Here is a 63,282-nt window from a genome sequence, read left to right on the forward strand (position 1 = left end):
CTACGGGGGTGTGTAAAAGGATACTCACTGCAGGCAGCAATGAAGATACTTGCACCAATGATTGAAAGAAATGAAGTGTCACTTTTATTTACGGAACCGAGCTGCAGTAAGTACAGCCGTGTCTCAAAAGCAGACGTGTTGAAATCTGAAGTTTCGCAGCATGACACTGTGTATGAAACGGCGGTGCAGGCCGCAGTAAACACATCTCGCAGCACATCAAACACAGAGCCATCCAAAACATGAAGCTGGGCTGAGCGACGGCACACAGGCAGGGCAACATGTGAGCAGCAGGTAAATTAGATGAAGTCGCACCTCAATAGGCTGATTTTTCATTGAAAAATGTAAAATGCTAACAATTTTATGCACAAAGAGCTTGATTAAATAAACGTTCTGGCTACCTCCCCATCAAATAAAACAAGTTCTACAAAGCAAAGTTTATTATTTTTTCTTTTTTACTTTTGGATTTATCTGTGGGGATCATATCCAGAGTGAGGCCCAGAAAATGGATAAGAAACCTGAAGCAAAAGGTATTTTTGTAGCTGACATAAAATTATGTGATAGACATTTTAATAATGAAATTTGAATAAAATCTTGTTTGTTTAAAAAAGAAAAGATGAGCGCCAAAAAAGTCTGAAGTGTCACATGTGGCTCATCCTTCATAAGGGAAGTGTACAAATACGTGAATAACAATGTCCAAAACTTAATGTAAAACAAAGATTTTCATTGAACAGTGTCCTCATGCATACAGGACTGCAGTTATTTGACTGCTGCCAGTTTTCTTTCATAACATTCACTTGGCACATACAGATAAAATAAACTGTCATAAACCCACATAAACCATTACAATTTGTTTTCTTGCTCGGGCAACCTGTGGCGAACTGTGATCGACACTATGTCAGACAAACGTCAGAGTTTTAACTGATCAATAAATATTTGCAAAAAATACAGTAAGGATATTAAAGTGCTAGAAAAATATTTATGGAATGGTATTGTTAAGTGTAAACGTCTCCAAGCTTCTTCTTTTTTTTCTTTCTTGTTTTCTCATCAACAGCTGAAGGATGAAAAGTGAAGATAAATGAAATTGAGCGTGTTCAGCTCTAGATTTTTCTACTCTTGGAGCTTTTATTGATTATACACTTTGTTTTAATATGGAATAAAACCAGTAGGATATATCATTACTGGTGGTGGAAGTATTGAAACTAATGTCTGAGTTAATAAATGACTCCCATATTAGCTGGACGATCTAAGTTTCTGAAATGTTTCAGGATAAATCACACTAAATGAACGGTAAAGGAATTGTAAACAGCGGTTCTTAGAGCAACACGGAATACGTGGAGGGGCAGGTGATCGTGACTCATGTCTTATTTGCCTCGGTGAGGAAACAATTTGAAGCGATCAGCTCTGTATCGGAGATATAAGACTGCAATATATCAAGTTGCTCTGACCTTCAGATCACAAACATTCTGCAGAGTGAATAATCATGTTTATGATAACTCCATTAAAAACACAAATAATCAGAAGGGCTGCGGCAGACGCTCACACAGCCGCCCCCCCCTGCCTCCACCTCTCGCTGTGGACTTTTACTGGTTTCTGTTGGCCGACGGTTTTTCGCAGCAGGGATGACGTGAAGAGAATTTCTGGTCCTGCGAGGTAAATCACTGCAGCGCACGGCGACTGCAGCTATTCTCTCTCACCTCGCCACTTTTAGCAGACCGTGGCTGATTTCCTTCCTTGCGTGACTCCAGAGTGTAAACACACAGCCAGAGTGACTCATCACTATTTCTCACTTCCATGGTCTGATATAAACACATGAAAGGGTCAGGGGTCATTCTGGGGTGGTGAGTGGGTGGGCGGGGGCCCAGTATGTCTCTCCGTTAGACATCTTCCATTCTCCAAAGAATTCACAGCTTCCTGTGGCCAAAGCCGCACGTCTGCCCACTCCAGCCTGGAGGAAGGAGGAAGAGAAACAGAGTTAGGAATAAGGAGAAAGAAGGACAGACAACTTGGGTGATAGATTACCTTCTCTGCAATGTTACTCTTCAGCAAAATGGAAAGAATGTGGTTGAGAAGAGCCTGTATCTCTTTCCCTCTCGACAGGAGAAGGAAAAGAGTGATGGCTGGAGATGAGATGGTGCAAGGATAGAGCATCGCCTTAATTGTACATCATAAATTAACTTGACTCTGTTTCGTCAGGTGGCAAATCGATTTCAGATCATTCTTTAAATTCTCTTTTCAATTAATCTTTTTTGGACAATTAGCAAAGTGTTGAAACGAGACGAAGTGGAAGAAAGTCCTGATCAGCACTTGGTCCTCTTCAGAGCTGCGTTATGGCAGAGTAGGTGCGGTGGAAGGGAGGGATAGCCACTTCCTCTCAGGCCCCAATGAGAAGGGCCAAATACAGTCCGACATCAATCACTTTGCACTCCGCGGCTCTCTCAGTGCCATTGTTACAGAGCAGGCCAGCGGAAAGAGGCCAGTAGCAGGTGGAAATAAAAGGCACTTTGACAACTATAGGGTTCGAATCCACAACATTTACACAAGGCAAAGAGAGAGAAGTCTGGCAGCCAGCATCTGTTTACACACACACACACACACACACACACACACACACACACACACACACACACACACACACACACACACACACAAAATGCATTTACACATTTACACTTTGATTCATCCAAATAATATCATTCCAAGTAAGAAGGTGCTACTCTGGGACAAACAGTCGCTGTTTCTGTTGTTGTTGTTCAAATGACATTAAAATGTGTTTTGTTGAAATTGAAAGTTTGCAGTTTGCAGAGGGAGACATTATTAGATTACAGGATGAAAATGAGTCAGAATAAAAACAGATGTTTCTCGAACAGATAAAATCCGTCTCCGAATTACTGCTTGTTTTTTTTCCATCAATAAATTGACAGAAAGTGCCCAAAATGTCACTCTCAGCACTCTCATCATCATAATTCGATCAAATCCAAGCACACAGATGCACTGGCCACATAACACTGAATAAAACTGGAATTAGTGAGAACAATGACATTTAGAAAACAAACTATTTACAAAGGAGATTGTTGTCTTGAATGTATAGTGAATAAAAACTGCTAATAGCAAATAGAGGGGCTATTTGTGATTTTAGCAAAATTAAAGAACCAGCAAGTAAAACAGAGGTTTAAAAGCTCACAGGTCTGAAATATTCAATGTGAGAAATCACCGTTTCTCAGTTAAAGCACAAATATAAGTTTGAACTCAATGTCTAATAACTGAATAACGGAAATGCAAAATCAATTAACTGAAGTTAGATATTGAAATGTTTTGCTCATTGACCAAAACATTTCTTTTCTGTACTTCTCCTCACAAACAAATGAAAGCTCTGTGTACTTTAACCTCCCGGCCCTGGATCAATCACAGCCATGTGGATGTGTTTAATGCTCCATTGAATTTTGCTTTTATTGCTTGATTTCTTGCATCTCATGCATTCCTGTTGCTTTGTCTGTTGTTGTGGAAAGCTGAATGTGAACGTTGAAGAGTAACACTATGGGAGCGCACATGGTTTCAAACAGCAAAACAACAGATCCTCAAGGAACGGCTGAAATTCTGTGAAATACGCGAATCCTTCTGTGACTGCTCTTTCCTCCACAGGTTACTCAACACTGAAGTTCTGTCTCCCTTTCAGCCTTTCTGTGTCTTCTGGTTTCTTTCCCTGGCACTGCCCGCCGCGGCCGCCGCACCTCCCCCACAGCTGCACTCCTCTCCACTCGTCTCTTCGCTCGGGATCAGAGCTGGAACCTGGCAGGGTCTCTGTCACACGATGCCCATGCGTGTGATGCTTCGCTGGGACCCCCCTCCACTCAGGAAATGCTCTCGGCCTTTTTCCCACCCTAGTGTTCCGCTGTGGAGAGCCGGGCATTACAACCGAATCCAGTTACCATCCCAAAGCATTCCTGACTGATTCCAACCGCTGCCTGGCTCTGGGTTCCCACAGACAACCAGGATCTGCCCTCATTTCGGATCCACTGGAGCTCTGGGTATCAGGTTGTGAACTACCAGTGCTGTTTACGGCAGGACAGAGGAGTTTCGGCTCTACAATAGGCAATTACCATCATTCAATTTGTGGTGTCTGTAGGTGGATTCAGTGATGTGCAGATTAAAAATAGTCAACCTATTCCAGACAAAAAAAAACAAAAAAAAAAAACTGAGAGGGACGGAGAACACACACTGCACCAATGATATCTCCCACTGTGGCGTGCTGTTTGGGAATTCTTAATTGCTTTTTCCGAAGCAGCTTGCCACAGGAAAATCCCCCTTCAGAGTAGAGAAAAAAAGAGTTGGTGGGCTGCGCGTAAACACTATAGATATTATGTAAACACATACGTATAAACCCATGTCGCCCCATGTGCACCCATCAAACTGCCATCAGAGCAGTATCAAAGGAGCAGACCTGCACTGGAGCCAGCTTGCGGCCTGTGTCTGCCCGCCCTCTGTCTTTTGTGTTCTCCACAGTGGTTTGTGCTTCAGCTCTCATTATTGATGCCTCTCCCTGCATTAGACAGACAGTGACGGCCTGGCCCTGGAGGTGTGCGGTCCTGCAGGGTGGGGCGCCGCACACCCACTCACTGCATACAGGACAGGACACAGGGCAACAGCTGGGAACCAAGAAAATATCATCATCATCATCATCATCATCATCATCATCATCATCATCATCATCATCTCTGTAGGCTCAAATAATATGATTAATATCTCTACAATAACAGTCTTTTGTTCTTTTCTGCAGAGATTCTTGTTGAGCTATAATACATCTGAGAAGAAGAGAGCAATACTGAAGATGAGTTTAATGCTTTGTGTTGCACAGGAGTATTTGTGTTTCCGGTTCACGTCATGCTCACAATCATTAAAGGTTTTATAAGTAGGCTTTTAAAAGTATTGAAAAGGACTGGGAAGTAAACGTCCAACATTGTAGATAATTGCGGGGTTTTTTTATTCATCATTGAATGATTTCTTTAAATATATTTGAAAACTAAAAATATACACTGAGATATGAAACGAAGAGAAAAACCACAAGACATTTTATCATAAATTTGAAAAACTTGACATGACTTGGTGTCTATGAAACCAATCAGCATTATCCAACATGTATTTCCTTTTTTAATGTATCATAATGTTGCTAATGAACTATTAATAAAATATATCAAGAAACTCTCAAGTGAATCTTTTCATTGTAAACATTTGGAGTATCAATAATTTTTTTCAGTAATTTTAGTAGAAAAACATAGGAAACTATTTTTAAACAAGATGAATTATAAAAAATAATAAAGATGCATTGAGTCCACATATCTCATTCTTTTGCTCTTGAATCTTGTTGTTTTTGATATGTTTAATCTATTCTTTGCATGTTTTGTTCTGTGGAACCCTCAAAAAAATCAATAAATAAAAAACGCCTCAGTCAGTTTGCTGTAAACAGATATTCAAAATGTGAAACATTTTCCCATCACGTGCTCACCACACTGGGACAGCTCAGAATCAGAAGAACTGAACCTGTCAGCGCCTGTGGTTCTGTCTGTGATCATAGAATAAACCAGAAAGAATTTTACATATGTCTTTATTCCCCTTCTTCATTGTCTGAAGGAATGCCTCAACATGAGGATGTAAAAAAAAAACAGAGAGACACTTCTAAAACAGAACTGCTTCAACGGGAGACAAGCAAGTGAATGCGTCAGTAACGTGGAGATCTTGTGAGGGCCTTTTTTAATCAGACACCAGGGACTGTTGCGGGAAGGCGTGTGAAGTGTTGCTGAGGCCCACTTTCTCACAATAAAAAAGTTTGTGCCAGTGACTCATGCGTTTTGGCACGACGAGCTCCTTATCTGCGTTCGTTGTTTTGGACTAAAAACGTCAAAGTCTCCATGGTCCAAACGTCAAAGAACTACTTAGCTCTGTCTTGTCTCTGCGGTGGGCCGTTCCACTGAGCTCTGATTTGACAGACGGATTTCACTCACAAATAATGTGAAAACATGAATTCGGTCGCTACACAAAAACACCCTCAACCCCTCTGCTGTCGCTTACAGCCAGTGGGGGGGCTGCAGGGCTGCAGGGCTGCAGCAGAGACAGGTGGGCGTGTGTGTATGAAGGTAACATCATAATTAACACGGTGACAAATAACTGAAAAAGAACAGATACAGGGGTTCGAATCCCATCACTGAGAGGCTACCAGTGCGAGTCCTTGAGCAAAGCTCCTGAACCTCCAGGTAAAGTTGAGTTAAATTCAGAGAACATATTTATCATAGGATCAATTCAGTATATAACAATTAATAATCAATAGGTATCGATTATCATTTCAGTTTAAGACAACATGAAACATTTATTTTCATTGAAATATTTTAAAATTAAAGTAAAGCTCAAAATTTAACTGCGACCGTATGCACGGACCGTTATTGTGCAATTTTTCAGAGAGTGGTTATTACTGTAAATGAGATTGTAAGAAACTGTTGATTATATGAATGTCTCGTGTCTTTTTATTTTTCAAATGTGCTGTCATTAAATTTAAGAGAATCCTCTTTTTCACATTATTGAACGCCTTATCATTTAACACTGACTGTGCGTCATGACGCATGGACCCTAAATAGGAATTAACTGGTTTCATCGTCACTAAAACATGACATTAGTGTCATGACACCTCAGTTGGAGGCTCCGATATTTTCACACCTGCTACCAAATTATTATGTAATCATATGATAACAGCCAAATAATACTACTTGTTTTTTGCTGAACAATGTCGTTTCAAAAAAATGTTGCTTTTCGATGCACCTTCATTTCCCAAACGTCAAGCTGAAAGGTCTACGTGTCCCGAGTGTTTTTGATTTTAGTCAATATTATTTTCAAGTCGTGAAGCGCACCTCTGCCGCGGCTGGTTAGCGCGGACGGCGGTGCGCATCAGACGGCTCCAACTCTCAGACCACGCGCAACGGCCCAGCGCGCGCAATCAGCGGTCTGCTAGCAATCCCGTCCGTTCCCGATCACATAAACACCACTTAAAGGAAAATATACACGGCCACCTACAGCGCGGGGAAAGTGATGAGGGGTTGCCCACCTCGACATTACACTGTTTTCAATTAAAGTGACAATGCTGAGTGAACCAGGCGACACGCGGAGGACAGGAGGCAGCGAGGATGCGTCTGGAAAAATACCTGAAGGATCAGGGGCTCAGAAATGTGGGGTTACACAGACAAACTGATCTCTAATTAATATAAGTTCACTATCATATCTAAGGAATTAATATTTAGATGAAGGAAGCAATGATTCTGGTGAATAATGACAACACAATCTGAGGTGTATTTATTAATTGAAGGTTATTGTAAAGACAAGGTAAACCTTTATGGGATTTTTTTTTCTTCTAGAAATATTTTCATTTTGATCATTTTTGAGGAAAAACATACAACTCGCTTTTTGTTTCTGCATATTTTTACATGTTTCAGTTCCACAATAATATGAAAACATAGAAAACTCTCCTAATTTGACAGAATCCGCTGCTCTATTCCTCTCAGTGATGAGGAAATTAATTTCTACTTCAGGTTAACTTATTTTAATTTATTAAGACAGTTCCTGTAGTTTCAGTTATGCAGGATTTTTTTGGATCAATAAAATGATCTCTCTCTCTCTCTCTCTCTCTCTCTCTCTCTCTCTCTCTCTCTCTCTCTCTCTCTCTCTCTCTCTCTCTTGCTATCTATCTGTGTATTACTGATTATTGTGCCTTTCTGATTGCATGATTGCATAAATTCGAATAGGTGTGATTTTCTGACAGCTATAGACAGTGCCTGTCTGCAACAAGAATAGACTACAATATACTGACTTACAGACCAAATCCAAGAACAAACGTGTCATTATTCAAAAGTCACATTTTGAATGAGTATTACATGCCTGCCGTGCGTTTGTGATTTTCGTGCTGGTATTAATCACGCCACTAATGTTCGTTTTTGAGAAAAGACTGATCATTCTGTCTCACTGTCCTGTAAACTAAACTGACCCTCTGTAACCTATGAGCAAGTAAACTGACCTATTAGTCAAAGATGATACTTTATAAAAAAAAAAAAAAAAAGATGTTAAAATCACCATGTTTAATGTGATACTGGGCGGAGCTACTACTCCTGATAACCATTCAAGCTGTTGGTTTGAAGTCACTACGGCCTGCTATTCATGACCAGTATTCATTTAATTCGTGATGGCAAAAAAATAATATTACAGTCCATCATGAAGTGGTTTTTTTTGCATGATCACAATGGAAGAACAGACTGAACATGTTAGTTTAAACATAAGTTAAGAGTGGCATTGACATGTATTACCTAAACAGTGCAGATACTGAAAAGATGCAAAATGTTGTCTGACAACCGGTTTAGCAACAGACTTAAAATCACATCTACTTTCATAAGATGTGCTGTTGTGAGAGAATATAAGTTGAGAGAATTGAACCAAAAAGAAAAAAAAAGGCCTAAATTAACTGTACATTTTGCACACAGCTGCAAGAACTTGACCAATCAAAGTTGGTTACAGCGCACTAAATAACGATGAGACGGCCCGGAAAGGCTGCCAGGAGTGCGCACTCTGCGGTGTACCTCCACCTAAGTGGCCGAGCATTCCTGAGGATGCAGCGCTGTCAAATATTTCATGATGGGACGTCATGGAAAAGTGCATGACTTCGTCTGTGATGGAGCAACAGGGAAGCGGTGACCTCGAGTCTCACGACTCTGCAGTGATGAACATTATCAGCCACCGATGCTTACTGGTGATCTACTCCTGAATTGGAGTTGGAATTTTTGAAAATGTAACTTCATCCATCACAAAGAACAAAAAAAAACCGTTGTGGTTTTTTTATGGACATTGTATTGATAATAGATCATATAGCCTATAGGTACGCACTTGTGATGGAATTAAAAACCACCAAAAATAGTTCCAATAATGTGAAAAAAATACATAATATTGTATTTTATTGGGGTTTTTTTTTTTACGATTTTTGCAAAAACGGAGTGAAGTTGGGAATAGTCACGCATCACCATCCAATACCAGAGGTTTGCGTAAATATTACAAAGCTTCGGTTGGATGAGACAACGCAACAAGTCCTGATGCATAAAAACAGAGTTGATAGTAGATAACAAAGACATAATATTGTGGGACGAGTCCGAAAAGGGGGGAAAAAAGCCTTAATGGAATGAAGTCATCAGCGGTAATTAAATGCAGTAGGTAGAGAGGACGGGAGCGCGCCTGGCCCTGGTGCGCGCTGGGTGGTCCGCTGCACTGATAAATGTGTGGCACTCACTCCACGCGAACGGCCGTGCAGGCACCGGTTAAAACAATACATGCATTCATTTACACATGGTTTTAAATCCCCTCTGAACGGCAAAAAACAACCGTGCCACATTTGGATTGACGATTAAAATTTGCTAATCGATTGTTTTCCTGGCAAACCTCCTCAGACTAAAAATCCATCCTTCCACATAAGTACCACAGAGCGTTTTATCCATCTGACACTTCAACGGATGATTAAATATTACAGTAAACTCCTATCATTTTTAAATTCAATTTCTGTAATTAAATTTAATGATAAGGACTTGGACATTCTTCCATTTTTGAGCAACACTTGCATCTTTCTTAATTCATTTACCCCAGCAGTATTTTTTCCACAGTGTAAAACCCGTCGTCAGGAGAGCCTCCTGGAAACTGTAACGCCAGCAGAGATCATCAGAAGCGCCCATCCACCCGAACCTCTTGGATCTGCTAAAGGTTAGTCGCTGCAGCTATAAGGAGATCTCGGGGGAACAATAAGCAACTTAGTGTCAACAGTTTTAGGCTATGGGCTGATCAGCTTCCAGAAGCTCTTTTTCTTAAAGCTGTGTGAAAAGGCAACGAAAAGAGCTTTTAAAAGAAAGAAAAGAAACTATAAGAAAGGGAAAAGAGTTGCGCATTTTCTACAAGCAAGAAGTATTAAGTCCAGCTGGCCTGATTTTTAATCACTTGTTAAGTCGCATGGCAAATTAAAGCTGTGGATTTCCTCTATGAAGACTCTGAGTACATAAATTGGTAATAAATGAATTTACAAAGGTTGAAATCACTTACTTTGAAGTCCCGGACCTTTGGGTGCTTCACTGCCAGCAGGAGTCGATCCCAAGTCCCCGTCCGAGTTTGTGCGCTCCCAGCTCGGCAGAGCTTCCACCTCACTCCTCCCGCGTCCCTGCGTAAATATTTTGACTGCATTACACAAACAATATTCATGTGTAACAAAGTCCAACATCGACAGAAGACGCTGCGAACGCGCGGGCATATCGCATCAGATTGACTATTAGCTGATCTAACGGAGCTTTTGCTTGATTTTTTTTTTTTTTATTTAAAGAAGGCCAGGAAAAATGTTTACATCTTGCTGTATAAACATCCTGCCCATGTCGCTGTCTATCTTTTACAGAAATCAGGAGGGTGGTTTTGAATATGAGGGGGCACGTTCTCTTGTAAATGCTTTTCATAGATTTAAAATGTTTTATAAAGTATTTAATGAGTTTATTGGCTATAAACAAATGAGCTCTGGGGCGTGGTGCTCAGGGAGCACACTGCCTCAAATGACTGCATGGTATTTACACTGCATGTTTATGGGTGTACTTTCACACTGAATACACAAAAACATGCAGGTATAAAACATAAATATATATTAAAACAGTGACATGAAACTGAAAATGAGATAATATTTGTAACTAAACTTGCTTAGTGTTAATATATCAGTAATATACTTTCAGTCAGTGCATTGTAATTTAAGTAGTCGTAAAGTATAAAATAACGTACGGTCACTAAAGGTTATATATTCCTTATTTCAGTGCAAAGTCTCCAAGAGTGAACGCACACAGATGTGCATGCTTGCAGCCCACCACTGGAGTAGGAGGGAACTGGGCGGGTCCCAACATGAGGATGACCAAGACATCCAGCTTCCAATGCGCCGATGGCAACAGATAAGTAAAAAGTGAGCTCCTCGGACGCACGACAACACACCAACTGAAGTGGAAAGCTGCTCCTGTTCTGCTCCTTGTCCTATTTCGGACGCTGTGTACAAGGCGACCCGGCCTCAGACTGCAGCAGGACGCACGGAAACAGCGAGAAGGAAGAATTAGGACAGTCCGCCTTCTCATCGCGTCCCCAGACTTTCTTCCTCTTCTTTTTTCTTTTCTTTTTTTTTTTTTTTTTTAATGACAAGGACCGAGTAACCGACTTGATAGCGATTACAGGAGGGAAGCAGAAGATTCGGTTCCCATCCTGAAGATTCAATCCAGCAACTAATGACGGCAGAGGTGCAGCAGCCCCCAGCGCAGACCCCTGCCCAGAGCAGCCCCATGTCTGCTCCGGAGAAGCCGCACGGACAGACCGTGGTGATGGAAACCGCCTCCTCCACGACCAAAACCAAAAAGACGAACGCGGGGATCCGGCGGCCGGAGAAGCCTCCTTACTCCTACATAGCTCTGATAGTCATGGCTATCCAGAGCTCCCCGACCAAGCGCCTGACTCTGAGCGAAATCTACCAGTTCCTGCAGAGCCGCTTCCCGTTCTTCCGCGGCTCCTACCAGGGATGGAAGAACTCGGTGCGCCACAACTTGTCCCTGAACGAGTGCTTCATCAAGCTCCCCAAGGGCCTGGGCCGGCCGGGAAAGGGCCACTACTGGACTATCGACCCGGCCAGCGAGTTTATGTTCGAGGAGGGCTCCTTCAGGAGGAGGCCGAGGGGCTTCAGGCGCAAGTGCCAGGCGCTGAAGCCCATGTACAGCATGATGAACGGCCTGGGGTTCAACCACATCCCCGAGTCCTACAACTTCCAGGGCAGCAGCGGGGGTCTGTCCTGCCCGCCCAACAGCCTGTCTCTGGATAGCGGGATCGGGATGATGAATGGACACTTGGCAGGTAACATGGAGGGGATGGGTCTGTCCGGCCACTCCATGTCGCACTTGTCGACCAACAGTGGACATTCCTACATGGGGAGCTGTACGGGATCCACGGGGAGCGATTACCCGCACCACGACAATTCCGCCTCCCCTCTGCTGACCAGCGGGGGAGTCATGGAGCCTCACCCGGTCTACTCCAGCTCCGCCTCGGCGTGGGCTCCGGCGCCCACGGCGTCGCTGAATAACGGGGCTTCGTACATTAAGCAGCAGCCTCTGTCTCCGTGTAACCCCGGGGCGAACCCCCTGCAGCCCAGCCTGCCCACGCACTCCCTAGACCAGCCCTACCTGCACCAGAACGGCCACAGCACCACGGACCTACAAGGTAAGAGGCTCATCTGGAGGGCCACGGCCGCGGGGCAACATTCAAGTCAGACCATTAAATAGATTAATCCTTTACAAATTGAATAATAAAGGCTTTATTAATGATTTTCTTATATGGTCAACCAAGTTTGGCAATGAAGAGATTTTTATGGTGTCGTGCCAAATGTGGGCCTGGTGAAACTTTTGGTCCTGACGTGCACGCCTGTGGATTTATCTGTATTACTGTTCAAAACTCGAGGACTGGAAATAGAAATTATGCAGTTTTAAGTAAATGCACATATTCGTTCAAAGAAAAATTCAGTTCTGCAACTGTTTCGCTCCGATTTGTTGTTATTAATTTATTGAAATAAAAGTCAGTATCAGGGTTTACGAACTCTCGAGGTTTCCTCGAAGTGGTGAAAAAAGGAGACACGGCAGAGCCGGGAGAGTCTGCCGGGACAGTTTAGAGTCGTGCCAATCTCTGGGTAAGAAAAACAAGCGCGGTTAGGTCCAGCCTGCCTTGCCCCGAGGCACTCAGTCCTCCGGGACTGGCGTGCAAGAGGGCCACTGTCAATTAGGCCTGCAAATCCGCCTCCACTTTGACAGTCTTAATAGAGCCCGTTAAAAAGACTTCAGACCCCAGAGAACGCATTTCATTTAATGAAAACACAGTCCAGATATAAAACTAAAAGATGAAGGTTATGACTTTAATTTAATGAGCATTCATCGTTAAAGTTAGAGGAAAAACACTATCATCGTTGTTGTTATTATTATTATTATCATTTTTAAAATAATATTACCATTATTGTCTCTTATTTTTAGTGATTTTTATTGTGAGCAAATTAGGGATAAATCCTAATTAGGCTCATTAGATGAGAAGCAGTTATTTACGGTAAACTGCGATGTTTGTAAAATATGAATTGTTATAACTGTTTTATTTCTCCCTGTTAATTCATGCAAAATGATAGCATACAGTGAATTTAAAATCTTCCCAAGTTGAAAAAAAAAGCCTTTTAAGCCTGAATGTTGGACTCTCTCCGTGCAGGTATTCCTCGGTACCACTCCCAGTCTCCCAGCATGTGCGACCGAAAGGAGTTCGTCTTTTCGTTCAACGCCATGACTTCCTCCGCCATGCACTCCCCGAGCAGCGGCTCGTACTACCACCACCAGCAGGTCTCCTACCAGGACATCAAGCCCTGCGTGATGTGAGCGCTGGAGCCACGCGCGCGACACGCGGGACTGAGAACAAACGCGCGAGAAAAATTACCACTGAAGGACAAAAGAAAAAAAAAGAAGAAGAAGAAGAAGAAGAAGGAAAAACGGAATGAAAAGAAAAAGAAAAGGCATTATTGGCCCACGCAGCCCTGGACAGAGCCGAGTGCTTCAAGTAGAACGGACTACTTCTCTACAGGCCAATTACAAAGCAACCGCATAATAATAATAGTGATAATAATATATAATAATACAAACTTTGTCTTTTTCATCCCATCATCATCGACCAGTAGGGCGAATGGAGGGTGTAAGAAACCCTACTGCTGTTTGGTACTTAGTTCTGCAGAGCGGATGACTACCACTTCACACTTATGCTCTTGTTTATTCATCTATGTAAAAAAAAAAAAAGAAAAAAAAAGAAAAGAAAAAAAATTATATACATATATATGCACACTTCAATTTTCTCCGTCTAAAGTTTTTACCTTTGCCTTTACCTTTGATAAATTAGACTGAGGTTCTTTTTACGGACTTACATACCAACATTGCATTTTGAAATGAACAATTGTGGATTCTGCAGATATAGCCTATGCTGTAAGTCCATATACTGTAAACTGTGTAAAAACGATGACGGCACTTTTTAAATAGCCTATAAGCGCAACTTTTATTTATTCTCTAGGCCTCTATTTTAATTTCAGGCGAATTGGCCAAGGAGTTACGAGCTTTATTGGCAATATTTGTCAGATTGCTTATTATTGTTTTTAATTGAAACATTGAGGATATATTGTAAGCACTGTTGTCGTTTTGTGTCAAATATATGTAGACCTTGTACTTTTCAGCACTGTCTGTATACTTATATGTTGGTAGCAAATTTAGCAAGGGGCCCATTAACCAGGGCCAACCTTTTGGAAAAAGCAACTGTAAGAAATAAAATATATCATTGGGCTGTTAATGCCCACAATTCCACAAAGAAACTAAATATATTTGGATTTCATCACACACTCGTATGCTCTGGAGATTTTGTGGGGATATTCCAGGCCTAAATTCCATTAAATTGAAAAGATGTGAAGATTTATTTTAAGGATTTTTGTAACTTTTGTTGTGTAGCTACTTTTCAAATTAATCAACTAAAACTAAATCTGCCGAAATGGAAAACCAGTGTTGGGCATTACTAAACCTTTTAATTCAATCAGCACATGTTGCGTTAAAGTTAAAAAAAAAATCAGGAATAGAGTGATTTTCTGTCCCATGTAAACTGATATTATATCAACACATGCGTTTTCCACACAGCGTCGATTAATAGAAGTTATTGTGAAAGGTTAGTCCAAACTGAGCCTCTTTGTAACGAGCCATGGCTAATCAGAGGAGAAATCTCACAGTGGCTTGTCCATTGTTCTAGTTGTTGTGGATCATGCCTGCTGAATGTGTGGGTGCAAATAAAACGAACAGTGCTGATCTTTTTATTCCTTCAATGACTGATTCCAGGGTGTAGATAATATGCATGAACTATCATAACACATAATATAGTTTATAAGTCCCAAAAATCAACTCCTAAATTAAATGTTTGGTTTTGACTGAATTACAAAAAAGATATTTAATTTGTTAAAAAGGCCAGACTTATCATGCCCTGTAAAAAGTAAGGCATGTGAAGTCCTCCATGTTTTATGACACGATCAAAATATTATCTTGTGTCAAAATGTCTTTAGACAGTGTTGAAATTGTTGTCAGTGCTTCTCACTTAAAATGATTCCTTAAAAAAATTAACAGGTTAAGATCAATGTTTGTAGTTTACCTCAACTGGACAGCAGTACTACGTAAGGTTATTCAATATATTTTTATTTTTTCAACATATAGTTTCACAGAAGTGTGTTTTGTGTGGGAAAACAGGTGCTTCTATTGCAGAAAAGGACCCGGTGGTGCTGTCCAGTTCTTCTCAATTACTTTGATGCATAAATCTCATACTTTAGACAAAGTAACAAGATTGTAATTTAAGATGACTAGTTCATTTTACTTTAAAGTCCTGCTGTGGTTATTGGTGTGCAGATATAAATCTTTACAGGAAGATGTGATTTGCTGGCTTTTGCGTAGCTTTGCAATCTCACAGCATGACCACTATCTGAACCCCAGTAAAATTAGCATGCCATGGAGCACAGGAGGCAGTGGGCTCAGCAGCAGTGGAACAGCACATTAACACACCGATGACATTTGCCGAGGTTCAGCGCCCTGGCAGGGCCGGGGGAGAGAGAGAGATGGAGCTCCACAGCTGTTCCCCGGCCAGGCCGGGATGACAGCTCCATAAAAAGCCAGAGGCTTGCACTGTGAAGAAAGACATGCTGTGTGCTTGTGACTCAATGCAACCTGACTTCAGGGAAAAGAGGACATGTTTCTGGCAAAGCAGACCGACAAGGGGGATTGATCACTTATCAGGCCGTCTCCGTTGAAAAACATAGAAAAGTATATTTAAAAAAAGATTTGAGGTTTGAGGTTGTTGGGTGTTCAAACGGTTATTCTAAAATCTGAGTTTTTACATCATCTATCAAAATACAGTAAAGATGATGTCACCTGAAAATGACATAAACATAAATTATATGCGTCTTACATCAAAGTCACTTCACCAAGTTTAATATTAGGATTCAACTATGTGGTAAAATTCAACCAAACGTATCAGTTTTGTCAAAATGCAAACAGTGGTGCAAAATGTCATGTTAAAATTCTACTGTGGTTTTTTTTCTATGTTGCAAAACAATTCAAAGATTCGTTGTTCTTCAAAATTTATTGAGCTCAAAATCACACGTGATACAGTGTCTTGCAGTTAAACTGAACCGAAAAAGTCAAAATCTTTAACAATGAAGCTGAACCTACAATGTGACACAACCGTCATGCTACACTGCCGCTATCTGCAATACAGTCACATTGAACTAACTACCCAGAAAGCAATGGGAAAACAGAACGTGACCTCTATCCAAGGAACTACATCAGTATATTAAAAAAAACTGCAAGCATTAATACTGTATTCCTCTGTGTATATATATATATATATATAAAAAAAAGGTTAGTCGTCATCTGCATCTATGTTCAGACTTTTAATAAAACACACCAACAGAAAACCATGTTATCCAAAATCCAGAATCATGTAAAATGAGAACTTGCGCCAGTTGGTCAAAATAATTTTGACCCATGAGAAACATCGGCTTCTCATGTTGGCAACGGCATTACAACTAATGCGTGAGAAAATATCTTTTAAAAGAACTGACTGGTACAAAATGTCTGTAACCTATATACTGACAGTTCAAAATTCACACTTCATGCTCCCAAAAAAAAAAGAAAAACTCCATGAGGCTTGTAATGATTTCAGTACCTAACTGGCCACATGGTGGTGCCATCTGCACCGAAACACAACCAGAACATCTTTGGCTCAAGAGTCTCGGTATTTTCTCGCTAGAAATATAAGTAAACGCATGAAATTTGCTAATGAAAAACTAATAAAATAGTTCCTAAATATTCCTACATAAACATATGTATGTGTCTGTTGAGTCAATACGTTAAAGGTAAATATTTAACGTGCTTCAAAAGCTCCTAAAAAGGCACCATGAAGGAAGACAAGGCCGTCAGGACACAGACCGAGAGGTATGTGCAAAAAACAAAGCAAAGCAAGGCACTTCTGTCAAAAAAAAAAAAAAAAAAAAAAAAAAAACCACACTTTTGGGGAAATATGTTTGAAGTCAGGGTTTTCTCACATTGTCAGAAACTATAATCGGGGACTTCCTCTGTAAGATCATTTAACTGAAAACCTTTCATAATAAACTCAAGCGTATATATCAATGCACACACTTCACTCATCTGCAGGTACTGAGCGTTGTGCTAGCAACACTACTTTATGGCTCTTGTTCCACGGCGCACTCTGCCGCTACTCCTCAGTCTTCTCGGCGGCGTCACTCTGACTGTCTGCCGGCGCGTCTTTGGACTTGGGCGCTGTTGGAGGTCTCGGTCGTTTATGAGACGGTCCGGGCTTCCTGGCCCCCCGCTGGCTCTTGGCCAGCTCGGCCTGCAGACTCTGGCCGTTCAGAGAGAGACCCTGCAGGGCCTCCAGGGCCTGGTCGGCCCCCTGAGGGTCGCTGTAGTCCAGGAAGGCTCTGCGCTGAGCGCCGTGCCAGGTCAGCCTCAGTGGAACCACCTCCCGTTCTCTGAGGGCCGTTTTCAGCTCGCTGACCCGCAGCCCGGCAGGTATCCCCCCCAGGTAAACGGTGGTGACGCTCACAGGGAGCTTCTGCTGCGAAGCGGCCTCACCTCCGCCCTCTTGTGGCGCCTGCTCCCTGGAGTTCCCTTTACTTTTATCCCTAACGGTCTTTCTGCCTTCTCCTTCGTTTGCTCCCTTGCCGTCGCCCCTGCTTTCCTTCCTCTCCCGGGCCGGGCGCTGTCTGGCTTTCTGCTCCGTCTCCGCTCTCCTCTCCTGCTGGGGCTCCTGTCTGGATTCCCCGCCGGCGTCCTGCTGGGCGTTTTGCCTCGGCCTTCGTCTGGTTTGTCTTTTTGGCTGGCTGGCCTGCACGGCCGGCTCTGCCGCCGCAGGCGCTGCCCCCAGGGTTACGTCCTTTCCAGCCTTCTCCTCCAGAGCTCGCAGCTTTTTCAGGATGGGGATCTTCTCTAGCTTCTCTGCGTCCAGCTGAAGACACAAACTGAACTGAGTTAGGCTGAAAGGCAACAGGTGTAACACAGAGTTCACACATCACTTCCAGAGCGCCCATGCAGCACGTATGAAGAGAAAGTTCGCAGATGACTTTGTATTATTCCATTCTGCGCACAGTGAATGGAGACGCACTAAAGCTGCAGGATATTTCACTTCCCCGGCAGTTAAAAATAAATACTGCTTTCTTGATTTGTTGGTTCTTAAAGTGACTTGGCAGGCTTTGATGCTGAGCAGGCCTGTAAAGGATATACGGACCTATTGTTTTTACACTGGCCTGCTTGACCTGTCGTTCCCCTGCCCCAGCAGAGCCAAGGTGGCTGGGCAGAGAAGCCTTTGATGATCAGATGCGGCCTTCCTGTCTGTGGGGTCGCTGGGTCCTGTTTACTGATATGTGCGTCTTGAGGAACCCAGAGGTTACACACACACTGTCCGCATGATAAGAATAATGGCCTTATCATGTCTAATTAAAGACAAATTATCAAGAGGAAAAATATGATATCACTTTGTCAGAGGCAATAAATCAGAGGAAAATGTTACAAATAAAAAAAAAGAAAAAAATTAGACACACACACACACACACACACACACACACACACACACACACACACACACACACACACACACACACAATGATAATAATTTAACGCTATAATAAATGTAGAACACAAAAACTATGGGGAGGCTTGTTTTTTTTTTTAAAAAGAGCCAAAAGTATCTATGGTTCTTATTTATACCATAAATGCAGCAGGAGAAACAGATTTGCTATGTATAACAAAAACTATATACACACAAGTTCATTTGCTGTATCTTCATTTTGAAGGGGAAATAGTTTGAAAGTGGAAAATATTGAGACGTGGTTTACGTTTTCAGCTTACAATAAGAATATAATTTTGAATCTGTCACCTTTCTGTGCAGAGATTTCAAGTTCTCTACTTGTGTAGTGGGTTTCCCTCCTGTAATGTGAGTGTGTGTGAATGTGTGTGACTCTCCGTCATGTAAAGGACTCGGCCTGTCCACAGGGCTACCCTCTGGCTGCAGCTTCTTGCTACCCATAAAGCTTCAGACCCCTGGTATTCCAGGAGGTGCAGCTCCTCTCCAAGTCCCCTAGAGGGCAGTATTTCAACAGAAAATGAAACCTGCAACTCCTCTCCAGCCTTACTCTGCAAATTCTTAAGTGACCTCAAGAAAACCCATCGCTGTTAACAAACAGAGCTATGGGGACATAAAGTAAGATAAACAATACAGAATCAAAGCGTTGGTGCTAAATATTTACAGTCAGAGGTTCTTTTTGGGAACAAAAGCACATTTTACCATGAGACTGTCATACAGTGTTGACAATAGCTGAAATGCACCTATATTTCTCTCCCATAAAACTGTAAAAACAAAAAAAAAGGCAGGATTTAGTGATACAATAAACTGACACAGCGTCAGCGATGGAGACCACATGCTTCATTTTCAGGTTTTTCACAACACGTCAAGCACAGGTGTTACTGATGACTTTGGATATCTGTCACTTCTATTCAGCTGTCTCAGTAAATCCTGGCACTGTGACAATAAGACAGCGGCGCACAAAGGCAGGAAGCTGGACGTAAGGCGACTGAATGCTCAGCCGTGAATCATCTGTTTTAACCCTTTAAGTTTTTAAAACTGACGTGTCACCAGGCCCTGAGTGAAATAACATCACTCCACTTTAGATTTCTACATTTTTCTGCTCCAAGTCTGAGGCTGACCTGTGTTCTTTAAAATGACTAATAAAACTTTTTACAAGTTCAAAAACAAAGCTGTCAGTTCTATTGATTATTTTAAAACCTGCTGATATTTTTTCAGACTAATTTGGACAGTTGTCCATCCCCGTCCCGAAAATCATATTCATACACATAAAACTTGGGAGCCATAAAATTCCATAAATCTTATACACACACAAGGACAGTTAGCGAGTTTGAAACACAGTTTTCTACATTCCCTAAAACCCTCCCTTCAAAATGCTCAATTTTTATTTCTTTACACTGACCACAATTCAAAAAAGTCTGGCTTCCTGTAAACCTCTCAATCATTCTCTTTAATTATTCAAAATGTCGGGCCCAATCATTTATCAGGAAAACAGCAGATTTTGGAATTGAGTAGTTTTTAGACAGGCCTCGTCCTCTAGGGGGCGCAAGAGAGAATCAGCTACAGGAAATTGACATAAAGGAGTCTTAAAAACAGGCACAATGACAAGGGGTACAATTATTTCATTAAAGCACACATCTTTAGAATAGGCAGAAATTCTATATAAATGTAAAACAGTAGACACTGCTGCAACCAGAACGAACAGTTGCAGATTAAATTGAAACTGAACATTTACATTAAAGCAATTAAATATAAGAAGGAAAGTTTGTTTTTATGACTGCAGGCTCAGACCAGTCATCAACAAAACCGCGTCATGTTGTGAAAAACATGTCTGCTATTCAATAAAACTTTCCTACTCAGTCTGAGACGAATGTGCAGCCTGAGAACTGTTGAGGCAGAAGGGTCGTAATGTGGTTTAGCTCTCTGTTGGGGGAGCTCATTCTCCCACACCTCAAACATTTTTATAGCTACATAACAGTTTAGGGTTGTTTTTTTTTTCAACATTTGAACTACTACTACTGCATTTAGAAGACATACTGGCCTATATTGAATCACACATAAAATAAATTCTAGACATTAAAATCACAGTAGCATCTTACCATTAATTTAATTTGCATATTAATACAGAATCCAGCAATTCAACATATTTCTTAAAATAAGTAAATACTTGTTTTTTTTAATGAATATTTGTGTTTTTGTTTGCTTCTTATTGAGAGATGAGAACTGGGATGAAGAGAGATGGTGACCTGTGTGTAGCAAATGATACTGCTGGATGTAAATCAGAGATATTGTAGTTCATGCCTTCCTTCAAAACCCCCTGAGAGACAACACATTTTAAAGCTAGTTTCACTGTGAAAGAACTTGTCAATTTACAGAAGCATAGCACAAAAAGGGGAAATATACCTTAATCCAAATGATTCCCTGTGGTTTAGGCACCTGACAGTCGGTCTTAATGACCCTGGTCGGGGTGAGGATGTAGTCCACCGTCAGGTCATGACTTCCCATCAGATCCTCGGAAATGTCCACCACCTGAAAGCACCAGAGTCTGCTTTTAAAACGGCGTTGTTTATTTTCTTTAACAGATTGAGTCTGAACGCTTTCCCATCTTTCCTTAAAGCTCGTGTCCGGAGTTTCCGTTCGTTTCCAATGTATGTATCATTTTCTAACAGACCTTAAATGTGTCAGTCTGGTTCGATACTACAATATAATATTAGCATAAAGCAATATAAAAATGTATTTATGAGCCCTGCCTTTGTCTCATAGACCCCCATGTTACCCGAAAAAGCGCCGGTCAGCTTCAGCCAATAGATTTTGAGCTTCCGCCTTGTCATGCTGACAATCAAAGTGTGCACGCAGCCAGAGAGCACGCGCACTCGCCCAGCCAGAGGTGAGTTAGCCACGCAACAGCTGCCCCGCTTACCTCGAATATATCCACTGTCTGCTGAACATCCACCGTAAACAGCTAAACATGGAGGATGCTGTAGGACTCGGAGGCTCTCATTTTCACCAGACGGATAATGCGCGTGCACAAATTAAAGGGGCGTGGCTTGGTCGCTCATGAAAGCAGAGGGAGGGCGGAACCTGAGACGATGGATTTAAAAAACCTCTCTCTTTCAAAACTCCGGACACGAGCTTTAACCAATCAGTATGTTCGGTACATAAGCGAAATGACCAACCTGACAGTCGTGGACGACAGTGACCACCACAGTGGACTCATTCACAGCCCCCATCGAGGCCATCATGCCGTACTCCATGTCAGCAAAGCCCTCTCCCTTTCCAATCCGAAGGCCTTAAGGAGGACGAGAACACAAGAGAATCACAAAGGCAGAGGTTTGAAGACATTAATCAGAAGCAAACAAACAAACAACAAACACATGAATTTCAAACTCTGGTTCTACTACTGTACTATAACATCATGTTCAAAGTGACAACAGAGTCAAAAGAAACACATTGAGAACACACTGATAGATTTCATGACATGGACGGCGGCGTGGCTGGAGCAGGAATTGGCACAAAGCTCCAGCCAGGAGGAGGCGGGGTTCCGGTAAGGGCAGGTGAGCTAGTAGGAGTTTTTCGGGTTGAAGATGGACTTAAACTGAACTCCTAAAACTACTGCCAGTTTTTAGAGGACACTTTCTGAAGGCAGTGCTCCAGAAAGTCTGCATCTTTCAAGAAGATCATGATTTTCAGACAGGACAGACATCGAAGTCTTCCACTGTGTGACTTAAAAATAAAGACTTTAAAGGAACACAACATCTGACGTACTGATGCTACTGAAAACCGGAGGGCTCCTCTGACGCATGAAGCAACCCAGCACACCTCTGTGAACAGGGTCTGGAAGGATGAGGCTCATCGTGAACAGGGGAACCATTCCGCAGACTCGCTTGTGACCGTTTTTAAAAAGAAGCAAAGCTGTATGGGTCGCTACATTTCTGTGTTTGTGTGAAAATATTATAAATGGTCAATTGTAAATGTTCAGTTATTTGTTCATTATTTTCATTTTCACGGAAAGTCATTTTTCATTTACACTGAAAGATAATATTCAGATTTGAGTTTTATTTATTCTTATCTATTTATTTTGGACTGAGCAGGAATGAGGTAGCTGATTTATTACTGGTCAAAACCAGAACTTGCTAATAATTGTGCCCACAGTTTATTTAAGGCGACAGAATGTCCTCATGGCGTGTTTTCAGGCCTTTCATTCTCCAGCCTTTTTTCAAAAACATATTAAATAACATTTATCAAATAGTTTTACATACACACTTGGCATGTAATTGGCAGACCAACTATCAACACTTCAATTAGATCCATAAATAAAGAGCATAATCAAGCCACACAAAACAGAATCATTTAATAGGGACTGATTACACTTGTGGGCCTGTCAAGCATTTAGGTATATTAAGTAGAATTACTGTCATGTCCCCTTCTGTGTCTTTGTAAAGTCTTCATGTCGTACCTGTTTCATTTTGACACTCTCCCGTCTCATCTTTATTGCCTCACTCTTGTCCTTCCTGTCTTCCCCTCTCCGGTGTACTTAAACCTCTTTTCCTCAGCGTCTTGTCAACAGATCGTCATTGTGCCTTTGTGCCATGACATCCTACGTCTTTCCCCGTGTTCCTGGTGTTCTCATATTCTGGATTACTCTCTTTGACTGTCCTCAGGATATCCTCATCTGTTAAAATTACTACTGCGGTAATTTGGAGTCTGACTCACCTTTCTCCGACACTGCCACGGAGCCAACCACCACCAGGTCCACCTTCACCTTCGAATCAAGGTCAACTGGCACACTGAAGTCTTTCACGCCCTGAAGGAGGTTCGAGAGTGGAGAAACAAAGAATGAAGTGATTACAGTAGCTGTTTATGAATATTCAGTCTGAAATCCGCAAAAAGCAGCACATTCGGACCTGAGCAGAAGCGCACACGCGGAGCTGCTCTTTGTTGGCCCCCGGAGGAGGAGTGATCTTGTTAAAAAGGCCGGAGCGAAGACGAGGCGTTGGGACCAGCAGAGTTTTCCTTGCCTGCAAAGATGTTCACAGCAGTGTACAAGCAACAGTTAAGAACTACAGAAAATGGCTGCAAACAAAACAAAAAACATGCAGATTCATATTGGGAGCATACATAGTACTGAAATGACAATTTAGGAAGTGAATAAAACACTTAAACTTACAATCTTCAGCATTTTATTAGAACAGTTATAAAAGCTGTCCAACATGAAGCAATCAATGACTTTCTTTTTCCCAGTAGTTTTTTTTTTTTTTTTTTTTTTAACAATTATTGTTAATGGATGTTAATAGATTCAAAGAGAATAAAAAAAAATCATGTGACATTGGTTAGATATTTAAAATTGAAGTTTGTCATGAGTCTTTATACGCAGTATGCAACAGTCGAAACTTACTGTTTCGACATCAAACTTATAAACTGTTTTTAGCACTGTTCTGCAGTCCACATTATTTCTTCATAAAAATCAAGAGAAAAAAAATAATGTTCAGAAAAAGCATTTCCCCTCAGGTGCCCCCCAGTGCAGGTTAAAACAATGTGAGAACCACCATGTCAGATAATCTATCATTTCTCACTTCAACGCCCACATTCATGCTGAAATGGGTCAAAACATGCAGTGTGAATTGGAAGCGTCTGGTTCTCTCTGTGCGTTTGTTGACAGAGGAGTGCTACCTGCAGCACTGCCAGCCGGGCACCTTCCAGAGGTTTGTCAGGATCCACCTTCACCTCAGCTGTCTGGGTGAACGTCTGCAGCTCTGACAGCTTGGCACAAGCTCCAAAGGCTCCCTAAAGACAAAGGACGGCCCTTGATAACAGACATTTCTTTAATTCAACTTACTTCAAGAGTGACAATGCGCGCCTGCTGCTGCGGTCTGTCTGGGTTTACTTTGACTGTCTGGCTGCTCTTGAACTCCGGCAGCTCGGTAAGCCTGTTGCATGCTTGATTTGCACCCTGGCCAGGATGCACACAGGAAAAGAAACACATGGATGCACAAGACAGTCGTTAATCACTCAAATATCTCTGACAGGAACCAAAAACTGCTGAGGAAACCTGATTTCCATGTGTCACTGCTGAATTAATAGAGCCACCTTTATATCTATAGGTATTGTTATTCCTTAATGTTCCCAAGAAGATGTTGCCCCAGACCTGGCCTGTGCTCCAACACGGCTCACTGAAATGATTGGGAATTACTGTATTAAGCTTTGCAGAAGACTGATAAAATCCATTCACTGAAAGCAGGTGTCCTGATGCAACCTGAGCACAGACGACTCAAATGAATAACTGAATAATCAGCTTAAAGCTTTAAACAAAGGAATTTGCCACTTGTAGCTAAATTTAGAGCAAAGACAGAACCACACATCTGTCAGTCCAGAGCTGTGCTGAACAAATGTCCATTCATATATATATATATATATATATATATATATATACACACACATATATGTTTTTTTTTTCCATTCATAGAGTTTGATGATGAAGAAAAAGCTTATTTGGTAAATTCACTGTATTCAGTGATTCATAAAATGTACTTGAGGTGCTAAAAAGGAATGTTTATCATTTTGAATGTGAAATGTAAAGTTTATACAGTTTCCATTTTGTTGTCAATAGAATTATCTCTGAATAAGATGCTGTTTAACTAGCATAATAAGATATATTGCAAGAATTATGGTAAATTACTAAGACAACTGTTCAGTCCTGGTGTACAGGTCCTCTTATGCTGCATTAAAACACTGACATTTGAAAATGAAAAAATAAACAAACAAAAAAACTAGGTATTCAACATGATTCAGTGTGTTGGATCCTGGACATCATAAACAATCATAATATTGATCATTGATCGCTGAGGGCCCGGGCTGGAAAACAGTGATTCATCTGGTTTATCCAAGTTAAAGCTGCTTGCGACTGAGGCCTATTCTAACTAACAGAATTCCCCCTGGACAGGTCACCAGTCCATCACAAAGCAAACACAAGACAGAAAATTGTTCATATGTACACCGAGCTGCTATTTAGAGGCACAAATGTGTCTTTTGACAGTTTGTGGTTCATGAACATTCAAATTACTATTAGAAAAGCTCCTTCCTGCAATGTCTTGCTGATGTGAGTTCACAACGCCAGCAGATAGAAAAAAAACTGCTCCTGAATCATCTACTTGAATGACTGAAGCTAGTTTCATCAGGAAAAGACTTAATGTGAGACAATGCTGAGATGGCTTGTCTGAATCTTTCTGATTAAAAGCATCTAAATTCAACTATAAGCAAACTATAAAAATGTGTATGAACAAAGCAATGGTCATATAAAACTAGAGTCAAATTTCAAACGTGTCTCATGATTTCATCCATCCATCTGTGCATAACATGTATAATCTGTTCAGGGAGGCAGGGTGCTGGAGCCAATCCCGGCTAACCATGGGCGAGGAGAGGATACACTCTGGAAAGGTCTCCAGTCCATCACAGGTCAAACAGAGAGAAACGGACAAACACACACACTCACATTCACATATGTGGGCAATTTAGGGTCAGCAGTCGACCTCACATCTATGTTTCTGGACTGTGGAAGGAAACCTACACACAGGGAGAATATGCAAACTCCACACTGAAGGCAGGGCTGAAATTTGCACCCATATTATTTTTGCTGTGACACAAGAGCTACATGCTGATCCGGTCTGTGGGACAAATGCTTTCAGAGAGTCATAATTAGGACACTCTGTGGAACTAACAGCATGCATGCAGCAGGATGGTGGTACTCAATAAAAACGGTGGTTAACACCGACTTAAAAGCTCCGAAACATCCAGACAGAGTGAAAGGAATTAAGAGAATGCTTCACCGATTTTGGCACGAATCTTTTCATTGAGCTGAGAGAGCAGAGAGACATCCTAACCCTGCATGGCGCTGAAACTTGCCTTGAAATTGGGGATTCTGTTGTGAACAGGCCTGGGAAAGTTGGCCAGGTTCTTCTCTTCTATGTAGTCCCAAATTTTCTGACGGATGTCCCATTTCGTCGCTCCTGAAAAGTAAACGACAGTTTACGCTTCTAATTTTCTGTAAGAATGCCGAGCATAAAGCGGACAGACCGACATCCCAGTGTTAAACATCCACTGCGTCGCCTGAGTCCAGTCTACGTTCAACTTAGAGACGAAACGAGATGTGGCGAACATTAAGCCTACCTGGGTTTATTTTTATGACCGACTCCATGCTGTGAATAGAGATATAATCAGCTTTAAACGTAGTTTTATACAGTAAAGTCACGCACGTGAGCTCCGTAACACAATACTGAAGAACAGCTGCTTGTCAGTGTTTAGCATGGCTACGGCGGCTCGCAGGGGACATCCAAGTAAAACGCGCAATCCGTCTCTACCCTCCAGGCCTCCGTAGCACAACAAATGCAGTAGTTTTCTTATTTTGTGAAAGTGAATTTTGATATTGAAGATATTCAAAGAGGAGTGGGGTGAGGGGAATATTACTGTATTAGTAGGAGATATAAATTAAACAAACACTCCAGTGTATACAGATAGATAAGGATCCCGAGACAGGAAAAAAAAAACAGTTTTGCTATCACTGTTCCATCCATACCTTCAGGTTTTTGATAAGAGAATAATTTCAGATAGTCTATCAGTGTGCACAGTAGAGTTGCTGGCAATCAAGACAGCGTGCAGTGGAGAGATAGCTCAGAAGTGGAATTACATGTTTGGATTCCTGCTCTGCATGTAGAGCCCGGCAAGATGTGGGCAACGAAATATCAGAAACTTTGTATAGATCTAAGAACAGGAACTGAGTGATCACGTTGATATGGGTACCAACACACGGGGTTAAAATTGAATGAAATAGCACAAAAACTAGTAAAACATGCACTTAATCGTAAAGTCGTTTTGGAAATTTCCTTGAGCTGAGGCTGAAAGGCCAAGAAAGGGACATTTTTCAGGAATGGAAGCAAGAATGGGATGCTTCCCACATGGAAAGACATCTTCTCTCAATTCAGCAGAAGTGGTCACAGCCAGGGTAGGTAAACGGAGCTTTGAGGAAGAAAATGGATCTGTTCAGTGGGTCTAGTTCATAAGAGGCTCCACTATGTAGCCCATTTATTCCAGCAGCACACAGCACATGATGGTTTTAACTAGAGGTGACATGAGAAAGTACATGACAGGATGGGATGGGCTGACGCAAATATTTGCGCTTCTAGCCAAACAACTTGTAGAAGATTATACCACTAAGTATCATCAGTGTCTGAAGGGACCATTTTAACAACTGCTGTGGATGCAATACCAGCAGGATGAGGTTGTGGCTTCAGAGTGGGTCTTGTATGGCAGCTGGTTGTGTTAAATGACAGCAAAACATATATTTTTTTTTTAATTTGTAAATGTGTCTGCATAAAAGCCAGCTCATCTTTAGAAGCTGAGGTTGCTGTAGCTAAGTGACAAAGCAGGCTTTGTGTGAGTGTCGTTAAGCAGGGAATTTGTGTGGTGGGATGTGATGACAGTAAGTAGTGTACAGATGCTGGGAATCAGATGTCCGCTCTGAGAACGAAGCAGTTGTTGATGAAAACACAGTTTTCAAAAGAGAAGAAGAAATGATTTGTTGTTATTCAAGGACCAGTCATTGTTATAATGTTGAGCAGTCCTCATAGGAACTATGTCCATCATCTGAGTCTGGCAGGACTGGGAGGCCTTGTGTTTGAAGGTTGCATGTTCTCCCTGTGTGGGCATGGGTTTCCAGTTTTCTCCACTGGTCCAAAAATGTGCATTTGAAACAGACTTGGGAGCTGGAGTTCACTGGTTCAAATCCCAGTGCTGATGTGTCACCACTGTGGGTCCCTCAGCAAGACCTTTGACCCCCACTGACTCCCTGGAGCGCTGCAAAGCAGCTGCCCCTCCGCATGCTAGAAATAGGATTAGTCAGTGTGAAAAAAAAAGAACTTCCACGAAGGGATTGGTAAGGCATGATTCATTTAAGGCTAACTAGGGACACTAAGTTGCCTGTATGTGTGAATGAAAACTGTTTCAAGGAGAACTTGCAAACTTTGCACAGAAAGGCCCCAAACCTGGACTCAAACCGTGGTTGTTTTTACTGTAATGTGAGAATGCTCACCATAAAACCACTGTTCTTTCCCCTCCCCCAGCAGGAGTCATTCTTTTATTCTCAGCAAAGCGGTGGCGATACTCTGGAATGAGATTCTCATTGTGAATATGAATAAGTTTAATGAACATGTGAATGTCTTTAGCAATATGTCAAATAACTGTTTGTTTTTGAAAGAAAATTACTAGTGTTGATTTTTTTGTTGAATCACAGGAAATGTTAGACAACTAGCCGACTAAACTGATACCCTGGACTTTTCTGGTACAAATTTACAGGTCAAACTAGCAGACAGAAGCAACCAAACTTGATAATTTTCTTCTCGGAGTCATTTTATAGAAACATGTAATCACTGATAATTGTCTTGTTGATAACAAAGTGTACAGATTTGTTTGAGTGTTTTGACATCAGTGAAGTCATTCTGAAAATGTTTATTCAGGATTATCTCCTCGTCTTCTGCTTCTAAACTGGTGATTAGGTGTTTTTTGCTTTGGTCAGCAGTGCCAACCACAACTTCAACAATGTGGGTAAAAAAAAATATCTTGAGTACTTTGCTGGACCTTTTTGTTCTCAATTGAGGAGGAGGGATAATGATCCAACTTTGCTGATGCTCTGCTGTTTTCCTCTGGTTCAATGACACGCAGAGAGGATCTCACAACTCCCTGAAAATACCAGGCCCTGTCGCTAGAGGGGGGGCTCCGCCAGCATGTCTCTCAGGAGAACAAAACACCATTTCCTGCCTTTCAGGACCTATGAAATCCATTCCCTCTATTTATTTCAATCTTACCACTTTTCAGTTTCAAAATTGTTATTAATATTTGTCGTCATGTAGCCATTTTCAGGGTTAACAATTTGCTATTTAAGTGTATCAACAAATTGTGAAGCATAAAGACACACATGGACACACTCATTCACACTGGGACACTCATTCAATCTCTCTCTCTCTCTCTCTCTCTCTCTCTCTCTCATACACACACACACACACACACACACACACACACAGTCTTGTATTTCTATCCTTGTGGGGACCGTCCATTGACTCCCATTCATGTCTAGCCCCTAACCCTGACCCTTACCCTAACCCTAACCCACACCACAACAAAGCCTAACCCTAAAGAAATGTTTTTGCACTTTTACTTTTTTCAGTAACAACAACATGGTCAAGAAAACACTGTTTCTCCTACTTAGGACCGGAAAAAGGTCCCCACAAGGCACGTCGTTCCACGTTTTGCTATCCTTGTGGGGACATTTGGCCCCAACAAGGATAGAAATACAAGAACACACACACACACACACACACACACACACACACACACACACACACACACACACACACACACACACACACACACACACACACACACACACACAGTTTCCCCCTCCAGTGGTCCACAGCCCCCCTGACACCCCATTCTCTCTCTCCCTCTCTGTCAGTCTGGGCAGGCGGCCAGCTCCCCCTCCTCCCCGCCCGCCCCTCTTCTCTGGATCTCTCTGTGTGTTCTGTACATACCAAGCCAAGCCTGCACAATGCCGCGTTTACTAAACCAAGTGGTTTAGAAATGTGCTGCGATGTCGCTGTTCCCAGACCTCCCTCTCTCTCTGATGGGGAGGAGGAGGAGGAGGAGGAGGAGGAGGGCAGGTGGACCGAGCGGGAGGAAGAACCAGCATCACCTGAACAGAGTCGAGAGCAGCAGCGGACAAAAAGGAGGAACACAGTCAGTTCAGTGCTGTAGGGCCAACCACCCCACCCCTACCCCTCTGCTCTCTGCGCGCACACACGCTCACACACTCTCTCTCTCTCTCTCTCACACACACACACACTCCCATCGCCTCTCCCTTCTTTACTCCCCATTTGTCTCGTGCACTCTCCGATGCTGGTGGTGAACAGCAGGACACTCTCGACTGAGCTGCATGGAGGCACAGGGAGGGGCAGGGAGCCCAGGTAAGAGCCATTTTCTGCCCTTTCTGTTTCAAATCTCTGAACACTGAGCACAGCTGTTGTAGAGTGCTGTTATATTTATGTTAAATTAGTTATTCTCGTTACGTGCCTGCCTTCTCTCTGCATGTATTTTTTTTTCTAACTGGGAATTTGCTGAGTGACTGGATCACAATGTCCCTCATTGTTTGTCACAACTGTTATCTTTCCAAGAGTTTTTTTAACCAAATATTTTAAATATACAACTATATTCTCCTGTGGTTGTTGTCTTCACTCGACATCCAGCCGTGGAGGGTGCACTGAGGCTTCATGTTTAATTAAAGTTAAGACCTTTTTATAACGGCTCTGTTGAGGTCAGTCGTACAAAAGCATCTCTTCAACTTATGGAGCAGCAGAGTGGATGGAAATGGTCTTTATGTAAAGGCTGTACAGAGATGCTTATGCTGCATGGCACCTCAGAACAATGCTTCACTGCCTCCCATGAAAACTGATAATGTTTTAGCTGTGGGGGGAAAAAAACATATCGGTTACATATTGACACATCCACATGGCTGTAGATCAGAGGTGATTTGTTAAATTATCTTTTCATGTTCAAAGTGAGCCAAACAGGATGTGGTAGTTAGTCATTATATTTCATTGTTTGCTCTTGAGCCTGGGCAATGCTTTCAACTACTATTGAATTGTTGCATTCCTTCTCTATTGTAATGGCTCAACTAGTGGCTCTTCAACTGTTATAATCTGCAAATTCAGCAGATGCTGGTAGTATTTACAGTACTTATAGCTTCTCCTACAGCATTACTGATGTGGCCTGCCTGTGCATGTTGGTGACCAGTACTACCTGCGCATCGTAAACTGAGAGATCATTTTCCTGAAAAAGGGAAATTAAATATCGATCATGACTGTGCCAAACAGAAGAAGGTCAAATGTTGGCAGACAAAGTTGTGAAACAGCGGTCTTCTGGGAGGAGATGAAAGTGTTTCTGTCCCATTCTAGTGTGTGAGAATTTCAATTATTGCAAAAAAGGAAGGGAAAAAAACTAAATAGACTGGAGTGTAATTCTGAGTTTATTAAATCTCATCATCCCTGGCGCACAGTGGTGGAGTGCCCTCTCTACATAAAATAACACGGGACATTAGCTTTTATTACAAGAAATGAAACAGAAAATGAATACATCCTTAAAATCTTCACGTTTCATGCACTTATAAAAAAGTCGAAGCAGCCCAATTTTTTTTATCTACCTCAGTGTTTCTGTTCAGGTGTGTGATAGCACACAGACTCTCTTGCCTTCAGCATGCATGCTATTCAAAATTCACCCTCACAGTATGACAGTTTGATGCTTCTGATATTTTTAAGATAGTTACCTTTCAGTTCTGTCACTGATCTCACTGTTACAATCATTGCTGCTGCCTGGTGTTCAGTTCTGCTGCTCAGTGTGACTGAAACAGTACAAGTAAAAAAAAACACGAGTGGTAACAGCAGTTACTTTTATTGAAAAATTGCAACTAACATCTTTATTTTCGCTCTTTTCAAGGTCATTCTGCAGGATGCATTGAACCTTTGATTTAGACCCACATGCTGCATGTCTGACACTCCTGCTGCAGAGAATGCTGCAAAATAAAATCTCATATAAGACAGAAGACAGGCCGAACTCATAAAGCACAATGACCTTGTGAAAAAGGTTTCAAGAGCGCGCGTTAGGTTCTCAGACAGACCGTGATTTATTAGAACAACATGCTGATTTTGACCGAACTTCTGACAGTGGCACGCTACATCGTTGTCGCCTTATCATTTGTTTTCTGCGTCTCGCTCCATCTGCCTGCCTGTCTGGGGCGAGCTGATTCACCGACCGTCACAGCTGACAGCTCACGATGGGGTCAGCCGCGTTGTGAAAAGGCCACATATATGATAGCATGCCGTCTTTTGCCAGCTGTAACTTACATTCTCATTATTTACACGTTTCTTCGCAGCTCGCTCAGCAGGTGGTGGCTAGATCAGGCCATCTGTGTAAACCTGTCTTCTTCCACGCTTGAATAACTCCGCGACTTTCTGAAAGTCTTTCTCTCTGTCCTTGATTAACATTGTTACCAAGAGTTAGACTCATCATTTAGAGTAACCAGTCCACCAACTGGGCAGCCTACTTCTTTAAGTATCAGTTACTTTCCAACCAGGATTTACAAGGATGAAATGTGTACGTTCAAAGCACATTTCTCAATCAAACAATAAAGTTTATAGATTAAAAAAAAAAAAAAACATTTTGTCTTTATGTTCAACAAGGTATTGAACAAGACTGATAACAAATAACTGTGTTGGCTTTAACACTACAAATCAGAAGGTTTGAAAACAGCAGAGTTTTAAAGAGTAAGTGGATTGCATGGTGAACTTTACTCAGATATTAGGAAAATCATATTTAAAAAAGCTTCTTATACAACAAAGGTGTAATGTGTTACCTTCACCATGCTAATGATGGATAGATGAATAGAAACCGTGGAAATGTGCTGAACACAGCAGTGGGAATTGGAAATCATAGCTGTTGGTTAACTGTCTAAATATTGAGCAAACATTTCATTATAACAGCAGAGGTAAAGTGATCGTCTTTCGGTTTGTGTGGCGCATCGCTAGGGAAATCAATCAATAGCGGGCAATGAGCTCTGTGCTTTTCAGGGGTGTAACCAGAATCCATTATGTTCAGCTTTCGCCTCAGCCATGGTACAATGTTCATCTGAAAGAAGAAATTCAACAGTCTGTGAACATACTGCAAGTCTAAATGCTCCAGCCATCTGGTGCGGCCCATCGGGAAGCTGCGTGCACTCCCACACTATATTGCATCAACTCTGCATGATATCATGTAATAAGTTTACTTTGCTGTACTCTACTTCATGTTTTCTGCTAAATATTGCACTTTGCTCACAACTCAGTGATTCACATGTCAGAAATAACTTCTTGGAGCTCAGTGACCTTCTACAGGAATGTACGTCTCGACTCATGGTTGCCCCGTCCACGTCTCAGTCAGACTCAAGTCTCACTGCAGTGTGTTTTCAGCTGTGTCAAACAGGCTGGCATTGATCAGGTTTACTAAGTCAGTTTAGGCATACTCCCATGTGAAGGGATGCTGTCTTAAGCACCATCTATTTTCGGACTTTGTTGATGCCCACTGTGAAGTATTTTGAATAGATGTTTGGGATGTTTTTCAGCCGCTTGTCTGAAAACCACAAGCAAGCATTTTAATGTCAAATTTTTAAAAATAGAAACACAAAAACATAAACTGAGCAGCTCCTTGCAAGAGCTTCCACATGCACAGAACCTGCACGACCGTGCACCCTCAGGGGAATGTATATGTCAAAAAAACACCTTAGAATTCCACTTAGGTGTGAATGTGTGTGTGTGTGTGTGTGTGTGTGTGTGTGTGTGTGTGTGTGTGTGTGTGTGTGTGTGTGTGTGTGGCGATGTATGTTCCCTGCTTTTCACTCAGTGTGGTCTGGGACAAACTCTCAGGGGTTTAAAAGATATATTGACTGAAAACTGCTCCTCACTGTCCAAAGATAAACATCTGTAATGAATACATGTTGAAAGGGATGCATCATGTATTAGAATACCACGCAACTGGGAGGACTGATCCTTGAGAGGTGAAGAGGATTAATTTTGCCCCGGTGTCTGGAAAACACAGAAAATAGGCTTGATCATTTCCCCCCCCCCGAGAGTATTCTGGTACAAGGAGGATTATCAGTGAACACGAGTGATAAACAAACCCCGAGTTCTTTCAATTTGGGAAATCTCTATAATCTTTTCATCTCTCGGTCTCTCGCTCTCAGTGCGAGACTGGATTTGATATGATAGAGCAACGACTCTCCATGAATGATGTAATTTTCTATTAGCGATCTAAAATTGTATGATCGGTATCTTTGCTTTTCGTTGTGTTTGCTCACTGTCTGTGTCTCGGTCTGTTTGTGATGACAGAGCCCAATAAAGACATCCAGAAGCTGCTGAAGCCCTCCAGCTCAGGAGACCTGTCGAAGGAGCTGTTCCAGCACTCGTCCGGGGAGGAGGAGGGCAGCCTGTCGGGCCACACCGCCAGCCTGCTGCACATCAGCGAGAAGAGACGTAAGGACTGGCGAGGAGGTGGAGAGACGGAGATGTTAAGGGAGCGAAACAGTGATGAATATTCATTGGCAGTAAGGATGTGTTAATAGATGATTATAGGTGGGAAATGCCTTGAGCAAGATGCTTGGATCAATAACAAGAGACTTCACTGAGGAATGAGATAAGGAAGGAGGATTTCCTAAAAAAAGGCTTCATTTAGGAGTATTTACTCTCACAGAACAGAAAACTTAGTAATAAATGCATCGAAGTGCACGTTTTCCAAATCCCATTCACCGCTCACTGTCTATTAAAGGTATTCTGGTCTCACATTCACAGAGATCTCTGCTCCTCAGTCGACTGAAAGGTCTCATTGTGCTTCAGCCCCTACGGAGGCTTCCCTCTACGTGCCAGACTCCCTGGGCACAGGAGCACAGAAACAGGGCTGCACGGGTGACAAGGCAGCATTTATATGCTTCACTAACTGAACACTTTTTCAGAGAGACGGCTCATTCGGAGGAAATGTCTTTCTGTGATTCATTGTGAACACCTAAGTGGCCATACTACCTTTTTTTTTTGTCATGGGAATGGAAGTGAAAGAATTACAGTCAATTCTGATGCAAGACCAATGCAAAAAAAAAAAAGAAAGAAAGATTTTAATGTTCACAAAGAGGTTTCAGTTGCATTCCACAAAGTAATTGTTTCCGATGATTGTGCTTTTTGCTCTGGCTGCCCATTAAGATTTTTCACGCGGCTACAGAAGCAAAATGCCGCTTCGATCACAGTGACAAAGAAACACATTCTCCCCCTTTTAATGCTTGAAAAAAGGACTGTAGGAGCTTCTGAATCACTTGTGACTTTGTTTTTTCAGGTCAAGACTGGAGCGAGCAACCTACCATCAGAATAAATGCATTTAAATTTCCCTGAAAAGAGCAAGCTGTCATTTGCTGGCAGAAACTAAACATCAGAAAAAAAGGTGCAACACGCCGTGCTGTTAGAGACAGAGATGACTGCAAACTCCTTTTAAACTGTAAAGTAAACAGATCTGAGGTGCAGAGGGTAGGAGGAAATCAGCCATTAAAAATGTATGGAGGCTCATATTTGGTTCATATTTGCCTTAATCAGACATCCTGGACCAAAGTTTTCACTTCTGCGTTTCTTCCTCTTCTTTCAAAAGTTCACCTCATCGAATAGAGTTGCACTTACTGCTGAATAGACTATGACGACAGGACATTATCCAACAGATTTCATGATATAAATGCTGTCTAGCTAATATTAGGACTGATTTAGAAAAATCACAAAAAGAAGAAACTGTAATCATTTCCTTCAGAACACACTGGTGTACCAAAATCGGATTTCTTTTTGTTTCTGTGAGTACCCTGTAGCAATCTGAAGGATTTACAGAAGTAGAATTTAAACTTATTTCATACCTCCCCAGTGAGTGTAATGCAGGGATGTGAAACATGTGGCTTACAGACCAACACTCTCCTGCCAGAGAGTTCAATCTGGCCAGACAGATGATTTCTACAAATAATATTAATGTTCTAAATGTGTCCACGTTGTACTGTTTTGGTAATTCTCTTATTGACAGAAAAAAAACCTAAGCTGTGCATAGTTTCTTACACAGAGATGAGTGTATAACTATAAATATGTAACAGGTGTTAGATAGCAAAGAGAAAATAACATGCCACATTGAAAAGTTCTGCATGGCACCTAAATCATTTTAGTTGAAAATAATTTGCTTAAAAAAAAAAAAAAATGTTTTACATAATTCCTGTATTTTCTGTGTTGCATGTTGATATTTCTCAGAAGACCGGCCCTGTCTCAGGAGCATTCGCTCTACCAGAGCCGATTCATCACTGCAATCTGCTCGGTCTGAACTCGTGACCTCTGAGCTCATGGAGGCAGGAGAAGGAGGGGATTATGCAGATTTAACATGCCAGGCGCATCCTTCCTCTTCTCTTATTCCTCATCCCAAATTCAAGCCCATTTTACCCTTTCTTCCTGCTTATTTGCCAATTGTTGTTGATCCCAAATGAAAAAAACTCATCTGTGTGTTGAAGGAGGAAAGGAGAAGGAGAAAAGAGATCAAAGAGAAGAAAACCTTTTTTCCACAACACGCAAGCGACTGTCAGCTCACTGTGGCTGACCGCATCACACTACGTTACTTCTCTGTGAAATTAAGACACCTTTATTTCACACCCATTCACTACAAAGACATGAGGGTGAAACCGCTGAGCGCCTGCTTTAAAGCAAATCACAGAAATATGACTTCACGGTGAGCGTACGGGTTCTGCAGAGAGAGGTAGTCGTCTTTCCCATTAGCTCCAGGCACGAAAATCCCCCCTTTATTTTCCCAGCATGAATTCTCAGCTGTCAGTCGTCCCCTCGTCCCAGAGCTTCGCTGATTGGCTTTTGAGACGAGGGCGGTTGTTTCAGAGCGTCTGCCCGGGACTGAAAATGCATTGATCAATTATTTAAGGAGAAAGGGTGTGGAAAGGGGGAAAAAGAGGGAGGGGGGAGATGGTTAAAAAAAAACAAGTGCAGCAAAATGGGAATAGCCTCGCAACCAACTGAAGATAATGGCGGAACGTGGAGGGAGGGAGCATTTTGTTCCACATAATGCCTCGGTTTCATCTACTTTCTCTCTCCTCCAGTCACCCTTTATTGTTTTGCATTTAGCTTCTTACCTCCCGCTCCTCCCATCATCTTGCTTCTCCCTCTTTCCTCTTCATCTCCTCCCCCACAGTCTCCTCAGCCTCACTGCCTCCAGTTTCTTCTTGCCTCCCAAACGGGGGATCAAAAGCACTGATAAACTCCTTCTAGCTACAAGGGGAGAATATTATGTTGATGCCCGTCAAGTCATATGAAAAGAACGAAAATTAAAAATTAACAAAGAGCAGGTTTGAAATTAAAGTTCACAAATCGGTAATGTGCTGCTTTTCCACTGAATGTTAACATCCTCACACAGAGGAAAACTTTCCCAAAGCTTTGGATGTGAAGTCACCGTTAAACTGTGATGAACGGTCAACCTTTCGATAGAGAGCCACATCTTCAGACTTCAAATATCTTCCACATACTGATGTTAGTTTTTTTGGCACATTGTCTTTATTTTTCATTCCGCGTAGCTTTTCTGCTGTTGATATATTTGAAACATGGCACAATGACCAGACGCTGCCTCGCCATGATGAATAGCCCCCTATAAATCAATATGCGCCCTATCAGGAGGACGATGCGGGGAATTAAATGTAGCAGGAGACAAAGAGCAGCAGGATCTCTGCTCCTCCAGCCTTAAACAGCCTGCAGAACAGCGTGCAAACAAACGCAGCGTAATAACAGCTTTCAACCTGTCGTGCAACCCGTCATTTTCGGCACAAAGTCGCGCCCACAAGCGGCCGATGATGTGCTTCAAGCTTCACTTTGCGTGGCAGGTTGGTATCCAGTGATTCAGGCATGCATCCATCTGCCTCGGCCTGCTTCGTGCTGCAATGGCAGATTAGTGCAGGTCAATTAGACTGGATTTTGTCCTAACCCTTTTTTTTTTTTTTTTTTTTTTTTTTTTTTGCTGAGGCAAGCAAATGTCGTCACACCCTCTGTCTTACGTGTTCTTTGCATAAATGTTGTGGTGCACGCAGTCCATTGAAATGTCCTCTTTGTGGGCTGCCTTATTGTAATGCGTGCTCGCTGGAGCACGCCGCATGTGAATCTGACCTTGACGTGTGCAGCAGCGGCGTGGCGGCGTCCCGCCTGCTACAGACTCAGGAGCTTGTCGAGAAATGAACAGGTGCAACACACCCAGGAGAAAAATGGAGATAGCCGTGCGATAAAGAACCGGCTATTTTCATCTCCACTGAGCTCCTGTTTCAGTTCTTCAGCCGCCGCCTGAGTCGACACACAGGCGTCACGCCGAAACCGAGACGCTCTCTGACTGCAGCGGTAGAAATCTCCCAGTACGCTGAATATATCTGGAGAGAGTACTCTGCAAGAGATGTACTGACAAGGGAGGATGAGAGTAAAATTCAAATTGATTTTACAACAGCAATGCGAGAGCCAGCTATTGATCTGATTAGGAGCACAAAAGAGATTCATGAGCAGCTGACTTGACCTACTAAAAAAAAAAAAAAAATGCTGTTCATCCCTCACTTCTTTAAAGATGCATTACTGCACTGTCAGCAAAATTAAGTGGGCAGTTTTCTTATCACAGCTTTCCTCAAGACTACAAATAAGGTGTTTTATCTCTCTTTCTCTCTGTGTCACAGAACCACTGAGCAGTGTGTCTTCATTAGAAGTGCACTTTGACCTCCTGGATCTGACCGAGCTGACCGACATGTCCGACCAGGAACTGGCAGAAGTTTTCGCAGATTCTGACGAAGAAATCCACAATGAATCTCCTGCAGGTAAAACAAGCACAACACCTAAAAATTAGAAATGCGGCTTGATGAGGCCTATTTGAAAAAACAACCTGAAACATGCTGAATTGTTGGAAAATATCAAATCAATACATGCATGTTGCTGTTATGCTGCGGAGCAAGAATTGTTCAACTGACAATAGTTGACCTTAGAATTATGGAATCTAAATGCTGGGTTTCTCTGAACGTTCCATTCTTCAGTTTATTGCACAAACATTAGTTGTTTTAGCAGGATGATGTTTGACATACGTATGTTGCCATTTTTTTAGTGATCAGTTTTGTTGAATCAGTGAGTTCAGAAGAAAGAAACAAGCATTTCCAAAAGCTGATCTGGTCTGTGATCGCTTTCTTTTATTTCTGTTGTGGAGACACGCAGCTCTTTACAGCTATAATGGAGATATGTCATATATCGTGGGGGAAAGAAACAAGTATCTATGACAACTTTTGGGATTACTGATCATCACGAACCTATTGTAATTGCACTGCCCTCAGTGGTGATGGCAGAAACACAACCAACATATCAGGGAGATTCAAATCATTATGGTCCAGCAGGATGATCAAACCCCCGCTGAGCTATAAAGATTTAAATTTTCATATGGCTTCATCATCATCATCATCATCATCAGTGTGTCAAATCTAAACTGCACTTAAAGTGAAATGAGTATTTCAGTGCTTTTATTTTTTACTTTGTGAAGCTTTTTTTTTTTTTGTTAAGAAGCCATTTAGATTGTGATGACTAATAACATTTAGATTAAAGCCTTTAACTCGCAGTGGTGAAAAAACAAGGGAAAAGCGTGTTGCTCTGAGCCGGGACTGCGCCAAACCATTCCCATCACATCGTAGTCCAAGTTTTGAAATCCAGGAGAAGAGTCCTGTGCATATTAAAGAGGTGACACAGTTCACTGTATGTCAAAGCAGCAGCTTATTCACAGTTTGCAAGTGGAAGCACTAAATGTTTTGTCATGTTTTAATCATGGCTTCGCCCTGCATGTGAGCGGTGAACTTGCTCCGCTGGCGCTCCCACCTCCCCTCATGCCCAGTGAGCCTCGCGGCCTCCAGGTCCAGTTTGGTCGTTCTGTATATTTTGCGATTCAACAGTCAGTCACAGCAAAGAAGTGCAGTTACCACGCCAGAATTTGACTTTATTCTGACTTCTTAGTGTAAAAGAAATTCAGTATTGTGCAAAAGTTTTCAGGCTTCACGCCATCACTTCACCAACCTTTTGTTTCCTTCATGTTGAAGGTATAAACCCAAAAACTCTGGATGTATGTCAGGAGTGTTTTCCTTCTACTGCAGAATCCATTTCCATTCAATCAAATGTGTTCCTGATAGTTTTACGTGCAAGTAGCAATATATTAGATCAGCCAATAACTTTGGACTGTAAAATGCAAATATCGTAAGTCTGAATTGCTCGACAAATGTGCTTATTTAAATCAATGATGTTCAGCATTTAGCACAATGCTGCATATTGTGTATTTCATTTTCTATTTCCACGAAACCTTTTCTATGTGTTTTAGGAAGCTGAATCATTTTGAGGCTACTTCAGCCTGAAATAAGTCCCTATATAATCTGTTTGATTTCCAACACTTTAAAGCGATCGTCCTGACAGCCAAATCTGTTTTAGGCCGTCCGGTTAGCCTCTCCTGCTTCACCACACCGAGTTTCTAGAGCTTCGTGTGATTCACAGTCATATTCTGCCTCTTTGTTGCCACAAATCAGAATAGCAGAACATTTAACAGGAGCTAAGATTTTCAAATTATTTTTCCAACTAAAAGCCATAATTTTAAAACAATTTAAAAATTTTTGCAACATCTTGCAACACAGTTCTTCACACCCAGAAGAGAGATTTTCTGGTGTCTCCAGCAGATGTTGTGTAGACAATGAAAGCACTGTGTGTGTATTTTCACGTGAAAACAAGCAAGAGAACTAGAGAGAGTGACTTACTGTGCAAGTCTCAGCTGTAATCGCCAGCTGTTCTGTCTCATCTGGATTCCCTCAAATCTCCTTCATCACTGAGCCTCGTCCACAAATTTTGGACTATTTATTGCACAAAGTCCTGATAAACTTATATAAGTAAAGAAATTCTAAGATGAGCTGTATAATAAATGTATGTACATAATATATGTCCTTTGACGCCATCGGCGGCTTCAGGGTGAGACGTAAATTAAATTACCCTCTGTAGGAGTTTGCATTACAAATGTGGGTCAGGCACCATTGGGGTCTGCTGTGTGAGGATTTCGGTGCACGATGTAGAAACTGCTGAGTGCACAGAGTGGCTGAGGAAAAGGTTAAAAGAAGGAGAAGAGAGGAGCTGAAGACGGGCGAGCGAGTTCATGCTAAATGTGGGCTCCTAAATAATTCACCGTTTCCCTGCTGGAAACGGTCTGATCCTTCAAAAGACATTTAAATGCTTATCATCTCAATCTCCAGCACATCATTCTTAAATGTCAGTTTCATTTGTTTGGTTTACTCTTAGTTTTTTTCCTTTGCTCATTCAATTGTCTTGCTTGTAGTTTTAGCTGGAATGCTTTTTCAATGTACTGAAGAGGATCAGCAGTTGTACTTCACAGCTTTATTCCAGAACAGCTCAAACCCAGCAGTGTTTAGTGTTTTGTTCAAGGTTTCTCTCCAGAGCTGCTCCACAGACGCTGAACAAAAGACTGAGTCCAGCAGGCTTTCTGTTCTTTTATTTCTCAGAAGAACTTGATGAGCCATAAAAAAAAATAACCCTGAAAAACTACCAGAGGCACAGCCTCAACCTTTGATTCTGTCGCTGAAACAGCTACGCAGGTGTAAGTCATGATGCTGTTGTGTTTCTGGAGGACCTTGCTGCTTCTTCTCATCAGCACTTCTTCATTAATCCATTTCTTTGAAAAACAGGCACCGTGCCAAGTTCTGATGACGACTGCATCCCCACACACAAGTGCATATAGTTAGTTATACTACATACTTAACGTTATGTTAAAGGGATACTTCTACATTTTGGCAAATTGGCCCATTTAGCCCAATTCCTTAGTCATTTCGAACAGCGTACTTACTTTTTTTGTGCGGGCGAGCTATTGGCTTGTTGCATGGAGCGGCAAAAAAAATCACTTCCGGGTTCGCAGATATGACCACCAGAACTTCCGCCCGCTGGCTGTCAGTGCCAGAGCAAAGCCTATGGAGTGAAATTAATGCCAAAACCTCTCCAACACAAAAAACGTGTTTTATTCACAGCCGATGATTCACACACAAACTCAGTGTGTTTTGCAAAAGCAAAATGTCATTCACAACTAATGCACTTAGGTTTGTCCATCAAAAAAACGTTCCACAAATTAAAAATATATATATCTGCACTTACATTAAAACATTCTTTAAGTGCAAAATAAAATCTTTCAAGATTAATTTTTTTTTCCGAGTACAAAAAACAATTCTGCGGGTTGGAGAAAAAAATCTGCAGGTTGGAGAAAAAAATCCGCGGGTTGGAGAAAAAATTCCGCGGGTTGGAGAAACTTTTCTGCGGGTTGGAGAAACTATTGGCTCCCCAGCGTCACGTGACTTTTGGCAGTGATTTTGCACCTTCCTGATTCGCATCCGCAGGACTTAGGATTTATTCACAACTGCCAGTGTTGTGTAATTTGCATGCCACAACAGGAGGTGGCGCTGTTGATGCCGTTTAACGCATAGCACCATCCACAACCAGCCAGGACCACAACGGAGTGAGTCAGTCGCCCCAAAACAACACGCCCTGAGCAGCCAACAGGTGAGTTTGTGGTCATTGTTGATGAAAAATTAAATTATCTTCGTGGGTACATGTCATTTTTGTCACTGCCGGAGCTAACCCATGTTGTGGTGTCCGTGGTGTTAGCTGGTTGCGAGCGTTAGCCACGGGGCAGTAGTGGCAAAGCAAACACTCTTTCCTCCACTTCCACTTCCCTCTACTGTTGAATTTATATCATAATTGTCCTCACTCATAGGAGATTGACTTTGAGAGTACATTGTAACTGACCTCATGTTAAAAGTCATAATGGGCAAGTGTGTTTTTCAGGAGAGCTGCTGATGAAGTGAATGAACCTCATCCAGACTGCGCTCCTGTCATCACATCTCAACACACGCTGCGGAAAGATTCCAACGGAGAAAAAGGCTACACCTGAACCTCACACACCTGATGTGTATCAAGCTCCACAACAGAACGACATGGTGGAGAATGAGCAGTGTGTCAGTTGTAAACGAATGAATGGTGAAATTAAGTCCATGTGTGCTGAGATGAACCGCTTGTTTTGTTTATCTTGATTATATGTGGCCAACTTCTGTTTTTCTGTAAATAAAATTGATGGCTAACAGTCTTCCTCTGCTTAATTCTAATATTTATCCTGAACATTTCATTCTGTCAGGACAGGTAAATCTCCTCAGCTGTTACTGCTCATATGGTGACAAAAACCAGCCTCTGCTTTAATAAGTTAATAAGACTATGGTGAAATTAAATATTGTAGCTCAGTAGCTATTTATGAAACTTCATTTTAATGGGAAATCCTCTGTGAGACTGTGCCATTTACCCATGCTGCAATAATGTCACCATTTCTGGTTTCAAAGTATTCTGTTTATTACCAATCTTCTTGTGCAGTGCAACACACTGTTAAAGTTAGTTACAGTTCAAATAAGGTGCAAAAGTCTGTGCAAACAAATATCACTGCAACTGTATAAAGTACGATTAGATTGTGCATAAACAAATAACACTGCAAATAAAATGAAGGAAAACATTGTGCACCTTGCAGTCCACCGGCGTCCACACAACTAAGTCACAAAACTTAGCAGCTGTCACAAAGATGTGAGTCTGTCTGGCTGTAGTGTTTCTGTGTCTGGCTCAAAATGCCATCACTGAATCCAGACAAAAGTTTGTGCCCTGACAACCTATAGCGCCGTGCTGCTGCGATGCTTTGATGGACATTTCACTTCCAGGCAGCCTTTTCCACAACAGGAGCGGTAAGTGAGCCCAACCGGGTCTGAACCGGGTCCAGCTGGTCTCCGTACAGTCCGTCGCCTTTCTGTTTTGGTCCATTTCTCCTTGTGTTTAATTCTGTCTGAAGCACAGTACATGATCATTTACTGTAAACACTGTAAACGTGAACGCGCACAGCGCCACCTCCTGTTGTGGCATGCAAATTACACAACACTGGCAGTTGTGAATAAATCCTAAGTCCTGCGGATGCGAATCAGGAAGGTGCAAAATCACTGCCAAAAGTCACGTGACGCTGGGGAGCCAATAGTTTCTCCAACCCGCAGAAAAGTTTCTCCAACCCGCGGAATTTTTTCTCCAACCCGCGGATTTTTTTCTCCAACCTGCAGATTTTTTTCTCCAACCCGCAGAATTGTTTTTTGTACTCGGAAAAAAAAATTAATCTTGAAAGATTTTATTTTGCACTTAAAGAATGTTTTAATGTAAGTGCAGATATATATTTTTTTAATTTGTGGAACGTTTTTTTGATGGACAAACCTAAGTGCATTAGTTGTGAATGACATTTTGCTTTTGCAAAACACACTGAGTTTGTGTGTGAATCATCGGCTGTGAATAAAACACGTTTTTTGTGTTGGAGAGGTTTTGGCATTAATTTCACTCCATAAAAGCCAAACAAACATGTCGCTGTTTTACACACAGTGTTTGCAGGACCTGCCAAAGGTGACTATTAGTGATGTACTTTGCCTCATTAAAGCCTTATCATTAAATAGCAATTCAAAATAACACGTTGAAAATGTGTTACGAGTTATGCATTCAAAGTTCATAAACAATATGTCTTCTGACATTTACCGTAAGCTTTATTGACATTCATAAATGGTACAAAATGAGCTGTGGAACTGCAAACTGTGCGGGCTTATTTGTATCAAAAGTATTGATACTTGCATAAATGATCAATCCTTTATATTGCAGCAACAAATCGTACATCAAAAACAGGAACAGCTCATAAACGGGGAAGTTTCTTTAAAAGAAGAAAATATATAGTTGAAATGTGGATTACATAAGAAAAATGCATGCCGTATACGTGTCAAAATCTCACGTAGCAACATTAAAACTTGATGCTTACTGCATATTTAGATGAATTTTATAGACAATTTATTTTTGTCTCAAATTTAATAGTTGCAGCTTATCAGAAGCATCTAACAATTACAGTACATAGAATATTAAGTACATCAACAATACACTGTTCGTTGAAATTAAAGCCTTGTATGAGGTGTTATTTACAAGCAGTTGTCAGCAGAATGCCCATTTACTGATTATTTCAGATTATGTGTCCACATTCATCATCTTGCTCTTGGCTCCACCAACCTCCAAAAGCACTGAAAGTGCTTATATGTGGCAAATCTGGGAAAGAAAATACAAATACCTGAGAAATAAACTCGGTAGGCAGTTCTGTAGCCCACATGATTTCCGACAAATCAGAGAAAGAATCTTTGCAGGCAACATTTTACCCTAAAACAAATGAGCATTGATGACTAGCACAACAACGGCTATTAGTCCTAATTAAAAATATATCTGAACAACAATAATGTTTTCAACATAGCCCATAAATAATGTGTACTAACCTGGTGTAAAGGCGAATTTGTTCATCTGATCCAGCAAAGTGCTCCAGCCCAAACCGAGTCCGCAGCTGCCGTCCCTCTATTTGACAGCGTGACAACTCAGGCTGCCTTTTCACTCGTTTTCAGGACTCGTTCTCCTCTTACAACTCCCTGGCCATAACTGCAGTTGTTGGCGAAATACTAACATATAATATAATAATCGCTTTATTTGGAAAGTTAAAAGGCTCATCTTCTACCGCTAGCTGACAACCCCAGAGAACGCACCCGGAAGTCCACCGGAGGTAGTCAACCTCATATAAGTTGACCCGATGTTGTAGAGCGCCATCTTGTGCAACAAGCCAATTGTTTATTCAGAGGTGAGTCGGGGAAGGTTTTCGGGACGGACACAATGGAAGTGAATGGTATTTTTGGTTCCCCTCGTCAAACTCATCAAATACACAATCCAACAACCCCAAAACACTTTGGTGGACACGTTATATTCCACACATTCACTACGCTGTGAAATATTGATGCAAAATTACCAGATTGAGTTGTTTATACGAAGATTGCTAAGACAGAACTACTTACTAAACATGGCGTCTGGGCGTAGTGATCTCAAAAGAAAAAGTAGTTCCCAGTATTTGCTTCAATGTCGTAACGCTACAATATTATTTGTTGGTGTTCCACAGCGTAGTGAATGTGTGGTTTATAACGTGTCCACCAAAGTGTTTGGGGGTTGTTGGATTGTGTATTTGATGAGTTTGACAAGGGGAACCAAAAATACCATTCACTTCCATTGTGTCCGTCCCGAAAACCTTTCCCGACTCGCCTCTGAACAAACAACAGCTCGCCTTCACAAAAAGGTAAGCATGCTGTTCGAAATGACCAAGGAATTGCGCTAAATGGGCCAGTTTGCCAAAATGCTGAAATATCCCTTTAAGACTACTAAACTGGAATAGACCAGAATGACGTGTGTGGGAGCCGTCACTTCACTCCCAACTAATGGGACTGTTCAAGGTGTGGGAGGATGAACAACCCCCCCCCCCCCCCCCCCCCCCCCCCCCCACCACCACCACCACCACCGAATGTCATGTCACACACGCTGTTTCACACTAAGTGGTAATTTATGCTTTCCACATTAGTGCTGCTGTCAGTTACTACATTAAATAAGAGTGATGGTTCAAGTGAGGCAGGGCCTTGTTGATTTAACTCACTCATTTGTTATTTAAGTAACCTAAAAAAAAGTAACTCCACTACCTTCTTCTTTTTTTAAGTGAATTGTAATTATTCAACTTTGAATAACAGTATGTTGGAAGCACATTTAGTTATAATCTTGGAGGTTTGCAGCAGCTACAGCTTGTTGTCATTCAGGTTAATTCGGTGGGAGTGCAGGACTGCGCTTCCTAGACCCCCTGGAAAAAGTTCATTCAATAATAATAATTTATTTTCAGCTCAGCTCAGCAGCTTTAGAGTTGCTCCGAGCTCTTCAGGACAACACACACATTTATGCTCGTTGAATACTTGCCCGAGTTCACAAACAGAAACCAAGCTGTGTGAAGATCAGTCGACACAAATGAAACAATTGTTTTATTGAAAAGCTTGGAAAGAGGCATGTTTTCCTGCAAGCTACATGCACACATATGAACTCAGACTTGGTGTTTACAGCAACCATCTGCCTCTTCATCACAGATTGTCTGCAAGCGGGATGCAGCCAGTCAGAAACATTATGAAGAAGAGTCTAATGGCTGCGAGCCAGCGGCACAGTTTGGAGTCTAGTACAGTACCCCTCCAGTGAACAGCACTCTCTGGGTGACAGCAAGAGAGCTCCGAACATCAAGGAAACGGGGAAATCTATTTATGTAGCAAACAGGTTCGGTGTGCAAACAGAAATGTGCGGCTTCACATCTTTCTTGAAGAAGGCAGACAGATTCCCTTTAATGAAACGTCAGGATATGACACGTCAAAAAAATGTGAATAGAAGCACTCAGGGAGAGCAAAACAGATCTGTGTGCCTCACATAGATAATTACACAGCTTAAAAAGCAGCGTGCACACCTTGCAGACAGACGTTTATATAACCAGCAGCCATCAGCAGATGCTGCTGTAGACTCCCTCCTGCTGCTGCGGAGAGACCGCCGCTCCTCTCATTAAGATTGAGTGGAAACACCATCAATCATCTGCGATCAATGCCTCCTCTTCCCCCTCTGCCTTTGTCTTCCTGTCTCTAATGCATGTGAAGATATAGATGTGTCTTTGGGGAGGTATATAAGCCAGGTACTGAGTATGACATTCACTGGGAGACCTAACATCAGGCTTATCCAGCATGTGCACTAAAGAGACTTTCCATCAGTCATCTGTTCTCTCGGCTGTCTTCTCACAGGGTCAACATCTCCACCAAGTGGCCTCACATAGTAATGGCTGCAAAAATTAAAAAAAAAAAAAAGAACAACCTAACCCCAACTTGCTTCAAGAAGAAATGTGTTTTAAATGTTGCATGCAGCAGAAATTATGAATAGTGGTGTAGGCAAATGGATGAATTTCAATCTTAAAATTTCTAATTTGTGAAAAATATGTTTTGTTCTATCTTATCTTAACCATCTTGTCAAGTCAGGCCTTAATCCATCTTCTGTGCTCCTTGTATTCAACTTAGGCTCTCGGGTAGCCGACACCCAAAGTCAGTTTGCAGACACATCTCTCTTCATATGCGTGTATGAGACCTGCCAGTGGAAACTGCTTCATCCAGAGCTGCTGAGTCCATCGATCCTGACACGAGGCGGGGCAGCTCAGCAGCCGATCACAGGACGAACACAGAGAGACAGACGATCACCCACACTGACCTCATTAGTCGTAAAATAACAGAAGCACTGTGGAAGAAAACCTGAAGGAAAATACAGAATATGCAGAATAACATGTTTAAGGGTGCATCCAGTATGAACTGCAATGTCCTTTAATGAAAAACAATCTGAGCTCAGCAGAAATGGCTGGGATGTGCAGTTGTTGTGTGTACGAGTGTGGATTAAAGACTTCCGTGGCTGGGGGAGAAAGAGACAGCAACTGAATGTTTCAGTGTTTCCGTTGCTCCTCTGGGACGGAGCGCTGGAGTTTGCTGCAACTTGAAATTCAGCAGCTGTAGAGCTGCGCTTTCCTTCTCTTCTAAACTTTAAGGCAACTGCATTTTTGAATAGAAGGAAATGTGTCTGGTGCGCTATATAGCTTAGCTGTTTTCATGGCATCACATTCAAAACAGGGTGACAGCCGTCACTTTGACAGTTGATATGTTTGGTGAACTTTGGGGGGTTACACCGATTTAGTGTTTTATTTCACAATTTAGACTAGCTATCTCAGCTTCTCTAGAATGAGCATTGGGTTTGATGATTTGTGTGTTTGGCTGGCAGGTTCTCACCATCCCGTGCTGCCCAGAGGCGGCTACATGCGCTCCCCCTCGTGGACACGCTGCAGCAGAGTGGAGCCTCCGCGAGAGAGAAAGCACCACAGTGACTCAGACACCGCAGAGCCTTTAATGAAGCTGGAAAGGCCAAAACAGCCGTGATGTCCGGCGGGAAAAGAGAGAGAAAACCCAGAGACGTACACACAGCCCCAGAGTGGAAACACAACACGGACCAAACGGCCTCCATCTGCCACCGTGCACTCACACAACGTTTCATGGTGCTGAAGTTCAGGATGAACTCTGGACTCTGAAGATGCTGAGATGTGCAATATACAGACCAACACTCCTCCCCTCCCATGTCCTCTTAATCTCTCTCTCTCTCTCTCTCTCTCTCTCTCTCTCACACACACACACACACACACGCACATTCAGTCATGGTGTTTTTCATGCAAAGGGTTCTCGGTGAACTTTGAGCTGCCACAACATTTTGAATTTCATGTTTTGTTGGTTGACAGACAGGGTTTGAGGATAACTGCACCTTCCTTCTTGCAGCCTCTCGGGGCGGGCCTGCAGTGCAGTCAGACCGGCTCCACACAGTCGCGTCCACCGCGTGACGCCACAATGAAACGACATTAAAACTGCAGAGAAATTTTCAACACACTTATTGACTCTTGTTGTGTTGCTTAAATCATGTGACAGGGTTTTCTGCTGCTTCTAGAGTGAGGCGACATGAACGTGGTTTCAGGGAGGCGCCGCCTGATGGAGCACCCCTCCATCTGAATGCAGAACGTGTTGTTGTGTTTAAATGCCTGAACAGAAAAACATTGCACTTGTTTCACTGAACTGTATTGACGATTTCCCTCCAGAATTATTGGCATGTGGTGCAGATGACTCAAGATAAACAGACCAAGTAGCAGCGAAACGCAATAAACTTATTCACAATTTAATTCTTCTCTCAAGATTTCTACAGAAAAAAAATACCTTTTTTTTTCTGACCGTGGTTAAAATCACAGCTGCTGTTCAGATGAATGAAGGGAAAACGTTTGCTGCCTAAAATGAGGCTGAAATCACGCAGCAGTCTGGTGGATTTGCTCCAATGCCAAAAACAACAAAGTGCCAACAATTTTTTTGATTACGCTTCAAGATCGTCTTTCGGGAGATGACTTTTACCTTCTGATGCAATATTTCTTATCCTTGTTGTCACTGGGGGGTGATCAGCTGGTTACTTGATTTATTTGTCGCGTGGGAAACTTGTCTATACCAGCAGTGCCAATAATTCTGAATGCTGTGACACGGTGGATCAAAGCGACACTGGGATGGAAGCGGAATAAAGAAATTGGAGAAATATGGCTTATTTGTGATTATTATAGTACTGTGGTTAAGAGGAAAGTGAGCAAACAAAGGCAAATCAGATTGATGAATAGGAAATTAGTTTAAAATGTTGTATATTTATACATTATGTAAATCAATCTACTGTGATTTTTCAGAGTCCACAGAAAGATTACAGTGGGTTCAAGGTGAGAAACATTGTTTATTGTACAAAGGTAAAAAGAATGATTGAAAAGAGCCAAAAAGTGCAGTCAAAGTGTGAAAATGTGAAAGGTCTGAGACACAATAGAGTAGAAAAAAAAAGGATTTGCGCTTTCAGGGGATTTACAGGTTTAGGCTCCAACACAACAGACACATGGCTGACATGACAAACATTACTGCAGATTTTCTTATTTTTAAGGAAATGTCAAACGCTTACAAGCACCAAATTCTGAAATTCAATTTGATAAAAACAAGTCATTAAAAAAAAACTAAATTCAAGCGTCGCTGCTGTTTACAACAGCACAGCAAGGTACTTCTTACGCAAAGAAATGACGTCTATAAAAAACTTTTTTTTTTTGTAGTTTGAGCCCAGTAATCTTGCGGTTCGTGTCCACTACATGTTTGTGACTTTAGTCAAGGTGATTGCACTTAAGGATTGCATCAAAGTGAGGAAGCAAGAGTGGAGAAGGCACTTCCAGCAGAAATATAAGCTACAAACTGTATTTTCATGTAAAAACTACAATATATACAACGTAATCCACAAAAAATTGCACATTCCACAAAGACCTGGATAATAAAACATCATTTATCTGCAGAACGTCAGTGGAATACTTTTGCCTCGATGCCATTTGTGCACATTAGAGGTAAACAGCTGAGTTGTTTTTCCGTTTCTGCCGGTATTTTTCATCTCCAGTGGTTTTGTTCCAGTCCTTCAGCCCTTTGGGGAGAGAGGCGTCCTCCTCGGGTTCCCCCAACCCTTCAACCAGTTCTTCATAAGAGGACTTCTCCTGAAAGGGACGAGGTCCGAGCAGCTCTACCATGTCGACTCGGTGCAGAATCTCCTTTTCTAGAAGGCGTTTTGCCACCTGCAGTGAAACACAAGCATTTCACTCAATTAACCTACAACAGTAACGCCGTTTTTCATTTGACGCTTCCTCTAATACAGCAAAGTGAAGAAGTCGCACCTTCTCCACCATTTCTTTCTTGTCGTTGACGAGCTGCACGGTTCGCTGGAAGGCGGCGTCGATGAGCAGGCGGACCTCCTGGTCGATGAGCTGCGCTGTGGATTCGCTGTACGGCTTCTCGCTGACCACGCTTCCCTGCTGAGGGAGGTCAAAAGAGATCTGACCCACCGCCTCATTCATGCCAAACTGGACAACCTAGAATGTGAGGAGAAATTGCAACAGTAAAGGGGAGCCGGATTACATCAACAGTGAGTAAAAATGTGAAGTTACAGCTCAACCAGTTCGTATGGCGCGTGGTTGATTACCTGTGCATAGGCCGACTGTGTGACCTTCCTGAGGTCGTCTTGTGCGCCAGTCGTGATCCGACTAAAGAAAACTTGCTCGGCCACTCGGCCTCCCAGCATCATGCACATCCTGTCAAACAGCTGATCCTGGGAGAACAGGTACTGCTCCTTTGGTAGATACTGTGCGTAGCCCAAACCCTTCCCTCTGGGAACGATGGACACCTGGCGGGGGACACGACAGTCAGTCCAACTGTACGGTCACATGGTTGGTTTAGTGAAAACAGAAAGAGGAAGGAAAAAGCCGGCGTGCCTTCAGTAGTGGGTCTGCATGTTCGAGGAACCAGCCGACAACAGCATGTCCAGCTTCATGATACGCAACGGTTGTCTTTTCTGGCAGCTGTAGTACCTGAGTCTTCTTTTCCAAACCTGAAAAGAACAGGATGTTTAGCAAAACTGCAACAAAGCATGAGCAGCACACTGGAAACATGTTGTTCAGTTGATTCTTCATGAATGTCCCACTGTGAGTACAGTGCGGTAACAACCGCTCACTATGGCATCATGAAGTAAACTCAGCAACATCCAGGAGGAAAAGTCTGTATTACTGATTCCTCGTTAAATAAACAGTAAATAAAATGACAAACTTTGGTTCCAAGATGGAGATTAGATCAAAGTCAACCAAAAGGGATCACAGTAGCACTTAAATTGATCATTTTTTTCTCTTTTTGTTGCCAAATCCACAACTAAAAGCTTATTTAATGGCATCAACCTGCAGTAGTAACAAAACATTTACAGCAAAGTTCAATCATTTTTAAAGATGTGTAACCGCTGACAATACACAATAAATAAATGTGGTGAAACTTGCCTCCAATAACCCTTTCAATCGCCTGCTCAAAGTGCTTAGTAGTGATAAACTGGTTGAGGTGACGAGCAGCGATCAGTGCAGCTTCATTGCACACATTAGCAATATCCGCCCCTGGGATGAAGCAGAGGTCAAACACAAAGGTTAGATTATACTGGAAAGACAAGACTGATGCAAAGTTCAAACTACGTGGATTTCGTTGTCTACAGGCAGTTCAAAGCGTGCACACACGTGAACTTATCTCCTCGTCTTACCAGTAAAACCTGGAGTCAGTGCAGCGAGCTTCCTGGACAAAGCGTCTGCGTCTATGCTGAAGTCTAACTTCAGAGGTCTCAAGTGCACTTTAAAGATGGAGGCCCTGCCTTTTATGTCTGGTGGCCCTGCAAAAAGAAAACAGAGAAAAGCAAACATGTTGACGATTAACCCATTAAGGTTAGAACATGCTGCAGTCGATCAAATCAGAGCAGATCTCCAGCCAGTACAGAGCAAACAGAGAGACAATCACACCTGCAGTCAGTCACACAACAGCCCAAAACAATCGAAAATCTGTCTTTTAATCACTTTAAACTGGGACTGGCTCCAGACGCCCTCAACTATACAAAAAAAAAGTCAAGAAGAAGGATGTATGGCGGATTGAAGACGGAATGTTGAAGACAGACTGATCCATTACATCAGGCTCCTGAAATGGGCCAACTTTGAGGTTTTTCAGAAGCACAATTAATCTCTTGTGCCGGCTAAGCCCAAACTCATTTTCATTTTGTTCTTCCACAAAAGCATTAGCACCGCGACGCAACAAGTTACACAACTAATGACTACGGCTGTTTTCAAGCAGCTCCATCCCACTGTTAACTGTTTATACGGAGCAATAAGCACGGCGAAAGGTGAAAGAGAAGCTCACTGGGTTATATCCATTATGGGCCTCCAGCAATCGAATCTAATTAAAGAAAAAAATGAACAGCTGTCTCAAACTGACCCTGTTTTCTTTGACGGAGAGAAGTCTAGCACTCAGTCTGCCACGCTAATGTCAGGCAAATTAGATCTGAGCAGCCAGATCAAAGATCAAGTAACTCAAGCAAGCATGAAAGAAGAGTGGATACAGCACACGCATTTAATAACATCACATGAAGGCAGGCAGAGAAGCATGGATGAAAATAGAACTACTTCAAACAACGTTTTAAGGAAACACATTAAGGATAAGAGATTAATCTCAGCCGCTCAGATATCTGATGTTTTACCTAAATATATATGGCGATCAAAACGTCCTGGACGCATCAGAGCGGGATCCAGGATATCGATTCGATTGGTTCCAGCCAAAACAATTACGTTCGTGCTGCTGTTAAACCCTGCAATGACAAAAAATATGCAGCACACAGGTTTTTGAAACATGACAGAATGAATGAATAAAAGGGCAAAACCGCCGAAAAGAGACGATACGACTGCTCACCATCCATTTCCACAAGCAGCTGGTTGAGAGTGTTTTCCTGCTCGCTTTGGTCGCCGGCGTTTCCTCTTCCTCTTTTCCTGCCGACTGCATCGATCTCATCAATGAAAAGGATGCAAGGTGCATTTTTTCTTGCTCTGGCAAATGTATCCCTTATCTAATGAAGGACAGAAACAGAAGGAAGGCAAAACTGAAAATACGCCATTTTCAGAAATAAATGCAACTCATGTCAAAGTATCTCTCTGCTGCTCAGATGACTGAGCAAAGCAGCAGTCAAACATCCAATAAATAAAAGTGTTTGTTTGTTGGGTTCAAACAGGAGCATGAGACACGTCGTATAACATCAGGACTCTTGAAGATCATTCAGCTCAGTCCTCACCCGTGCTGGGCCCACACCAACAAACATTTCCTGGAACTCGGAGCCGTTGACGGTGATGAAGGGGACGTTGGCCTCTCCCGCCGTGGCCTTTGCTAACAAGGTCTTCCCCGTTCCAGGTGGACCGGATAACACAGCTCCCTGGAAATAAAAGGGGCGTATTTAAAATATCTGTCCATGAGCTTCCACAGGTGTTTTTCAAAGTATGAGGGATAGGATTGTCATCATATAGTCCAACAAGCTGTTCGACATGAGACTTTCACACACCTTGGGAATCTTGGCGCCCAGGTCGTGATACTGACGCGGATTCTTCAGGAAGTTCACAAACTCTAAGATTTCTAGTTTGGCCTCTTCACAGCCTGCGACGTCTTTGAAACGCACGCTGATGTTGTCTGTAATTATCTTGGCTTTGGATTCGGTCATGCTGAATGGGTTTCCTTTGCCTCTGCTGACATTCCTTCCACCGACTTGCCCGTGCCGCATGGTATAGAGCAGAACCCCGACCAGAAGGATGGCTGGCAGGACGCTAAAAAAGAGCGTCCTGTAGGTAAGAGAAAGAGAGCCGAGTAAAGGCCTCAGTATACTTCCCCGTCGCCGCTACGTCGTTCCTACGACGTAGACGTCGTAGCCCTACGACGGGCTACGTCGGGGCTTGACGTGCGCCTCCCGAAAATTGTGACTTCGCGTCGTTTCGACGCGTGGTGACGTGAACGTCGAGGGCTGTGATTGGTCCGCTTTCGCGTTGTTTATAGAATAAAGTAGAACTCACCCGGAAAACTTTTCTGGCCCGAACAGTGCTTCGGGAGAAATATAGATCCAAAATTGAGCGGCGCACATCCCTATACTGTTAGCAGTGTTAGCAGTGTTAGCAGACGGGGCTATGTGTATAGCCGCTCCGAAAACGGCTTTAATCGTCCAAAAGCTCATTAGTTTCACCAATATTTCATCACGGTCCGCTCATGCCTCTCCTCCACGACAGCTCGGTGTCGCAAGATATGTCATATATGCAGATATATGTTCGGTAAATGCACGCGTGTCTAGATACGTACGTCTAGAAATCTATGTCTATAGATCTATGTCTAGGTAAAGCCGGAGCTACGGAAGCCGCATTGTTGTTGTGACTGCCAGCGGCTTGGCAGAGGAGGGCGTTCCCTTGACGCAGGAGCAAGATATGTTCAGTAGCGGCGTAGGGTTGTCGGCGTAGGAACGCCGTGGCGGCGACGGGGGAGTATACTGAGGCCTTAATGAGACCAGACAGCACATCAGCAAGTGCAGAAATATCCAATCAACAGTGTGAGTGAGGAAAGCTCTCTTTTCTCACCCATCACTTTCACTGCTGTAGAACACGGGCACTTTGCGTGTGGCGTTGATGCCCAGGTCCTGCTGAGCCATCTCCAGGTTACGCTCAAACGACTCCACACTGCCGATGTTGAACCAGAAATAGCCCTGGAGCACAAAGATAAGAAAAATAAACAGCTTGTTTTTTATTTTTCACATGCTTATGTAAATCCCTTGTTGTATATAACAGGCCTCCAAAGGGACTGCAGCCCCCCCCCCCCCCCCCCCGTGAAGACACACGGACCTCACTAGGGAATACCCATGACGAAAACGGAAACGAGAGGTGAAACAACAGCCCCTCATCATCAGATCATGAGCTTTTTTTCCATCAATAGCGGAATGTGTGGCGTAAACAATGTATCTCAGTCTCATTTGTCAGAATATAATAAACATCCAAATATTAAGGGATTGCTGGTGAAAGTTTCATGGTTGAGAGAGAAGCTTGGGTGGAGGAAGTCGAGAAAAGAACACATCAACTACATCCAAAATATGAAGAAGCAAATCTCTCGTCTCAGTTTTTAAAACTGTTGGTAAATCATGTTTGAAGAAGCTTAAGTTTAGAGAATTCCAGCAGAGTCTTGGATTATGACTGAAGCTACAGAAACAAACAGAACACTTGAGGAAACAAACAGGCAGAATATATATACATAAACATTTTAGATTGTTTTCTCTACTTTAATCACCAGTTATTATATTCTCATCCGGGTCCACCGCTGCATCTAAACATAATAAACGTGTTTATTAGAAGATTTCTAACTGTTCTACACTACCTGCTGCACCACAATTTAATAATACAAGACATTATTAATGCCTGGAAGGTTTTATTACCACTGTTGAACAGAAAAAAAAAAGAAAAAAAGTTTGGAACTCTCTGTATTGGCAGCATAACAGCATTAAAAGATACATTTAATAAAGCACCATTAAAATTATTTAATGACAGACAGATCCACACACAATATGTATAAAAGATCAAATAAATGAACATTTAACAACCATGATTATTGCAGTGACGCATTAATCTTGCACTTGTGTTTCTATAAATGAATCTCATGATTAGTCAACAACGTCTCACTGGTGCATCATTAGTTAATGCTGCAATCTGTTGTTTTGTACTGACTCAGTGTTGTGTCTCTGCCCTCCGTCGACACATTAAGTCACTTTTATCAGTATTATTATATTATTGACTATTCCATGAATTCCATCCTCTGGTGCCGATGTTTTGGTTTCATGTTTGACAACCCTGTTGTCCTGCACTTCTCTGTCTTTGGACAACTGTTGATAGATATTGATCACTGCGGGTCGAAAACCGCTAAATAGCAGCTACAGTATCGGAGATACAGTAACCCTCCAGAGACGAGAGAGATCTGCGAGCATTATCGTAGTACTGACCACATCTGAGGTGCTCACTCCATGAGCTGGAAACACTTTGACGTACTGCTTGTTGACGACCTCCAAATGGCCGACCTGCGGACAGAAGATTTATGTGGTCAAGGGCTCACAAACGCCGGTGTGGAAATAGAAGACAAAACAGAAACACCGATCTCACCAAGCCTCGGCTCAAGTAGAGCTGCAGGAACTCCTTCCAGGAGATCTGAATCCCTGTCTCTCTGAAGTGGAAAAACAAAAAAGCCGAAGCCATTCCGGCGGCGCCCAAAGCAAGGTTCCAGGCTGTTTTTGCATCCAGGTGAAAATCTTCCTGTTTGTTTGAAAGATTGAAAAAGAAAGAGGAGAGTTAGTTCCGATGAGACTGATTTCCATAGAAAAACATCTCTCTGTGCTCACTCTGGAGTCGTTGTATGTTAGTTGTCAGAGAAATGTACGGTTCATTTCAACAGGCGGGTGTGTAGAATGCAGTGGTGACTGGTGCTGCAATAACTGCAGACTGCAGGTGATTTATGCAGTCTTCAGCGTGTTTGCTTCACAAATCCACTCTCACAGTATGGCTTGGATGCCAAGGGCACTTTGTAATCAATAAAGCAGTTGTTCCATCACTGACCTCTCTGCTCAGATTTAGCTGTTGCATTAAGTACGCCACTTTTACAGAATCAAAGCGTTCACATATGAATAAATTATAAACAGCACTTGTATTTATTGCAATATTTAAGTTTTCTTATAACAGCAGCATGTGAAAAAGTCTGGCAACACTATAACTTAACTCATTTTGGGGGGGATTTTCACAATTTATGTATAAAAATAATATGACTGTTTAATAATCACAATAAAAGGAGGACATGTGGGATATGACAAATATACTAACTGAGAGGAACATTTCATGATGAACCAAAGACGACGTAAAGCTGAGACAATAACATCAGAACCAAATATCCAAATGGTGAACATGAAAGAAGGTGAGATGGTGAATGTGACTGGTTGAGACATTGAGTAAAATATTTACTTTTAACAATCCAACTCAGTTACGTTTTGGTTTATTTCATTACAGTCCAACAATACAGTGATATGAATGAAATGCTGTTCATGAATCCCACCTGGAAGCGTGCCCACCAGTTCCACTGCTGATCGCTCCCTCCTCTTCCTCTCCGGCTGCCTTCGTCCTCTGTGTCCCGACCTTCAGTTTCCACAGACTGTCGCTCTTTGGTGGCTTCATCTAAACATCAGCAAACAAACACTGAGCTCTCCACAGAGATGACCAAACAAGATTTTCAGAATTTATTGCGACACATTCCTCACCTTCAACAGATTTGTTCATGCCAGTCGTTTCTTCACTCTTTGGGAAAAACTTCTCAAAACCTGAAACATTACAGCAACAAACACAAAGAGGAGGGTGATTACATGAGTCACACTGACCTTTAAGATTAGGGTCAATATGTGCACTGATTCCCGGTAATTACACCCAATAAGAGCATTACGAGGCGCCAGACCTTTTGGTGGCTTATTGGAGCTGAGAAACCGACTGAGAGCAAAACTGTGTTGGTATAATCCTCCACACCGCCTCTGGATTAGGGAAGTCCTCTGAAATAAAGACACCGCATGGTAAATTTGTGAACAATGAAGGCTGGACCAAAAATAACCTGCAGGGAAAACAAGCATGAGACATGTTATGTCATGGATGTTACATCTGACTGACTTCAAAGCCATAAATCATTTTGATCACAACTGAATGTACTCAGGCTGTTTTCATTGGAAGATTTCTAATGCTATTAGGAGAAATCTGCTTTGCTACAAACAACATGATTATCAATGGGATTATGGAAGACCCACTGAGGTGGACTGCTCCACATTTAACCAAATTACACAAAGTAATTACAGACAGCCCACTTATACCTGACACCAAACAGCTGCTACCATGCTTATTTGTATTTAGTTACATATATCTGCTACCATGTGCAGAATAAATTAGTCTGTACCCATAAATAATGTATGGATACAAACAATTTTGTATTAGTAACATGAGTCTAATATGAATTTAGAAAAATGTAACTGTACACATGAAGGGTAAGTATTACAATGAATGCACATCAAATATGTACTGATGCCATTTATTCGTTCCTGTTAATATATTGTATGCACTTTTTTTTAAGTTATTACCCTGTGCAAGATGATTTTTATATGCACACAATGAATTCAGCCCAGAGAGGCTGCTGTGTTCATGCCTCAGTCAGCTCCGACTGCAATGCTTTTTGAACACTGCTGCAACTGTGCACGAAGGGGCTGAGCCTGAACAAAGGAACCCCTGATTGTATAACATATCTTTATTTGTATCTCTCCTTGGCAGCCCGAACAGGTGCTGTGCCACCTTTCCTCCCATACACCTCTCCAGAACACTGTGTTCCGCGGGGCGTCTGCAGGAGAACATAATGTTCACGTGTGCTGCAAATGCACGCACGACTTAAAAAAAAAACATGCACAAGTCAGTTTACTGCAAGAAATAAAATCCCGATCACCCGTTTCACCACAAAAATGCTCAAATTGCACTGTGCGTGCTAAGACATAATGTATATTTAAATTGAAATAGATGAGGGAAGTGAATGAATGAGCGTGGAGTCGCGTCTCTGTGGCGCTGACACGCCCCCCTGTCCAGAGAACATCACGAACTGAGGAAACGGACTTATAAACCATATTATCAGACGGACATCGACGACCGTGAGAGAACAAACAACACAGGAATGACACATAAACAGAGCAGCAGTGTTTGTTTTCAGGGTTTTAAAGGGTTTGCTGCACGGAGGACAGCAGCTGTTCCCACCGCAGACCTCCAGCTCCGCCGCCGCACCTCTAACTCCTGAAAACAATAGTTAACCGCCGCATATGTCACCAAAAAAAATCCCTAAAATGTTTGTTTTAACAACTTTACGCAATAACAACTAAATAAAGACGCGGTTACCTTCAGCGCGGCGCAGTTGCGATAAGTGGCAGAAAAGGTGCTGAAGTCTCGGCTCCACGTCCGGACCGTCCGGACCCGGTTCCGGAAAGGTCCGAGGCTGACGGAGAGGAGACCCATCTTCCCGGTGACTGTCCCGCAGCTGCACTGTGGACGGAGAGGCTGCAGGCGGCCATCCAGCAGCACCGAAAACCCTCTGAACCCACGACACCGGAGCAGCGAGTTCTCGCGAGATTTCCGCGGCCAGCCCACCACAGAGCACGGACACTTCTTTTTATAGGAACGGCTTTTGGAAAGAGATGGCAATTACAACAGTGACTACTTTTATGCTTTTAAATAGCTTATAAAAATGTTAATTTATGTCTCCAAAGTTGAAAAATATGAGCCTTTCAGAGAGTCTATTGTGGGTCATTGGCCCTGTAATGTGTACCCAAATGTGTACACAAATAAAATATTAAAGCAACTAATCTGGGTAACACTTAGGCCACATAATGAGAACGACCTGGATTCCAGAGTGGGACAGTGGACCTTTCTGTGTGTAGGCTGCATGTTCTTTCTGTGCTTATGTGGGTTGTCATAGGTGTATCATCTCAAAAAAAAAAAAAAAAAAAAAAAGAAAAAGAAAGAAAGAAAGAAAAGCCATACTTGAAAAAAATAATAATTTTCAAGTAAATAACATTTTCATGTTGCATGACTATCAGTTAAATAGTTATTAGACAGAACTACAGCTAAATAAAAACATTAAAACTTTTTTAAGAGTAGAAGAAAAAGTACAAGATGTAACCAAGCATAAAATCAAGTCACATGATTTTGTGCTTGGAGAGCTGGAGAGCATTTGCTTTTCTTTTCACATGATTCATGTGACAAGAAAATGCAATGCCCTCTATTAAATTCATACTAAAGAGGTGGATTTTTAAGGTTATGTTTAAAAGTCTGGATAACAGAATGTTTTAATAACAAGTAAACTTACAAATAAAAGTATTAATATTGTAAGAGAATCAACACTGAACAGGAAATGGTGGACCCATTTACGCCAAAGCACTTTTTTATCTCAGGAGTCAAATTCAAACACATTGGTTCTCCAGGACAACCCTGTTTGCATAAATGGTGTGGAACATCACATTTGAGAGTTTTATGCCTCGTTGTGGCACAACTCGGCAGTACGGATTGGCAAAAGAGCAGTTTTTTAGAAGGAATGGATTGACAAAGGAATACATAAAATTACCAATGTCTATAGGGATGGAGTGTTTATGTCCTTTGATGAGATAGCACAAAGATACGGAGTGGAAAGGAGGAGGGTAATTTTTGCAGGTATTTACAACAAAGGGGTTGCATCATCAAAGAAACATTTATACAAGAAACAGATTTAATAGTGGACTTCTGCGAATTAAGTTTTGGTTTTCCCTTCTCCCTATTTATTACATTATTACTAATTTTACGTTACAAGCTATGTGAATGTGCAAAATGACAATTTACTTTTAATCATTTATGTTTCAAAAAGTTCCCTGTTGTTTGGTAAATGTAAAGTGGAGAACCACAACATGGAACATGCGATGCTTCCCTCCCACAGTTCAGAAAGATACATCTGAGATTAATGAACGTCTCCAAATTGTCCGTAGGAGTGAATGTGTTGCTTCAGATTGCACTCTGCCCTCGCCAGGTGAATTCCACTCCGTTACCCATCAACCCTGAACTGGATAAAGTGGGATTAGAAGATGTATGGATCACCAATGGATCATGATTTAAGAGTTCGGTTGCAGAAGTTGACTCTGACTCGGGCCGAAGGAGCATCTGATGGAAGTTCTGTGAGATTTAATGGTGAAAAAAATCAATAATGTCCTGAAATCTGAATGTTCGGTCAAAACAATGGATGCCAAAAACGCCGAGTATGTGCTGAGAGATGTTTATTGATATCAGTCAATTGTTGCATTATGTACAAAAAGGGGTGGATTTTAATTGCATTTCATTAAATTACTCATGCACTACTCATACTTTAAAACAAGGCATGGCTTAAACCACTACCATGTCTGACTACGAGTTTGAAAAAATATATATAGTACATCATGCTGAAAGATAACACAGCCAGAACTCATTATTTTAAAACAAATACTTCAAATAAAAATGTACACTTTGCCAAAGTTTCCACATGACATATTCATCATCTGCTAACAGAATGTGCTGGAGGTGCATTAAGACTGAAACTATTCACTGATGTATTAAGACGTTTGGATCACAGCTGTAAGTAACCTGACAACCTGAGGCACGAGATGTTCATGAGTATCCATTTCTATTTGCTACACTGCACTAAAGAGGACAGGATCAAACATCACAAACTCTGTTCACAGTTGGGAATGACATATAGAGTATATTTAGCAACTATCACATGCTTTGAATACATCTGGATTGCCTGTATATTTCCTATTTGAAATTATGCTTTTAATCACTGGACCACCAACTAACTGAGAGTTCATTATAACCTCAAAACAGGTTTGATCTGTACGGCAGGGTAAAAGATGGGGATGAGAAAATAAACATAGCGGTCATATATAGTGATAGAGCCGATGAGAGGAAGGTGGGAAGAAAAGAAGGCTACAGCATTGTTATAATATTCAGTCTGAAATAGTTTTACATCTCCTCATTAAACAGTATGCTCTGTGTTAGTTTTGCTTCAAAACAACAATGAAGTTGCACTTTGAGGACTTTAACAAAAAATGCTCACTTCAATGTAAAAAGAAATTATGATGAAAAGCAAATACCTATTTAATAGTCACAACAAGAAGGAGTTTTATTAATAAAATCTTTTTTGTCTCATTAGTTAAACCCCTTATTAAATGGCAATCTTGATGTTCTGCGTTTCGTAAACTTGGCAGTATAGCTTCATGTGTTTGAGGCTTGTAACGGCGACTCTCCTGTCCCTGCACGCAGCCACCCGATGGGGCGGATTTCCTCTGAAGGACATTTACACAAAACACATGTACA

The 63,282-nt window shown here is 42.0% G+C and overlaps 4 protein-coding genes across 6 annotated transcripts; 2 read left to right on the top strand and 2 right to left on the bottom strand.

Moving 5' to 3' along the window:
* The first annotated feature begins 10,986 nt into the window (after nt 1-10,986).
* Nucleotides 10,987-14,742, top strand: foxf1 (forkhead box F1). The gene is made up of 2 exons (XM_030090169.1): nt 10,987-12,285; nt 13,309-14,742. The coding sequence occupies exons 1-2, from the start codon at nt 11,307-11,309 to the stop codon at nt 13,470-13,472; spliced, it is 1,143 nt and encodes a 380-aa protein (XP_029946029.1). The 5' UTR covers nt 10,987-11,306; the 3' UTR covers nt 13,473-14,742.
* A 1,488-nt stretch (nt 14,743-16,230) lies between these two features.
* On the bottom strand, nt 16,231-27,057 carry mthfsd (methenyltetrahydrofolate synthetase domain containing). Of its 2 annotated transcripts, none has more exons than XM_030090154.1 (8): nt 26,929-27,057; nt 26,665-26,768; nt 24,436-24,549; nt 23,670-23,783; nt 23,479-23,569; nt 21,942-22,054; nt 21,169-21,294; nt 16,231-18,132 (listed from the first exon to the last, which is right to left on the bottom strand). In XM_030090154.1, exons 1-8 carry the CDS (start codon nt 26,954-26,956, stop codon nt 17,380-17,382), a joined length of 1,443 nt encoding a protein of 480 aa, XP_029946014.1. In that variant the 5' UTR covers nt 26,957-27,057; the 3' UTR covers nt 16,231-17,379. The 2 variants fall into 2 exon arrangements, with proteins under 2 accessions (XP_029946014.1, XP_029946020.1); XM_030090160.1 differs by lacking the exon at nt 24,436-24,549 and adding an exon at nt 24,602-24,715.
* Nucleotides 27,058-30,643: 3,586 nt separating this feature from the next.
* On the top strand, nt 30,644-49,962 carry dbndd1 (dysbindin domain containing 1). Its single transcript, XM_030090178.1, has 4 exons — nt 30,644-30,773; nt 34,722-34,865; nt 39,101-39,238; nt 49,179-49,962. The coding sequence occupies exons 1-4, from the start codon at nt 30,743-30,745 to the stop codon at nt 49,331-49,333; spliced, it is 468 nt and encodes a 155-aa protein (XP_029946038.1). The 5' UTR covers nt 30,644-30,742; the 3' UTR covers nt 49,334-49,962.
* A 1,127-nt stretch (nt 49,963-51,089) lies between these two features.
* LOC115390819 (AFG3-like protein 1) lies at nt 51,090-60,522 on the bottom strand. 2 transcript variants are annotated; one of them, XM_030094841.1, is made up of 17 exons: nt 60,307-60,522; nt 58,844-58,934; nt 58,653-58,712; nt 58,451-58,569; nt 57,511-57,660; nt 57,354-57,428; nt 55,948-56,072; nt 54,894-55,152; nt 54,630-54,767; nt 54,254-54,407; nt 54,045-54,152; nt 53,064-53,189; nt 52,813-52,923; nt 52,261-52,376; nt 51,972-52,172; nt 51,667-51,861; nt 51,090-51,567 (listed from the first exon to the last, which is right to left on the bottom strand). In XM_030094841.1, exons 1-17 carry the CDS (start codon nt 60,421-60,423, stop codon nt 51,340-51,342), a joined length of 2,373 nt encoding a protein of 790 aa, XP_029950701.1. In that variant the 5' UTR covers nt 60,424-60,522; the 3' UTR covers nt 51,090-51,339. The 2 variants fall into 2 exon arrangements, with proteins under 2 accessions (XP_029950701.1, XP_029950691.1); XM_030094831.1 differs by having other exon boundaries at nt 54,894-55,167.
* Between the last annotated feature and the right edge of the window lie 2,760 nt (nt 60,523-63,282).

Source organism: Salarias fasciatus, chromosome 1 (assembly GCF_902148845.1).
Source record: "Salarias fasciatus chromosome 1, fSalaFa1.1, whole genome shotgun sequence".
Lineage (NCBI taxonomy): Eukaryota > Metazoa > Chordata > Actinopteri > Blenniiformes > Blenniidae > Salarias > Salarias fasciatus.

What these genes read in the sequence shown, in the direction of transcription:
- foxf1 (XM_030090169.1), top strand. Translation starts at nt 11,307, where the DNA reads ATGACGGCAGAGGTGCAGCAGCCCCCAGCGCAGACCCCTGCCCAGAGC. An exon ending in CAGCACCACGGACCTACAAG is followed by an intron (nt 12,286 to 13,308) that starts GTAAGAGGCTCA and finishes CTCTCCGTGCAG; the next exon opens with GTATTCCTCGGTACCACTCC.
- mthfsd (XM_030090154.1), bottom strand. Translation starts at nt 26,956, where the DNA reads ATGGAGTCGGTCATAAAAATAAACCCAG. An exon ending in CGTGGCAGTGTCGGAGAAAG is followed by an intron (nt 22,055 to 23,478) that starts GTGAGTCAGACT and finishes GTCCTCCTTAAG; the next exon opens with GCCTTCGGATTGGAAAGGGA. An exon ending in AGGGAATCATTTGGATTAAG is followed by an intron (nt 18,133 to 21,168) that starts GTATATTTCCCC and finishes TTGTGTCTTCAG; the next exon opens with CTGGACGCAGAGAAGCTAGA.
- dbndd1 (XM_030090178.1), top strand. Translation starts at nt 30,743, where the DNA reads ATGGAGGCACAGGGAGGGGCAGGGAGCCCAG. An exon ending in GGGAGGGGCAGGGAGCCCAG is followed by an intron (nt 30,774 to 34,721) that starts GTAAGAGCCATT and finishes TTGTGATGACAG; the next exon opens with AGCCCAATAAAGACATCCAG. An exon ending in GCACATCAGCGAGAAGAGAC is followed by an intron (nt 34,866 to 39,100) that starts GTAAGGACTGGC and finishes TCTGTGTCACAG; the next exon opens with AACCACTGAGCAGTGTGTCT.
- LOC115390819 (XM_030094831.1), bottom strand. Translation starts at nt 60,423, where the DNA reads ATGGGTCTCCTCTCCGTCAGCCTCGGACCTTTCCGGAACCGGGTCCGG. An exon ending in GCTGCTTGTGGAAATGGATG is followed by an intron (nt 54,153 to 54,253) that starts GTGAGCAGTCGT and finishes TTGTCATTGCAG; the next exon opens with GGTTTAACAGCAGCACGAAC. An exon ending in AGAAAGAAATGGTGGAGAAG is followed by an intron (nt 51,568 to 51,666) that starts GTGCGACTTCTT and finishes GTTTCACTGCAG; the next exon opens with GTGGCAAAACGCCTTCTAGA.